We start from the raw sequence: 72,089 nt of genomic DNA, 5'->3' as shown, positions 1-72,089 counted from the left end.
TTTTTTCCTTTTTAATAATACCAGGAAAACTTAGTCACAATGTAAAAACTAAATAGGGATAAATTTAAATAGAAAATAAAAAATCAAATGTGAAACTCTGCCTTCAATAGTACTGTCAGCAGGGGTGCCTGGGTGGCTCAGTGGGTTAAAGCCTCTGCCTTTGGCTTGGGTCATGATCCAAGGGTCCTGGGATGGAGCCCTGCATCGGGCTCTCTGCTCCGTGGAGGGCCTGCTTCCTCCTCTCTCTCTGCCTGCCTCCCTGCCTACTTGTGATCTCTCTCTCTGTCAAATGAATAGGTAAAATCTTTGAAAAAAAAAAATAGTACTGTCAGCATTTGCTGTATCTTTATTCTATTTTTTTCTATGTAAGATGTGCGTTATTTTTCTTACAAAGATAGGGTTATACTGTATATAATTTTTGCAAACTTGCTTTTGATACTATTTATGGTAAACATCTTCCCATGTCAATAAAATGGACCATGAAGTGGCTACTTAGTGTGCCATTGCAAGGATGTCCCATAATACTTTTCTATATTTATAAAGTACATGTTCAGTCTGGTTTCAGCTTTTCTGATTGCTGTTTTTCTTTTTTTTTAATTTTACTCTTATGCCCCATACTGTCCATAAAGATAGGTCAGAAGCTAAATCAAAAATTGATAATACTTCATAATTAATATTAGGGACAAAAAATGATACACTAGTACCAAGATCTCAATATACTGTGTTGTCAAATATTTCTACTGCCTGTTTCCATTTCCTGCACTTACTGCTTATCCTTTTCTACTAAATTGTATTAAAATATATTTATCATAGGCAAAGAGTGAACATTTTAGAAAGATTTAAAGTCCTCTTCCCAGTAAGACTGAAGAAGATATTTCATCTCCAAAATGAGAGTTGACAGTATAAACAAGAAAAAATCAGAGGTCTGGAAAGACTGGGTGAAAATTAGAAATACATTTGCCAAAAAAAAAGAAAAAAAGAAATACATTTGCCACGTTCACTACCAATGAAGGAATGAATATCCTCTGTCATACTGAGAAAAGTCCGATTAGTGAAGCTGAAGATAAACTTGAGAGTTTCCTCAAGACTCACAGGAAATAATAAATAATCGAAAATAATGAGAGAACAAGATAGGAAATAAGCCTGAAAGATGTAGTTTCTGTAAAGTAAGAATTCCATAGCAGGAACTGGAACCACGAGAACACAAGCAAAAATAAAAGCAACAGAAGAAGAAATTTTTGAGCTAAATAAAAATTTGAGTTTGAAGTTTAAAAATGGTTCACTGAAAGTAAATGGAACACATGCCTAGGTATAACCAGGCAAAACTCTTGAATGTAAAAGACAAACTGAACTTTCCATAAGAACAGAGACTCTTATAAGAGTCTAAAATATGCATTTTAGAGAGAAATACAAGCCAATCCAATCCCCCTAATACTAAATGCCAGTTGTCAATACTTATAGGACTTTGAGGATTAATCAAAATTAAAAGCTCAAGAATAGTGAAGGCGTACTTTAAAATTCCCCTTGTAAACTTTTTTGCAGACCTCGAATAAGGAAAACTAGCAAAAGCTTAGCTCTTAATTGTGAAGCAGGGATGGAGGACTGGAACTCGACCTGCTGGTTTGCCCTCCCTCCCATGATGGAACCAGAGGTATCTCCTCAGGTAGTTTGATCAGGTAGTTTGAAAACCACTGTTTCAGTCCATTTAACAACATGAAATAGGAAAATAATTGGTATAGCTCCTGGAAAAGCTATGGTGAATTTATCATTTTTTCCTCCCTGGCAATATGATTGTCTGTGTAGAAAACTGAGAACAACTTAAAAACAGAACTAACAAAAGAATTAGTATGGTGGTCAGTTTATACATATATATTCAAATATATATATTCATCTATATACACACATATATATGAAGATCAACAGAATATATACACATACAATTCATATAAATGTGTGTATATATTCTGATACTGAATATATGAATATCCCATAATAATGAATATCAGAAAGCAGAGCAACAGAATTCTTCTATTAATTCACTCAACAGATGTTTATATACCAGCTGTGTGCTAATAACTGGGGACACAGTGGTGAGAGGGATGGACATGTGGAGCTTCTGTTCTGGTGGGGGAGAAAGATGCTCAGCTAATTACAAATCAAGATCAGTGCTAGAAATAAACTAGCATTTATTTGTTTACCTTTTATTGTTTTCATCTTGCCCCCACTGGGATGCAGGTCCAATCACAGGTGGAAATCAATTTTTTTTTTAGAAGTGGGGGCAGTGTGAGAGGAAGAGAGAAATCTTAAGCAGGCTCCATGCCTAGCAGGGAGCCCAGCACGGGGCTCTATCTCAGGCCCATAGGATCATGTCCTGAGCTGAAATCAAGAGTAAGACACTTAACTGACTGAGCCACCCAGGCGCCCCTGGAAATCAATTTTGTACAGGGGAAAAAAAAAAAAAAAAGCCAGAGGCTGAGATAGCACATAAAAGAGGCTGGAGAAGAAAACTATGGAGAAAAGATTAGGGCTAACACTTCAAAGATGGGAATAAGTGAGGAGTGTGGGGAGGGCGGCTGAGACTGAGAGAAGCTGAGGGAATATGTGGCCTGACCCCAGACACCAGGGAACCGGAAGGCTGGGAGGCAGAGAGGGGAGAACGGGAAAGATGGGAACGGGGCACCCAGAAAGATCTAGTCAGATGGCACAAGATGCTGTAAGCTGGGGTAAGAACTCTGAAAGTTGTTTTTCGCAACGTGAAGCCTGTGGACGGTTGTCAGGAGAGGAGTGCCAGGAGCAGTGGACTCAGAATTGTATTATAGTGCTCTCTGTCTCTCCATTGGGGGGCGGGTGACTTCTTACCAACTGGTTGGAAGGAGCTCTGGGCAGTCAGGGGAACAGCGATGGTGGCTTTGGCGAGAGTAGGCAGTGCTGATAGAAAGAAGTGAACAAACCTAAGCTATGTGGAAACTATAAATAGGAAAAACTATTGACTAATTGTACACGAGGTTTGAAGGAAAGAAAGCAGTATCAGTGTGAGGTTTCCAGACTTCCAAGCAGATCTGATGGGCATGCTACCATAGGGAGATGGAGGCAAGGAGAGGTGACCCGAATGAGTCCTTTGCGGTGCAACTGGCCTCAGCTGGGTTGTCTGACTTCACGAAGAATTTAGTCTATATTCTGGGGGAAGACAGAGAGGCTTCTGACCCAGACTTGAGACCTGCCCCCTGAGAGAGGACTCCAGGTGTGCAAAAAACAAAGGGCAGTGGTGTTTATGCTGATGAGTATCAGCGTGCAGTCTGGGGACCAGAGCCCAAGTGAAACCCTAAACTTTTGTCTGAAATGCCCTAGTGCTGAACTCCGATCCCCCGCAGTGACTAGTCAGGGCAGCGGAAGGGCTTGAGAAATACAATACTTCCAGTTCATCTCTGGAATCCCTTTATTGGAAGGAAGGTGGTTGATGACTTTATTCTGTGATCCCTTGCAGAATTCAAACACCTGGTTTTCTGAACTGACAGTTTTAATAAAGCTCACATACACTATCTGTCCCAAAAGACAAAGCTATAAACTCACCTTTCTTAACACCTGATTTGTATGTCTTATTTTCCTTATATTAGCAGGCTAAACGGACTAGGAACCTTCAGTCTGTGTGGGTCTGTGACCACATGGTTTGATTCACCAGATAACCAAGTGGTTATGCAAGGTATTATCTTTTTATGCCTTTGTTCTCTTATTCTAATTCTTCCTTATAAAATAAAAGGGGAGCCACAGAAGACCCCTGAATAACCAAAATAATCTTGAAAAAGAAAAAGCTGAAGGCATCACAGTTCCAGACTTCAAGCTATATTGCAAAGCTCTAGTCACGGATGCAGTATGGTACTGGTTCCAAAAAGTAAAAGTGATGGACTAGGTAATACATAATACATACATAAAATAATTTCTCAAATTAATTGTTCATGTGTTCATGAGGATGGCAAGCTGAGGATGAGAATTTGCGTCTTCTTTGTACCCTACAATTGCTGTTACGGGCATAAAAGCATAAAAGCTTAGGGGCGCCTGGGTGGCTCAGTCAGTTAAGGATCTGCCTTCAGCTCAGGTCATGATCCCAGGGTCCTGGGATCTACTGAGTCCTGCATCTGACTCCTTGCTCATCAGGGAGCCCACTTCTCCCTCTGCCTGCCCTTCTCCCTGCTTGTGCTCTCTCTCTGATAAATAATAAAATCTTAAAAAAAAACCAACAACTCATACTTAAGGAGGATTCAGATATTGCCTTTAATTTATTCTTTTACCTACTAATGTACTCACTTATTTGATAAATATTTACTAATCAGTATTTATCAAAGAAGTGAGTACATGAATACATAAATGAGAACAAATTGAAGGCAATATCTAAATCCTTTTCTGGTATTAAATGTTATAGTTTTATGGCTAGAATGGTTCATAAAAAGTCTTTTAAGAGTGGAAACCCTTACAGATATAATTGAATTAGCAGCTACTTTCAGTGTTTCATGTCTATAGATCCTGTGTTGGTAGTAGGTGACGCAGGTATGAGAAAGTAGGTTCTCAAATCCAATAGAAACAGCTCCCAGACTAAACTCTGCCTTTGACCTACCCATGTGACCTTGGACAAGTTACTTCATTTCTTTAAACTTTAGTTTATGTAAAACCTAGAGATCATAATGGAACTGATTATAGAGGGGATATTGCAAGGATTAAAAGAAAACACTTAGCATAGTTTCTGGCTCATAATGAGTACTCAGCAAGATTAAGGTATTATTAAGCGACTTACAGGATGTTATTTTATAAGCTTTGGAGCCCAGAACAGCCTCATCATCCTCTTCTGCTTCTCACTGCCCTAGCAAGGCAAAACTCTTGATCATTTTAGTAGGAGCAGACATTCAAGCGTACAAGTTAAATAGAAAAGAAATAAACTGATTTGGACCACCCTCGGGACAGATTAAATTCAACTCAGCTATAGAATGTATCAACAACTACTGAGAGAATACATTTCCTTAAGGTCCTCTTTCACGTTACATAGTGCTTTCATTTGTATTATTTTTGTAATCCTCTCAGCAAATCCCCAAGACAGGTATTATTTTATATCACTGTTGAGAAAATAGGTTTAAAAAATTAAAGTGATCTGCCTGGTTCTTAAAGTGACTGGAACCCCAATCTTTTGATTGCAAAGCTAGCTTTTATGATCATGACTCTGTCTTGGGAATCCACAAACCAAATTTGTTCTATCCTGTGAAAAATATCCCTACAGAAAGTGAGAAGTTCTGATCTTTACCCATTTGTTTTATTCATGAGACCCTATATAGTTCATTCTCTTCTCAGTTGCTTGATGCCCAGCAGATTTTACTAGTAAATTAGTCCCCCAATTAAACACACACACACACACATACACACACACACACACACGCAACAACAACACTGATCAATCACAACAGGTAATCTGTATTTGTTCTCTGTGCAAAGTTAGGCATTTGTGAACCTTCATCACTCACTCATTCATTTTGCATGGTATTCCAGAGTAGTGTTTTTCTTTTTCTTCCGCTATTTTTAATGAGAGTGATAGTATTATATCTTTATTAGAATTATTTCTTTAATTTGTTTATATTACATGAATCTCAAATATATAGAAAAGTGCAGAGCATAATATAACATTCATCAACCTACTACCCAGCACATACATTAATATCACGCCTTACTCACACCATAATTTTTTAAAGAAATAAGAATGGTACAGCTACTTTTGACGTTAACATGAATCCTTCCCATTCACTTGTGAAGTTTTCAGACTAAACGCTATAAATACAAAGTATCTTACTCCATACATCCTTCTGCAACTTGCTTTTGCTTTCTTCATTCAAATGTGTTTTCAAGATTTATCCATGATATACAAATAGGTTCCTTTTTTTAATATCAAAAGTTATAAAATGAATATACCACAGTTTATTCTGTTTGTTGAATATTTTATGTTGTTTCCATTTTTTTTTTTTTTTTTGCCACTAGAACAATGTGTGTCTTCACACAGCATTAGTGGTTCTCTCCAGTATACTTTCTGAAGTGTGCCTTCCTGTGGGGCCAGGAAGTATGTGGATACTCAGTCTTAACAGGTCTTCCCAAGTCATTTTTCAAACTACTATTTACATTTTATTATTTTTTAAAAAGATTTTAGTTATTTATTTGAGAGAGAGAGAGAGAGAGAGAGAGGGCAGAGGGTGAGTGAGAGGGAGAAGCAGACTCCCCACTGAACAGGGAGCCCTACCTGTGGGGCTCGATCCCAGAACCCCGAGTTCATGATCTGAGCCAAAGGAAGATGCTTAATCAACTGATCCACCCAGACATCCCCGCCATTTATATTTTAACTAGAACATTTTATGTCAGAGCTTTCATTTCCTTGTATATTACCAACTTCTACTATTTAAGTTTTGGACAATTTAATAGAAATGAAATCGTGTGATTTGTTTTGCATCTCCCCAGTTACTGTGGAACTTAAACAATTTTACATGTGTTTATACGCTGTTTGATTTTTTTCCCTGTTCATATTTTCAACTGCCTTATTTGGGTTTTGCTTATTGATTTATAGGAATTCCATTTATATAATCAATACTGATCCTTTGTTGTCTATGTAACAAATGTCTTCTACTAATCTGTGTGTTGGGTTTTGATTTATTTATAGTGTATAGTTGAACAGGAGTTTTTGCTTTCTAATATAGATCAGTTAATGTTTTCTTTCACGGTTTGTGCTATTTTATGTTTTTAATAAATATTTATTTTTTTAAGAGAGAGAAACAGAGAGGGTGAGGGGAAGGGGCAGAGAGAGAGAGAATCTTAATCAGGATCCATGCTCAGTGTGGAGCCCAATGTGGGGCTCACTCTTACACCCTGAGATCATGACCTGAGCCAAAATCAAGAGTCAGACACTTAACTGACTGAGCCATCCAGGAGCCCCAAGAAATCTTTCTTAACCCTTACGTCATAAAGGTTTACTTTTATATTGTCTTCTGAAAATTTCAACATTTTGCCTTATGCAATTAATTCTTTATACATCTGTAATTCACATTTATATGTGATATGATAATGGAATTTCATTTTTGTATAAAGATAGTCCATTGTTCCGATATCATTTTTTCTTTACCATTTTTTGTGTTTGAGGTATAGTTGACACACAATGTTATGTAAGTTTCCAGGGTACAATGTAGTGATTTGACAACTCTCTGCCTTATGCTCTGCCCACCACAAGTGTAGCTACCACCCGTCCCCATACAGTGCCCCCAATACTATTTTTTAAATTGTCTGTTTTCTCTCACATGCTAAGTTTCAGTATGCCTATGGATTTTTTCCTAGGTGAAAAGCTGTTTCATTATTTATTTATTTTTCCTAGTCAGTATTATCGTATTTTCTTTATATATCCTTATATCTGATAGGGCAGTTCCCCCCCCCCCCCACACACACACCTTAAAAAGTAGCTTTCCTACTTTTTCAAATTGCTTGATTCCTGTAACTTTACTATGAAGTTTAGGATTGGTGTGTTACATTCCTTGAACACTCTTAATGGATTTTTGTTTAAATTTCATTGGATTTATAGTTTAAATTGATAGAAATGGTCTTTGAAAAAACATTAAATATTCAGGCACCTGGGTGGCTCAGTGGATTAGAGCCTCTGCCTTCAGCTCAGGTCATGATCCCAGGGTCCTGGGTTTGAGCCCCGCATTGGGCTCTCTGTTCAGCAGGGAACCTGCTTCCCACCTCACCCCCCACCTACCTGCCTCTTTGCCTACTTGTGATTTCTGTCTGTCAAATAAATAAATAAAATCTTTTAAAAAAATTAAATATCCCAATCTATGAATAAGATATCACACAGGCCTAAGGACTGAAAACAAGAACCCTTCCTTAGGTGTTTCTTTTCTTTTCTTTTCTTTTTTTTAAAGATTTACTTATTTATTTATTTGACAGACAGAGATCACAAGGAGGCTGAGAGACAGGCAGAGAGAGGGGAGGGGGAAGCAGTCTCCCTGCGGAGCAGAGAGCCCGATGCGGGGCTCAATCCCAGGACCCCAGGATCATGATGCGGGGCTCGATCCCAGGACCCCAGGATCATGACCTGAGCCGAAAGCAGAGGCTTTAACCCACTGAGCCACCCAGGTGCCCCCTTCCTTAGGTGTTTTAAGCAGAAAGGAATTTGATGCAGAGGCTTAATTGCCAGCTAAATTCTTAGAATAAGTATGTATTTGTTTTGTTTGTTTGGCTATCAAATATAGGGGGGCAGGGATTAGCTATTTTTTTTCTTTTTCTTTTTTCTTTCTTTTGCTTTTGCATTGTCATCAGAGAATGATGTATTCTTTAGTGTTTGTTGAAAATATCCTCTGTGGGTTACAAGATCATCAATTTTAATGAACATTTGGTGAGAGTTTGCAAATAATGTTTTCTTTATCTTTGCCAATTTTTTGCCTTCTTAATCAGTTGATTTCCTAGAAAAGAGCCTTAAAATGTTCCATTGTGATTGTAAATTTATATATAATTTTTATATATGTAATATTTATGTGTAATTTATGTATAATATTACATGTACATATGCACACACAATAATATACACACATTTGAATCATTTAACATTTTATTTCTTGGTAAGTCACTGATGGATATTTCACAGTGTGTTTTAACAGTTCATTCACTGAAGGACATCTGGCTTTCCCCACCCCCAGTTTCTGACTATTACAGATTAAACTCTATCAACATTTGTATACTAGACATTTTTGAACAATGCTATTTTTCTGTCCTCTTAGGTATATACCTAGGAATGGAATGGCTAGATTGTATGGTAGGTGTATGTTTAACTTTTATTTATTTATTTTAAAATATCTATTTATTTATTTATTTTAGAGAGAGAGAAAGAGGGTGGAGGGAGAGGGAGAGAGAATCTCAAGCAGGCTCCCTGCTGAATGTGGAGCCTGATGTGGGGCTCGATGCAGGGCTCGATCTCACCACCCTGAGATCAGGGCCTGAGCTGAAATCAAGAGCCAGATGCTTAACTGACTGAGCTGCACAGGCGCCCTATAACTTTTAAAGAAACTGTCAGTTTACCAAAGTGCTTCTATCATTTCTGTTCCACCAGCAGTGTATGAGAGTTCTGTTTCTTCCACATTTTTGCCAATACATGCTTTGATCATAGGTGCATAGTCATATCTCATTGTGATTTTATTTCATTTTATTAAAGTTTTTATTTGAATAATCTCTATATCCAATGTGGGGTTCGAACTCACAAGCAGGAGATGAAGAGTTTCATGCACCCCTGACTGAGCCAGCCAGGTGCCCCACATTTTCCGTGTCTTTCTGTCTCCCTGTTGCTTTCTAGAGAATTGCCTCATTGCCACCTTCTTATCCCTTTCTCTTGAACAACCCCTCTTTTAAAGTTCTAGTTTTAGGGGTGCCTGAGTGGCTCAGTGAGTTAAAGCCTCTGCCTTCAGCTCAGGTCATGATCTCAGGGTCCTGGGATTGAGCCCTGCATCGCATTGGGCTCTCTGCCCAGCAGGGAGCCTGCTTCCCCCTCTCTCTGCCTGCCTCTCTGCGTACTTGTGATCTCTCTCTCTCTCTCTCTTTCAACTAAATAAAATTTTTAAAAAAGGAAAGGAAAGAAAGAAAGTTACTCATATTGGCCTGTTGTTATCTGTAGTTCTTTGGTCTGATAGTCCTGTCTGCACACCTGCTAACTCTCTCATGTGGAGAGTTGTTCCCTCAGATCTTCATAACTCACTTATTATATAGGCATCTTCTGTGGGTGTTGTTTTCTCCTGGGTAATTCCATATGTCCTAGTTGTGAAAGTGTCCCTGGCTCTGATTCCCACAGGATCCCAGGGGTTTCAATGGTCCTGAATAAGATTTGGTGTTAATGGGGCACCTGGGTGGCTCAGTGGGTTAAAGTCTCTGCCTTCGGCTCAGGTCATGGTCCCAGGGTCCTGGGATCGAGCCTCGAATCTGGCTCTCTGCTCTGCTGGGAGCCTACTTTCTCCTCTCTCTCTCTCTCTCTGCCTACCTGTGATCTCTCTCTGTCAAATAAATAAAAATAAAAAAATCTTAAAAAAAAAAAAGATTTGTTGTTAATTTATCTCTTTGTGGTTCCCATACAGTACAGGTTACATGAATTTAGGTCCCATCTCTGGCATACACTTGGGGTTCAGTTTCTCCCACTTGTCTTTTTATTTCTTTCTGTTTAAGACTTCAGAAAAAAGATGCGCTTCCTTGAGGCCTCCACAGTGTTCAGGCTGGGGACTTTCTGGTTTCCTGGGAGTGGAAGGGGCAGATCTTGAAGGATCCTGGCTTTATTTTGTATTTTCTTTTGAGAGAGTGAGGGAGGAGAGGAGGGGCGGAGGGAGAGGGAGAGAGAGAATCTCAGACAGACTCCATACCCTGAGCCTGCAGAGCCCAACTTGGGGTCTGATCTCAGATCCTGAGATCATGACCCAAGCAGAAACCAAGAGTTGGATGCTTAACCTGCTGAACCACCCAGGAGCCCCAAGGGATCCAGGCTTTATGAAGGAGTCCCCCATCCAACCTCCCACCACTTATGGCTCAGTGCCTTGTCTTCGTCTTAAGTCCCTGGGTGAGTATTAGAACCCCAGCCCCAGCCCCTGGAGCCTCTTTTTGGGACTTAGGAAACTCCAAATACATTATTCCTCTCTTCTGAAGAGAATCCACTGAGATAGATGGGGAAGTCTGACAGTGGAAATGAGCATTTCACCTTTACTACAATGAAGCAGTTTATAGAACAGAGGCAACAGAAGAATTACAACACTGTCTATAACCAAACTTGCCCTTGAGGCACAGACAGCATGGGAAAGTCTCAGTTCTAGTAGCACACCTGCACTCTTGAGTTTACTGTATAACCTAGGACAGATGAGAATGCACATTTTCTACAGACGGAGAGGTACCAGAAAGGAGCAGCCAGAAGGGCTTGATCCAGACATGCCTGGCAGTTCCTTTTTTCAAACTCATAAATCACCCCGTTTCTCATGAGAAGGAGGGAGCCAATGAGTGAGTCCAAGAGTATTACTCTAAAGGAAGAAAGTTCCTTCACTGAGAAACAAGCCATGGGCATGTGGGGTGGGGGATAGTCAATCCCTTCTAAAGCTATCCAATGTGCTTGTGTCTCTGGCTTTCATTCTCTCTTTCCTTTCTGAAATCTGGTGTATACTCTTTATTTTCAGTTAAACTGTATATTTAAGACTATTTTTGATATATTTTGCCCAGAATTTCCATGTTTGAGGCCAGGAGCTTCAGCTGTCATGTTGTTGGAAGTTCCTCTAGAGAATGTTTTCACAAAGGAAACAGGATGGCCTATTAAAATAGGGAAGTGCTAAAGGAGAACAGGCTGATTTAGACCTCTCTCCAAGTCTTTTCTAGACTTCGGAGGTTGCATCAAATAAAAGCTATTTGCTAATATGATTCTTTCCTTTATTAACTATAATAAACATGGGTATAGATCTCAGCATATCCAAATATATGTGTATTGACTTGCCGAGCCTAGTAGGTAAACACACTTTTAAACATGTTTGATGCATGCAATTTGAATTTCGGGTCTTATATCTCATATCTTGCACAGTGTCATTTACACTCTCATGTTGTTTTCATTAATCTGTTGTTAAACAGTGATAAAGGTGCAGCTTCATCAAAGCACACCTTTATAGTGGGATTCCTTGAAGATATTTGAAAATAGTTCATAGCCAATGGGTTTTGATGAAATTGCTCTATTCAAGCAATTGCATTTTAGTTTTAATACAGTTTATATAAAAGAGAACTTAAAAGGCATTCTAAAAACACTAGGAAAGTATGTCTCTCATTTCTTGTACATGCAGTCTAGGAAAATACCACATCCCTCCTCCCATCTTCATAAAACAAAACAGAACCAGCACTGAATTGAATAAAAGAGTAACTTATCTGTACTGCCACATCTGATCTTATTTCTCTTCTTGGAAATTGGCATGAACATAGTTTGTCCTCAATTTCAAGTCTTTACGTTTAGAAGGAGAAACATTTCAATATAGTAATGTAAAATAAGTGCAATTTTTTATTGAAATTTACTTACTTTGATAGGCGTTGCCCAAACATGGGCAAACATGTTCTGGGTTTATGTTATAGTGTCACCTCCTCAATTCTCACTGGTTGCACAGTTCTTACCCCATTTTATGGATTAGGAAACAGGAGTTTTCGGAATTTATTGGCACCCGTGTGGTGTTATATTATTTAAACTACCTACTTTATCCAAAGCCAAATGCAGTGCGCTGGTAGGACATATAGTAATACCCCAGAGTCTGAGGGAACAAAAAGATCTTCGAGCATTCAGTTTTAGCATCTGATCCTTGACTGGCACTCGTGCTAGCATCTAGCATGCTTGAGATTTTCAAGCATATCTGCTCTGTCCATCTCACCTCCCGAGTGTACCCATCACCTCAGAGACTTTCCCTACCTTCTTCAGAGAAGATAAAGGAGGGACACCCAAGCAGGGACACCCAAGCAGGTTTGGAGGGTATGGGGGTGGGGAGGAGTATGAGATGGGCTACGGAGAGGTTTCTTTTCTTTTCTTTTTTTTTTTTTTTTTTTAAAGATTTTATTTATTTATTTGACAGACAGATCACAAGTGGGCAGAGAGGCAGGCAGAGAGAGAGGGAGGAAGCAGGCTCCCCGCTGAGCAGAGAGCCCGATGCGGGGCTCGATCCTAGGACCCCGGGATCATGACCCAAGCCGAAGGCAGAGGCTTTAACCCACTGAGCCACCCAGGCGCCCCTATGGAGAGGTTTCTGAAGTGACATTAGTTTCTTTCATTTCCCTTCCGTCGAGAGGCTTCCTTACTTCCCCAGCCCCTCTGTCCTCCCTCACGATTGAGTCCAATATTTTTCCGATTTTACTTCGGTTCTGTCCTTGCAGTCTCCTGCTCAGCCCCGCCCGCCTCTCTGAGCACGCCCCTCCGTGACCACGCCCCTCCGTGACCACGCCTCCCCCTAGGTTCCTCCTTCCCCGTAGTCCTGCTAGCTCCCCGTCATGCCTCTGTTCCCTGCCAATCACGCTGGACCACCCTCTCGGCCCGCCCCGAACGCACACCCCAAAGGTCAGTGGCCTCGCCAGCAGGCGGACAACCGGGACCGGTGGAAAGATGGAGTGTGCGTTTGGAGGCTTCTCCGAGGAGCAGTTCCAGAAGGCCTGTGACGAGCTCCAGCAGTTCGGGCGGGTCGGGAATGACTGGGAGCTGCTGATGGAGCACGAAGGTTTCAAAATCTACAGGCGGCTGGACGAGGTAGCACCTGGCCCGCTGGAGGAGCCTGGGTTGTCACTCGCCAGGGGCACGCTTCCCGGGGAGTGTGGGGTTCAGGCCGCGGAAGTCAGGACCTGAGTTGGTCACGCGGAGCTGGGAAGAGCGAACATAGTGGGCAGTGCCTGCAGCTGACTGCCCCCTGCCGCTGGGAGGGCATCCAATTCAGCCTCAGGTTTGAGAGCCGAGGGGGAGTGGTCCTCTGGAAGTTAAGCGTGGAGTTAAAACGTGGATTTCCTGAGTCTTGGCCCCATGCACTTTCCTGCAAGGGACGTAGATGGTGGGTGGTGGTGGTGGTGGTGGTGGTGGTGTGTGTGTGTGTGTTGGTGGGCGTGGGGAAAACCTTAGGGTTTGCATATAGGTGGCAAGGAGACTGGACTTCTCGGAGACTGTGTGGGTATGCAGGATGATAGTGTGAGTGCCGAGCAGCGTGCCTGGGAAGGAAGCTACTGTCATCTCCCATTTTAGTGGCTTGTTTCTGTTCACGGCTGCCGCATCTTTGCAAGATGCACTTAATATGTTCGTCTGAAGCTTTAGGAAGAAAGATTAATTTAAAGGGCAGGAGGAATGGAGTTGGTTATTAAGCAAGTCGCCAGGTGCTCCCAGAGGCCTTTGAAACCAGCTTTGAAACTAGGTAGCAAGCTATCCAGGTGGAAAGATTGCAGTGCACCTGAGATCTGTTATCAGTTACCCTGTGATAGCAGCTGCATGACGCACAGGTTAAAAAGTCACCTTTAGGCAGGGTAAGTGAAATCAAGGCTGAGAAGTAAGGCGGCATTCTGAGTGGGTGTGTAGCAGAGCCACAGGGTGTACAAGATGAACAAGCTCACAGCCCAGAGCAGGGAGAATTAATTACTGAGTGTAATTTCAGTCGTTGGCTTGGTGCAAAAATGGACATCTTTTCAGACAAAATCCTTTATTCTTCTATTTCATTTTCCTTACCAGCCACATTCAGGCAGGTTTTGTCAATGTGACTGCTCGGACATTCTGATAACTGGCCCACTTCCCTTCCCTCTTCTTTCCTTTGTGGCTGCCACTTTAGATGCTACCTCTCACCTAGAATTGCCGTGACCTCTTTAACTAGTTTCCTGGCCTTCCACCTCTCTGATCCCTTCCCTCCTACATGTTACAGTCTGCTCAAGCACCTGAAAGAAAACCTGCGGTCTTAACCACTCTGCTTTCAGAGGCACTGTTGGTTGCAGAATTAATGCTAAGAATATCTAGTGTAATAGCTCACACATTGCAGGCTTTCTTATGTTCCAGGAAGTGCTTAAGTGCTTTATAGGTATTGACCTACTCTCCACGTCAGTCTTTTTTTTTTTTTTTAATTTTCATTTTATTTAAATTCAAGTTAGTTAACTTGAATATACTGTAGTATTGGTTTCAGGAGTACAATTTAGTAATTTATTCCTCACATTCAACACCCAGTGCTCATCCTAGTAAGTACCCTCCATCATCTATGTAGTCTATCCTACCTACCTCCCCTCCAGCAGCCCAGTCTCTTAACTACAGACTCTCTTATGGTTTGCCACCCTCTCTGTTTTTATTTTTCCTTGCCTTTCCCTTTGTTCATCTCTTTTGTTTCTTAAATTCTACATGAATGAAATCATGGTATTTGTCTTTCTCGAACTTATTTTGCTTAGCATAATACGCTCTAGTTCCATTCATATTGTTGCAAATGGCAAGATTTCATTCATTCTTTTTTTTTTTTTACTGCAAAGAAAATTTATTTTACATATTGCCAGCCATGAATTTTTGTTGTTGGTTCACGTAAATCTGCCTAGTGCCACTATCTAAGAGGCAGGACCATTTTATGTCCACACTTGTATTTACAAAGAGAATTTTGATGACTTACATAAATGCAACTCTGAGTGGGTTTAACAATGGAGATGCAATCTAACACCCATAATGACAGCAATGTAGGAGAGACGTGTTTTTTAAATATAATTTTTAAATTTTTTTATAAACACATAATGTATTATTAGCCCCAGGGGTACAGGTCTGTGAATCGCCTGGTTTACATACTTCACAGCACTCACCATAGCACATACCCTCCCCAATGTCCATAACCCCACCACCCTCTCCCTCCCCTCCTCCCCCCGAGCAACCCTCAGTTTATTTTGTGAGATTAAGAGTCTCTTATGGTTTGTCTCCCTCCCAATCCCCTCTTGTTTCATTTATTCTTCTCCTACCCCCCAAACCCCCCACATTGCATCTCCACTTCCTCATATCAGGGAGATCATATGATGTTGTCTTTCTCTGATTGACTTATTTCGCTCAGCGTGATACCCTCTAGTTCCATCCACGTCGGAGAGACGTGTTTTTAATTACCTTTCATTTGCGTGACCTTACTTAAGATATAAATTGATGATTTAGAAGTTCTTAGTCTCCTAAGGAGATTTTCAAAAGTGCTTATAGAAGGAGTTAGTGAGATTTTTAAAAAAAACATCTTCCATGTCCACATCCTGTTGTAATTTCTGCACCATTTTTTCTTCCAGGTGCTTTTCTTTGCCTGCAGGAGGGTCCTGGATAAGATGAGTGTTTTGCTTGACTTCTTTGATATCCTGAACTTTCTCTAATTCTTTATTTTTCTTTAATCCGTTCATTATAAATTTAGCTTGGCGCTTCTGTTTCATCTTTTCAACTCTCTTCATTGCAACAGTAGTTTTATTCCACAGCTCTCGCTGGTATTTGACAGGTTCATTTCTACGTTTTTCAAATTCAAATAAATTATCCACTGTAAGCTCTTTACCAGCTGCTTTACGGAATGCTTTAGTCCACCTGAACTTGCGAGGATTCTGCTTCTTTTTAAAGTTTTTATGACACTTGGATTTACAGAATCTGAACACCTTGCAGTCTTTGCGAACAAACATCATGCCGTGGCTGGAGTAAATAGAGCCTGAACAGAAATGACACCTCTCCAAGATTTCATTCTTTTTGATGGCAGAATAATAGTTCTTTGTGTATATTTATCACATCTTCTTTGTCCATTCGTCAGTCCATGGACATTTGGGCTCTTTCCATATTTTGGCTGTGTTGATAATGCTGCCGTAGACATTGGGCTGCATGTGCCTCTTCCAGTCAGCACTTTGTATCCTGGGAATAGATACCTAGTAGCCTCACATCAGCCTTAATGTCAGATACTGTAATTATCACCTTTTTTTACCTATATGAAAAGGAGTATGTGGAGAGGTTGATTGCTGAGGGTTTGAATTGGAATCAGAGCTCAGTGGTCCACTTCCAGGCCTGTGCTATAAATAGGTTCCTTCCTGCTCTCCCTCTCTGAAAGAAGGCACATGCTGCCACGTAGGCTATATAGATCTTTCTCACCTTATGATGGGTTTACATCCTGATAATCTCATCATAAGTTGAAAATATCTTAAAATGTATCTGATAAACTTCCCCTACTAAACATCATAGCTTAGCCTAGCTGATCCTCACTGTGCTCAGAATGCTTTCATTAACCTACAGTTGGGCTAAAACATCTAACACAAAACCTGTTTTATACTGAAGTGTTGAGTATCATGTAATTTATTGAATAGTGTACTGAAAGTGAGAAACAATGATCGTATGGGTGCAGAACAGTTTTATCAGTTGTCGACCCTGTGGCTCACAGCCCCTGCCCAGCAACAGGAGAAGATACTGTACCACATATCACTAGCCCTGGAAAGATCAAAATTCCAAACTCAAAGTACAGTTTCTACTGAATTCATATTGCTTTTGTGATTTTGTAAAGTTGGAAAAATGGTAAGCTGTACTGTCAGAAATTGTTGACTGTACTGAACTAGTTTGGGTCCAACTTACATTTCCAGCTTTATGTCCCTGACTCATCTGCACATCGCCTGTCCTCTAGCCAGCCCAGACCACTCTAGTCTTTACCCCTCCAATGGACCTGTGCTCTTTTGCTTTTGTGCCTGTGAGCTGAAGCAGTGCCTGGCTTCGTACTGTGTATTGTTTTCATTGTGTATTTTTCCGTAGCAGGGCCCGCTTCCCTCTGGTGGGGAGGATTTCAGTGGTCTTTAGAATAGCTCCCACCCCTACTAAGCATAGTATATGTCTTATTTCAACCTGCTCTGAGATGGGGGGGGTCATGCTACACTGATGTAAATCACAGGTGCTCCCAGGTAACTGCTCTAAAGTTTAAAGGGCCATGGGATTCTAGTAGGTGTGCCCTTGGGCCTCAGCAGCTAGGATGAAGGGCCATCCATGGCCACTTTGAATTCCATCTGTATTAAAATAGCAAGAGGCTCTGTTGGGTCAGGGTATGAGCCCTTTCCTAGAATCCTTACTGGGTCCTAGCAGCATTATTTGCTGCCTGGCCCACTTTGCTTAAAGCTTCATTTTCTTTCCAGGTTGACTCCCATGTTTTACCTTCCTCCCAGAAAGGAATTCCCTCTAATTTCTAGTTAATAAATCTTTTCATCTGAATACCACACCTTATCAAAAGTGAAATCACCTTGCCCCACACTCTGGGTAGACCTGCACCTATCTGCCCCAAAGCCCTTTATCTGTCTTATGCGCCAGTGGTTTTTAATTCACTCTTCATGTTACTGTTACATGTCTTTTCTTCTACCCACCCAAGCCATTTTACCCACCTGAGTACATATGGCCTTGGGTCCTCAGGCCCAAGGTCCAGCTGGGGGTCAGACCAGAAGACCGGGGGCCCCTCTGTCAATCTTCATCTTGATTAATCTACCTGACCATTTGTGCAGGTGAGTCCCGGTAAGGATTTTTACTGTAGTCTTTGCTTTCCAACAACTGGGTTAAACAGAGTGGACTTATCTGGGACCCTTTAATGTTGAAGGGCCACCAGGGGGTCCCTAACTTTCAAAGATGCTGTATTAAGCCTTTTGCCTCAACCCCATCAATATCTGCTTCATTCATCCTATTTCTAAAGAGCCATCTAAAGATTTTGACTCTATTGAGATATGAGTGCCTTGAGTCCCCCCGTCTTTCCCTATTTTCTTGTTAATTACTCTAATATTTTTTTAAGATTTTATTTATTCATTTGACACAGAGATCAGAAGTAGGCAGAGAGGCAGACAGAGAGGGGGAAACAGGCTCCCTACTGAGCAGAGAGCCCGATGGGGGCCTGATCCCAGGACTCTGAGACCATGACCCAAGCCGAAGGCAGAGGCATAACCCACTGAGCCACCCAGGCGCCCCTAGTTACTCTAATTTTTCTTGGCATCTGTAAGACCCATAAAGGGAAACTGAGACGGGTAATCTGGTAAATCTTCTTGGGTTGCTCGAGTTTTGCAGGAGTAAATTTACATGTAGTGCCCATGCAAAAGGGACCGTCTTTATCAAAGTGTTTGTCATGATTTGTGTAAGGAGCATTTTTTTTTTTTTTTAAGATTTTTATTTATTTATTTATTTATTTGACAGAGAGAGACAGAGAGAGAGTGCGCGCACAAGCAGTGGGGGAGGTGCAGAGGGAGAGGGAGAAGCACGCCTCCCACTGAGCAGGGAGTCAGATGCAGGGCTCGATCCCAGGACCCTGGGATCGTGACCTGAGCCAAAGGCAGACACTTAACAGACTGAGCCACCCAGGCGCCCCAAGGACCATATTCTGTAGATGACTATCCCCATTGTAATAAAGCCAGGCCTACATCTGGATCATGTTTAGCCATTTATGTCGGCCCATTGTGAGCTCTGATGATGATCTATTATTATATGTTTTGAAAAGGTTGAAGTAAGTATAGAGGCATTTGAGTTTTCCACTGTAACAATTAAATTATATTTTAAAATTAAAAAAGATTATAGCTTTTTTTTAAAGTTGATAACTAATTCTGAATCATGTTCTTGGACAGATGGCTACTTTCGATATACCGTATTTTGATACTTTTTAATTTCCTCCTTTCCTATTAAATCACAGAATTTTTGGACTTTGAAAGTTTCTTTGAAACCATTCTGTCCAACACCATCATCTTTTCCGTTCACTTCTTTTCTGTCCTCCCTTTGCCTGCTCTGTTTCCATTCTCTTTTCTCTTTTTCTCCTCCCCAGGTGGTAATATGAATAACTTACCTTTACATGGTGATTTAATTTAATGCTGTCACATGTAAGTTTCCTTTATCCCTATAAACCAGTCTGGAAGGTAGGTAGGGACAAGCTTATTTACCTATTTTATAGTTAGAAATAAGACCCAGAGTTGTGAAGTGAGCAGCATGAGACCTTGTGACTGCTAACTAGACAGGAACCAGCCTGCTTTGGTAAGCTCAGCACCAGATTTACAGCTTGGTTCAAGGCAAGAACTACTTTCTGGAGACTGGGGGAAACCAGCCCAAAGCTGCCATGTGGTATTATGGGAAGAACATGGGTTTTGGAAGCAGCTTGTCCTGGGTTAAAATCCCCATTATGTCTACTATCATTCATCTTTTCATTCAGAGAATGTTCATCAGATGCCTCCCATCCCTGACAGGCACCGGAGATAAGCAGTGAACAGGAAGACGCACCCACTGTTTGAACGAATGACACTCACTGATGAGAATAAACGCATGGTATATAATGAAATGTTGGGTGAAAAATGCTATGAATAAAGTAAACTGGGATGAAGGGATAGAGAGGTGGTGTGGCAGTGGTAGCTGTGGGCGATGTGATGTGTTTAAGATAAGGGAATCTGGAGAGCCCCTCTGCAGAGGTTAACATTTGAGTAGAGATAGGAATGAAGTGGGAGGTGGCATCGTGCAACTTTCTGGAGCAGAAACGTACCAGACAGTGTTTGTCAAAGCTCACGCACATTAGAATCACCCAGGAAGCTCTAAAGACATGACCACCCCATCCTGGATCCCAGGTTTAATTGATCTGGGTTGGGGCTTGGGTAGTCCTTTGGAAAAATTCCCCTTTCATTATTGGGGCTCATCTACTTTTCCCCCCCTACTTTTGTGTGTGTTTGAAATGCTTCATAATAAAATGATTTGTTGTTGTTGTTTTTAACATTAAGGCTTCCCATGAGATTCAAATGGACATGCTGGGTTTTAAATCACCGTGGTGGAGGGAATGCTGAGTTTGAGTCCCTGAGCCAGGCTGAGCTTTTTAGCAGGGTGATAAAGTTACTTTTTCTTACAAAACAAGGACAGTATTTACCTTTCAGGATGATACTGACCTCTCAACAGTCATGAAATGAAATGATATATGGCAATGTGGTACTCAGACTTCAGCATGCAGCAGAATCACCCACAGGGTTGGTTAAAATTCAGAATCCAGACTCCACTCCCAGTTTCTGGTTCAGTGGATTGGTATGGAGCATGAAAGTTTGCATTATATTTCTTTTTTCTTCTTCTTCTTCTTTTTTTTTTTAATTTTTTAAATTTATTTATTTGACAGAGAGATCACAAGCAGGCAGAGAGGCAGGCAGAGAGAGAGGAGGAAGCAGGCTCCCCACTGAGCAGAGAGCCCAATGTGGGGCTCGATCCCAGGACCCTGAGATCACGACCTGAGCCGAAGGCAGCGGCTCAACCCACTGAGCCACCCAGGAGCCCCTCTTTTTTCTTCTTCTGTTGGTGTTTTATTTCTAACCAGTTGCCAAGTGCTGCTGAAGCTACCAGTCCAGGGACTACACTTTGAGTATCGCCGATGTATGGGACATCCAGCACGGTGTTGGGGGACGGAGGGTGGGGGTTCTGATGTCAAGAGGAGGGGAGTACCTTACAGAAGATGTAGAAATCGAAAGGTGAGAGTGGAAAAAAGGAATATTGTAAGACAAAAGCAATGTCCAATTGAAGTCTCACTCTTCTTGATTTTTAAGTTAGTGGCCACTTGGGAGTGAATGTTGACCTCTGAGCTGTGCTGAGCAGCCAGTCCTGCGGGTAGAGAAGGGCCACAGGCCACTTACAAAAGCATTCCCAGTGATCTACAGTCAGGTCTTGTTGGAGCTTTGGGCTGTGTTACCATCCCAGTGGACCTTGTGACATGCCGACAGACAGTCTGAAAGCAGTCTGCAGGGCTTCACATCCTCAATTTAGACCAAGCAAATAGTGGTCTGAGCTGATCTAGTTAATGGCTTGACTTTGTAACATTTATAAGTCTACATGTGTGGCACTGTGCGAAGCGACTGTCTGCATTGTGCCTCTGTCCTTTCATTGGGTCTTCTAATCAAAGAGTGTGGTGAGGAACAGACAGTTCTTTTCCAGGAAGTGTTCTTTTCAATGCTGTGCACCTACTGAATTACAAAACCCCAGCACTCTTAGGAAAATTGTGCTTAGCCAGGCTGAGTAAGAGAAAGTCTGGCCTTTCAGAGGGAAACACGGATTAAACTCCCACAAGAACAGATTTATCTCCGTGGATGAAAAGTTTTCAGTACCACCCCCACAGCAGATATCATAATCTGATTTGCATCATGAGTGTCTCCCAGATGCTAGGACGGTTCTGCCTCTCTGCTAAGGGAAGAGGAGTTACCACCATGAGTGATAGAACCGTTACTGAACCTGAGACACTTACCAAGTCATATTTTACTAGTGGGCCATGTCTGAGTGCAGAGCACCCATGTGTGGCACGCTTCTACCTGGTAGAGATGGAGGCCAGCTCTTACGCTCTCTTGCTTATACTCGCTCTCTCTCGTCCTTTTCCATCTTCCTGAGCACACAACTGGTTGGATGTGTCAGAGCCTCAGGTATTCCCCTCCTCCCTTCTCTCAGGATGAACATGTGGTGTGAGACTGTATGAGAATGTTGGTCCCAAGATTTAAATTGGGGGGATGAGAGTAGAGGGGATAGGATACCCCCTTCTGTCTAGATATAAGCCAAGCTTTGTGCCCTCACCCTGTCTTTCATCAAATTCCCATATGGGATTCACAGGAGGTGACTATTAATAAAACTCTGATTGTCATTGGGCCTTGGGCACCCTTTGAGAGGAGAAGTGACTTGTCGGTAAGGATCTGGACATTCTGGATCCTTGGTCATGATACCATACCAATATCAGGGTGAACTAGGGCTGAATTGGAGCAATGGAGAGTGAAATAAGGTTCTTGGCTTCATCTTCCAACCTTCTTTTGACATCAGAGTCACCATGTGTGAGCAGAAGGAGAATTCTAGTGGACCTCCAGTGGGAATAGTTTGTTTTTTCACAAGCTCACCATCCCCTGACATTATTTTGTGAGGCTAGTTTATCCTTCAGAGAAATTATGCAAATGAATATATTCTTTTTATTTTATTTACTTATTTTTTTGACAGAGACAGTGTAAGAGGGAACACAAGCAGGGGGAATAGGAGAGGGAGAAGCAGGCTTCCTGCTGGACAGGGAGCCCAACGCGGGGCTCCATCCCAGGACCCTGGGATCACAACCTGAGCTGAGGTAGATGCCTAACGACCGAGCCACTCAGGTGCCTCACAAATGAATATATTCTTGTAAGAAAGGGAGCATCCGGAGCACCTGTGGGGCTCAGTTGGTTGAGTGACTGCCTTCAGCTCAGGTCATGATCCTAGTCGCGGGATCAAATCCTGCATAGGGCTCCCAGCTCCGTAGGGAGTCTGCTTCTCCCTCTGACCTTCTCCCCTCTCCTGCTTTCTCTCACTTTCTCTCTCCAATGGATAAATAAAATCTTTTAAAAAAAGTTATATATATATAAAAGGGAGCATCCATGCAAATGTGAATCTTTGAATTTTAGCCTGGGACTTTTAGTGTGTTTTTAAGACCCCAAAAAGCTTAGAGATAGACCTAACAACCTTATCTTGCCATTTAGTTTAGGATAGACCTGTTTCCATAGCTACCTTTGGGTTAATGAAAAGAAAACTCCAAATTATTTGTCCATGTACTCATTCAAGTGGTCTTTGGACCTGTTGTGTACCTGGCATTATGCTAAGCCCTGGTGATACCTGATGAGTAAGACAAAGTTCATACCTTCAAGAAGCTTGAAGACAATAAAACAGGTACTTTTTATGTTATGTAGATCTGAGTTCCTGACTTATCATTTTTTTTCTTTGAACATCTTTTAACATTTCTTCCACAATAGGTCTCTGCTGATGAATTCCTTCAGTTTTTATTTGTCTGAAAAACTTATTTCTCCTTCACTTTTGAAGGACAGTTTCATTGGATATAGAATTCAAATTGATGGCTTTTTACTTTCAGTATAGTATATATTTTACTCTTTTTTTACATGGATGGTTTCTGATGAGGTGTCTGGTGTAATCCACATGTATGTTCCTCTATAGGTCAATTTTCTTTTTCTTTTCTGAGTTTGAATAAGATATACTTAAGACTTTTTGGTATTTATCTGGTATGGTGTACTTTATGGGCAGATTTACTTTGAAGTGTGGTCTAAGTCTACGTGGTAAACACCCATGCGACTCACAATATAAATATGAATCTTATGACACAAATCTTCCTCTCTTATATGTATTATTGCAATACCACAGGAAACTGTACTAACAGTAATTCAATGGGGTTTATTTTTCTCATTTAACCAGTAGGGCAGAACTCTGGAAAACAGTATAGGGTTTCCTCAAAAAGTTGAAAATAGAGCTACCCTATGACCCAGCAATTGCACTACTGGATGTTTGCCTTAAAGATACAAATGTAGTGATCCGAAGGGGCACATGCACCCAAATGTTCATAGCAGCGATGTCCACAATAGCCAAACTATGGAAAGAGTCTAGATGTCCAGATGTCCATCAACAGATGAATGGATAAAGATGTGATATGTGTGTGTGAGTGTACACACACACACACACACACACAGGAATACTATGCAGCCACCAAAAAACCTGAAATCTTGCCACTTGCAACAATGTGGAGGGAACTAGAGGGTATTACGCTGGGCGAAATAAGTCAATCAGAGAAAGACAATTATCATATGATCTCCCTGATATGAGGAATTTGAGAAATAAGACAGAGGATCATAGGGGAAGGGAGGGAAAAATGAAGCAAGACAAAACCAGAGAGAGAAACCGTAAGAGACTCTTAATCTCAGAAAACAAACTGAGGGTTGCTGGAGGGGAGGGGCATGGGAGGGATGGGGTGGCTGGGTGATCGACATTTGGGAGGGTATGTGCTATGGTGAGCGCTGTGATTTGTGTAAGACTGATCAATCACAGACCTGTAGCCCTGAAACGAATAATATATTATATGTTAATTAAAAAAAAAATAGGGCAGAAGTCAGCTGGCACTGGTGTAGCTGATCAGTGATGCCAGTAAAACGCTTGCGTCTTTTTACTCTTTATCCTCATGTTCGTTACCTCTTCATTACAAAACAGCTGCTGCAGCTCCAAATATCCATATTCAAACCTGCATAGACCACCAGCAAAGTTAGCTGTGCATACTGCCACAGAGGTTCTCTTAGCAAGAAGGAAGGTACTGTATGCTATGCGAAATCTTCTGTTTCTTCTGGTTATTGTATTCTACAGAAGGTATTTACTGATTCTCTACCACTGAATAATTTTTACTTTATTTATAAATGGAGCATTACAAAAGTATACACTATGTTTTACAACATGATGAAGAAATGGAGACATGCTTAGAAATGGCTTCTGGAGGAGCTTCAGGAAAGGCAGTAACCTCTCGCCTAAACTTTCTTGAAATCATTTATTGAAGTACTAGTAATTTTAGAGACATAGATGCAGAAAGATTTTATTTCTAATTTTTTTAAATTAAATTTTTTTGCGTGTGTCCCAAAATTCATTGTTATGCATCACACCCAGTGCTCCACGCTCCTTAATACCCACCACCAGGCTCACCCAACCCCCCACCCCTCTCCCCTCCAAAACCCTCAGTTTGTTTCTCAGAGTCCACAGTCTCTCATGGTTGTCTCCTCCTCAGATTTCCCCCCGCTCACTTCTCCTCTCCATCTTCCAATTTTAAAGAGACCTTACACATCAGTAATAAAAACTGCCCCAATCAAGCTAAGTTTCATGCTTTTCCCTATCAAATTGTTTGTGTAAACAATGGTACCCAATCCTTTTGAGATGCTCCTGTGCTGCTGACAAGAGTATAAATTGGTACAAACTTCTTAAAGGTTTATAAGCATAAAGAACCTTAAAATGGTAATACCCTCTACCCCCAAACTTCTAAGGAAGTTTTTGTAATGAAAAAATTAGAATTATGGACAAACTTGGTCCATATGAAATGATAGATTATTCCAGGAATATTTATATTTTAAAAATATTGGGAATGTTGACTCATGAGAAACATTAAATTAGGTTTGATCTCTCCATAGCTTGTTAAAAATAAGAATACAATTTCAAACCGTATCATTCCCATTTTGTAACATACACAAGTATTTATGTGCTTAAATATGTCAAATATTAAAGTAGGTCTTTGTGGATTATGGAGTTACATGCCATTTTTATTTTCCTTACTCTCTTTTTTTGGCATGTTCTACTTCTCCTATAATGAATATTATTTCTACAGTTATAAAAAAATTCATTTTTTAAAGACAATTTGCTGAGATCCTTCTTAGAAAGAAATAATGGGTGAAAAAGTGCCTCGATCCAAGAATTTGGGTGGCCTCTACATTACTTGAAAAGAGCATTTAACTGATAAGTGAGGGAAGTGGTACCAAGTATTTTGTTCCTCTGGAGTCCTGACAATTCTCAGTTCTGCCATGAAGGGAGTGTTTAAAGGAAATTGTAACAATAGTTCATTCTTCTGTATTCACGTAAATCACATTGTTCTATTTTTCTCTTCCTAAGAGGGCTTTCTGTTTTTCTTTTTTGTAAAATGTATAGGACTGAGGTCACTTAGGTCAGTGACTAAATTCAGAAGGGGGAAGGGAACCACTTTAAGGAAACAGTTTGTCTTAATTTATCCAGATAACCAGTTAACTCATGTGAGCTGAGATGACCATCTCAACACATATTTATCCCTTTTGCTCAGGCAGTGTGTACAGAAAGTGGGGCCCCAATATGTTTGAACAGGGAACTAATGGTCTCTCTTCCAAAGATGATTTATAAACAAGTGGGTATGTATAAACCCTCACTATCTTCCTGTATGTGTAGGGGAAAGGACAGAAGAGAGAAGGAGATGTTTTTCCTGATGTTTGCCTTCCTTTGGGGTATCCATGGCACAGCCCGTGAGGGGTTCAGATCTACTAGTTTGTCATTTGCTGGTTGGAAACCCTTGGTATAAAGTCATATACTTCTAGATATGGAAGAATTTTATGAATTCAGTTCCAATGCCATCTTCCATTTCTTACCAGGTATTTTAATGTATCTGTGAGATTCCTAAACTGGGACGTGTTTTTCCCTGGGTTATACTCCCTGAACTAGGAAGCACTTGCAGCCTCAAGATCTCTAGAAAGCTTCACCATGTTTACCTCTTGACTTCATGTAACTCCTTGGCATTGGGTTTAAGAGGATAGTTTTATTCATGTTCACTAGTCAATAACATTTCTTTAGCACGTGGAATAATGTGTCATTCTAAAAGCATCATTTTTATTTGCTTTTGCATGGAAATTAATCTAAAAGCCTTTGGTTTAATCTTAAGGACAGAGCCTTTAGGCAAGGGGAGAGTCAGGAATTGTTAGCTGCTGTTGGACAGATAATGAAATGTGTAGTATGGCCTACTCCAGCCCAAACCCTCACAAAGGAGGATATGGCCTCACCTGAAAAAAAAGGGGGGGGGCGGGAGAAGACTCTCTTATACTTTCAAATCTAGAAAATTTTTTATCCCCCCTGAATAAAGGGGAGTAATGTGATTTGACACTGCTGTTATTTCCTTTATACACAAATTCCTTAAATAAAAAAGAAGCTGTTGAAAAATTTTGTCTTGGAATTGATAAAAACAATGTGTTGGGTTTCATTATGACCTGTGGATGTCCAAAATAGTAACCTGTCCCCCTGAATGCTAGCTGCCTATATGACACTCTCACTGGGATGTTTAATAAGCATCTCAAACTCAAAAGTAGAATTCTTGATTTCCCCACAGCCCACAAATCACCTCTTCCCAACTTTTCTCTGTCTTAGAGCGTGGAGCTCCCATGCTGGGTGTTCAAGCAGAGGTTCTAAGACGTAATTCTTCTTTTTCTCTTTACCCACAGGCAATCTGCCAGCACTTCCTGCTGACATTACTTCTAAATATATCCCTAAATCACTGGACTTCTCTCCATCCCATTGTCACCTCCTCATTCAGATCCCCATCATCTCTTATCTGGACCATTAAACTGGTCTTCAAATCCATCTCCTTGCTCCCTTATGATTACTTTCTACCAAGCAGCAAGAATTATCTATTTATTATTCCCCCCAATTAAAGTCACTCATTGATTTTCCTTAGTAGTTAGAACAAAATCCTTACCCCTTACCCTGCTTTACAAAGCCTTTTTGAAGTCTGCCTCCCATTACCTCTATGAACTCAGCTCCGACCATTCTCCCCCCATCCATGGTTCTCTGGACCTGTGACTTTCTGTTCTTTCAGCATGCCAGTCCCTCTGGGGGTTTTCTCCCTACCAGGACTGAGTTTTTCTTAATTTTCCATGGCTGGCTGGCTCCTAATATTTAGAATAAGATGTTCTGATAAAGGCTATCTCTCATAGAAGCCTTTCCTGACCACCTAATTACATAGGGAAACCCCTCCCCACCAATCCAGGCACCACTAAATATAGAACTTTCCTAATATTCTATTCAAATTTCCTAGATAGCATTTATAGCCACTTTCACCACCAATGTCTACAAGCAAATATAAGACTCATGAGAGCAGGAACCTCATCTGCTTTTTCATCATCATGTCACCAAGACCACAGAGGATGTAGTCACTAATGGTGTTGCGTGTACAGCTGTTTTTCATGTGCTGTGTAACCCAGCTGTCTCTCAATTTGGGAATCAATAGGTTATTTCTGCCTGTTCTGTTTTTATAGCAGACTGGACTTTATGCGTATAAAGTCTTTGGTATTCTGGATGATTGCCCACCGGCTGTGCTGGCAGATATCTATATGGACTTAGACTACAGAAAACAGTGGGACCAATATGTTAAAGGTGAGTAACACTTATTTTTTTTTTAAGATTTTATTTATTTATTTATTTATTGGCAGAGAGAGAGAGAGAGGGACAGAGATCACAAGGAAGCAGAGAAGCAGTCAGAGAGAGAGGGGGAAGCAGGCTCCCTGCTGAGCAGAGAGCCCCATGCAGGGCTCCATCCCAGGACCCCGAGATCATGACCTGAGCCAAAGGCAGAGGCTTAACCCACTGAGCCACCCAGGCGCCCTGACTTACTGTTTTTTAAAGTCATCTAGAAAGTAGAATCTGTTGTTATTCTAGCTGTAGAAAGCAACAGGTTTAATCACTACTGGTTCATTTTTAATTTTGGCATGAAAGTCTTGAATCCTAGTCTTGAAACATGTCTTTATGATTCCTTGCATACTCTCAAATGCCATTCTTCAGTTTGCTCCAAGGCCTACTTTGTTCTCACTGTAATTTTGTCATCAACCCATATATCCAAGTAGTCACAGAAGGCTTCTTGGAGGAGGCAGTGTCCAAGCTTTGTTTTGGAAGTTGAATCAAAGTTTTATAAACAACAGGAATGCAAGCGACAACAACAAAAAACACAAAACAAGAACATGTATAGGAGAGAAAGTGAGACGCTGAGAGGGTAAGGGGGTGAGTGGTTCGAGGCCATTTGAGGCCCAGGGAACAGCATGAGTAAAGCAAGGAAGGCATGAAACAACACGGCATGTTCAAAAACTGAGCAATTTGGTTTTATTGGGTTGTTGGGGTAGCAGAATCTAGAGCTAGGGTGGGAGGAAGGTCAGATCCCCAGGGGCCCAGCTTGGCCACCAGGCTACAATGCTTAGATTTGACCCTGAAAGTGATGGACAACTAGGAAAGGCACGAAAGAGGTGATCCTCCTGTTGCTTAGAGCTGGGAGTGGCATCTGCCATTCAGTCATGGAGGACTAGAATTGCAGAACTAGCCCTGGGGCCCTGAAAAGATTCTTGCCAGAGTCAGGATGCTTGGTTGAAAGCAACAAGAACTTAACAAATGCCAGTGTGAGAAAAGGAAAAAGAATACCAGTTCATGGCATTGAAAAGTCCAGGGGTTTCTGACCTCCAGGACACTGCATCTAATGTTTAAATGCTTTCTCCATCTGGATTCAGTTTTCTTCTGAGTTGACCCAGTTCTCAGGCAGATCATTATATCATGGCAAAGATGACCCCCAGATGATCCAGGCTTATAGTCTCACCATATAAATAACCCCACAGGAACAGAAATGAACATTCCACTTTTCTACTCATGGTAGCCAGATTCCCACAATTTGCTGTCATGGCATCCTGTGGATGTTTGTCATGGTTTTTTGGTCTCTTAGTGTTTTCAAATACCATTCCTGTCTGGGGTGAATTGTGATGCTTCTCTATTTAGGGGAGAAGCCAGATGTTCTCCATCCCAGTCTCCTTAGCAGCCATGGTTCAATGGTGTAATACAGATGTTGCCAATAAGACAACATGCAGCTTCAATTTGAGAGATAACAACATGAGCAAGCAGGGAGCATCACGATCAATTTTCTGGTGATGGTAGGGCTAAGGTATCTGATGTTGGGAGAGATACCACAGAGCCTAGCCATTCACGCTAGGGTGTCTAGTCTAGTCACAACAGTAGCTTGGCTTCTCTGGTACAATCCTCAGGTTCTAAGCCTAACTCTGGTCCTTCTAGATATTTGTGAGTTACCTGAGAGCCTTTACTGAACCACTTTTTGGCCCAAACTTTGTTAGAGTGACAAGGCAAGACCCTGGCCAGAGGCACCATCCCAGAACAAATGACTGGGCCATGTCTTGCTCATTTTCCCAGCCCTGAAATTAATGCTAAGTGAGTCCTGCTTAAACTACATAGTAAGGAGGAGGGGAAGGATGATGCCCTGGGGGAGAATTGGGATTGCTGGTCCGGGAAGGGGGAGGTGAGGCTGAGCATGCAAAGGTAACATGTCCACTTCTCCCTTCCTCTCAAGGACTGTTGTTAGCCTCCTGTGGCACCAGTGCCCTGGCAAGCTCTTTAATCCATGACTTGCTTCTAATAGATTTTCTTTAAAAAGCTGAATTAAATAATGCATTTCCCCTTCAGGAGCTCCTCAAGGGGTTCTTATGGTTATTTCAGCAGCCTTGGCTTAGCTCCTTCTCTAAATGGTTAGTTTTGAAGCTTACTGCACATCTTGTGGTCAGAGGGTGTGCTTGTCATTGAATTCCTTTGCTTTCTCCAACTGAGAGTCGGCTGCTATTTGCACACAATATAATGATGGAATATTAAGGAATTCTGGTCCTTATAGCTGTGGTAAAATGTAAAGAAATAGGAGAGAAGGAAGACACCCAGGGTTTGCCACAGTTATGCCACTTCCTAGCTGTTTAGGAAGGATACTGCCATCCCTGGAACCTTCTTTTCCCAGCTGAACACACTAGACTGGGTGACTCAGTCCCAGGCTAGTTGTAAAAGGTCGAGAAATCTAAAGAGAGAAGGTCTCAAAAGCAAAACTATTGGGATTCTAGTGACATCTGGTGGTTGCCCTGATTTTAAAACCTGAACATTTGTTTTTGGATGCCTGATTTTGTTTTATTGCGTTCTTTTTGGGAATCTTGCTTGTGCTATACAGTGCACATGTTTTGCTGAATTTTATTTTTTTATTGTGTTTTTATGTCTACTAGACTCTGCCGTTGGGCAATAAGCTTTCGGCATTAATGAATGTCTGATTTTTTCTAGAATTCTGTGTCTTACGAGTTAGTGGTTTATCATATCCTCAGAGGTCATCATACCTAGGCTTGTTAATTGGAGCCCAGAAGCTCCAGATACATTAACTTCTTTTGTTCTCCTTAGAACTCTATGAAAACGAATACAATGGAGAAACCGTGGTCTACTGGCAAGTGAAGTACCCTTTTCCCATGTCCAACAGAGACGTATCCTTCCTACTTGGCTTTCTAAGTGTTTCTTGTGCCCCTTGGTCATTGCCTAATGGTAGCATGCCTAGCAGGTGTGGACAGCATTGTCCTTGAATCTTGTAGAAGCATATGCTAAAACTGTTGCTTCTTGTGTGACTTTTGGAGACCTCATTGTGCGATGTCTGGGCTTGACCATGTGGAGCCTCTGTGATTGTGGTCCTGGAGGGCAGCTCAGACTTTCCTGAGAGGTGTTCTAAGGCTTGAAATTTTGGGGCCACAGAATTGGGGACCTAGAAAGAACTTTTTATAGAGTGTTTAATACATTCCCTCAATCCAGAGGTAGAAGGGGGCACCCAGAGAGATAAAATGATGGAAGCGTAAGTATAGATGATTATTGGCCAAGAGGGAACTAGAATTCAGGCCCCCACTTTCCAGCTCTGCCCTTCTCCCCTCCTGTTTTATTGATCCCACATGATCTCTACTTGACTGCTGGCTCTGCAGATTGGGTGTATGTTTCTTCCCCTCATTTACCATTAAAACAGTTGAATAGAATGTGGGAAGTTTTAGCTGGCATTCCAAGGTTCTAAGAAGCCCTCTCAGGACTAGGAAGGGGGATGCAAATCTGAGGACAGGCAGGGAGGGGGCAGGATGACTGATAGGTGAGATTTCCACTCCTTCACTGTCCTCTTCACAGCAGCAGCAGAGTATGTTATACACTGAATTTCCACAGAAGATCCTGTCAACAAAGGGTTGTGTGGATAAAAAAAAAAAAAAAAAAGTTTGGAAACCACCCAACTGGATGATCACTGGGATCTCTTCTAGCTTTAGCTTTGTATAAGTCTGTATTTCCTACATAATTATTCTCTAGAAAGAGAAGGAGCGTGTTGCTGTGTTTTATGTATATTGTTTGTATGTGTTTTTGTGTCTGTGTGTTTTCCTTGGTCCCAACTAGATTATAAACTCTATAAGGGCTTATTTCTTGTTCACATACTGCTATGTAGTTTGTACAACATATGGTATGTATTTCAACAGATTGTGGATTAAGTAATCCCTTAGATTTTATGTGGTTTTCCCTGATCTTGCCAACATCTGTGCAAAGTAAGTACCATCATCCTCATTTCACAGTTAAGGAAACTGAGGCAAAGAGAAGTCCAGAACTTTGCTCTGGTTAACAACTAGTGGGTGGCAGAGGCAGGTTTGGAAGCACATCCAGTTATTTCCAGAGGTGGTGACCTTGATCAGGCGGTGACCATGATCCCATCTCTCTGACCTCAGTGTGACACTGATGGTTAGGTCTTAGGGGTAGATACTTGGGACCACTTCAAGTTCTATATATTTGGTTTAACAATACTACACAATCTGATGATGAGTTTTTTAATCTTACTATGTGCATGTCTCTCCACTAGTGGTTAAATTTTTGAGAACAGAGAATAGTGCAGAGGAAAAGAACATTCATTTGGAGCCAAAGATCCCAGACTGAATGTGAGCTCATTCTCTGATTTGTTGTGTGACTTTGGAAGTCCCTTCGCTTCTCTGCGCCTCATTGAACTGGTGGTTCTCTAGTCATAAGCCCTCTGGTAGGCTGGACCTTCCAACTTTTTGAAGACTCTGCCAAGTTTTAATCAATACATCAGGTTGATTTTTCCTCAATGAAGTGTCAGGTGATACCTGTCACATGAGATGAACAAGTTTTGAGAGAAAGTGGGACAATTTTTGTTGTGAGGAAAAAGTAAAAGGTCTTGATGTCAGAAATCCAGAGCCAAAGCAACATTATATCTCCTGCAAAACATTTAAGAACTTTACTTGTATGTCCCCAGAGTTGGGGGCAGTAGCATATCCTGCAGGGTGCCTGAGTGAGGGCTGGGACCTGTGGGTGCTGCAGAGATTCTGTGGTGGCATGGGGCTATGGTTGCTGCTGTTACAGTGAGTGTATTACGTTATACTTAGAATTTAAAAAAAAATTACTATTGTTTAGGCTTTGAATTCCTTCTAGTGTGAAACCTAAAATTCTGTTGAGGTCTGTCCAGCTATGAAAGACTAGCTAGGTTTCGGAGCCAGATCTGGGTTTGCACTCAGGTTCCAGTTGAGCGATGGGATCTTTGGCAAATTTCTTTACTTCTTGGAGCTTCAATATTGTTATCTGTAAGATGAGGATACTTACACCAAATTCAGAGGGACCTTTTCAGAATCAAAACTGATGCTATATGTAAGGCTTATGGTAAGGGCTTAATAGAAGGTAACTCTCACTGTTTCTTAGGAGTCAGTTACCTTCCCTATTATAGTACCATAGACATAGTGAGTGGTCTGTGTTTATAGAGATGAAATGGCTTGGTTATTCTTGGTGGTTAACCAATGTTAATCCAGAGAGGACTTCTGCCTACTAAATACTCAGGTTCTCATGCTTTTCCTCTGGCCACTAGGTGTAAGTAACATTGCTTGACCATCCTCTGTGCATAGAGGTCACTAACCAGAGCTTTGCAGGAGGGCAGGACAAAGTGGAATGACTCCAGTGTTTATCGAGTACTTATTCTGCCCCAGTCTTTCTCCAATGCCCCCACCAAGCTTGCCTGCTGGGGAATATAGCCCCCTTTCCCTACAGAGGGAAACTCAGCTTCAGAAAGGTTGAGTAACAAATGCAGAATCACACCGCTGGTGAGCAAGCAGTCCCTCGTATCTCATAGTGCCTTCTTAGAGAAAGGAGGAGTAGTTTCCCTGTATAATTGAAAGCCTCAAGGAATCATTCCCAAGTAGGTAATGCATGCTGTCAAATGAGAATATCAGGTTGTATGGGGCACCGTCTTTCAGTGCAGGTAGGGACACAGGGCTGAGAAATGGAGGAACCATTAAAGGGAGCAAGGGCCAGTTGGGAGGAATAGAATCATCTCACTTTGCTTCTGGCTCATAGGGTTTCCTTTCGACCATCTGAAATGCTGGCATTGATATCATGCCTTGACTAACAGTTAGTACATCTACATCCGGCAGCGGCGAGACCTGGACATGAACGGGCAGAAGATCCATGTAGTCCTGGCCCAGAGCACCTCTGTGCCACAGATTCCTGAGAGGTCTGGTGTGGTCCGGGTGAATCAGTATAAGCAGAGCCTGGTGATCAAGAGTGATGGCAAGAAAGGGAGCAAAGGTAAAGCTGGGGAGCGTGTTGGCAAAGCAGCTGGGGCCACCATATGTAGGCCATACTGACTGTTAGGCATGTAAAATGCATGATGCTTATTCTCTGAGGTCAGAGAATGGGCATGAGTATAAAACAAACAAGGAATCAAAACCTGGGGAGAGACTTAGTTCACCCCCAGAAACCTGGCTTGAGTGCACGGTAGATGTTTAAATCTGACTCAACCCATTCTTTATTGACTCCTGCATTGCCCAGAGGAAATCAAACCACGAGGTGTAGAAATTCACTTCAGGCTAGTCGTGGGGATACATACATCGGGCCTCAGGGGTAGGGTGGCAAGGGGGCTGGCATGACTCCTGCTCAGCAGACTCAGGACCTGCCTGCCTCGAGTTCTAACCTGCACAGAGAAAAGCTGTGAGTAGAGCAGGGGCAGCCAGCCACTCGCCTTATGGGAATCAGTGTGGCTTGTGTGTGAGGCAATGTCTGAACCATAATTCTGAAGCTGTTCATATCTGTCATCTTGGACATGCCACCCAACTGCTCTGAGTCTTCATGTTGTCCTTTTTAAGTGGGGGTTTAATCTTACCAACTCCCTTGTACTAGTAAGATAATTAATGAGAGAAATGATTAAATGAGAGACTATATCCAAGTGTCTAGCACTTGACAGGCATTTAATAAGTAGCAGCAAAATGTGCATGTGGCTATGTTTTCAAAAATGTGTGTGTATATATATGTGTGTGTTTGTATATATACACCCACACACATACATATATACATATTCTGGGAGGCAAGGCAGAGGAGAGAAGTTCTCCTGAATCCCATGTTCCCTCCCTCCTTACTTTTGGGACCTGAAGATAGAGGGAGAATCTTTGCAGGGTTTATTGGTGTCTTTCTAACATTTTTCCTCCTCCTGATTTTCCTTTCTAGTTTTCATGTATTACTTCGATAACCCGGGTGGCCAAATTCCTTCCTGGCTCATTAATTGGGTCGCCAAGGTGAGATCCCAGGAGGCAGACGGGGGGGGCGGGGAGTGTGTTTGACAAATGTTGACTTAGCCCACAGGGCTGTCAGACTGAAGAGACACTGTGTCTCAGGCCTAATGAGGCTCTTTTATGAAGCACCTTGGTTGAGTGACTATAGTTGGGACTAAGGTTGCCAACACCCAGGATGTGAAGGCTGGGACAAAAGAGAAGAATCCTTAGCTGGAATGTTAGACACTCCCTACCAGCAAGACCCTGCCAGGATCACTTTCTGCATCCTCCAGATAGTAGCCTTTTCCTTGTAGGAAAAATGAAAAATGTGCCTTTTGAACCTCTGTCTGCTTATGGAGGGAGGAATCTGACAGGCCAGCCTGGCTCGAGAGACAACCAGATGTGTCCAAGCTTGGAAGCCTCCAGTTTTGTTATTGTTGTTTTGTTTCTCTGTAAGGAGAGGGGACTGCAGTAGGGGCCGGATTGCTGGAGACTGCCGGAGAACCTGGCTTTATGGGAACCATTCAGTGCTTTGTAGGAGTGCTACTTACTGCCGGGAGGGCTCAGCACATTCCCCCCTGCAAAGTGCACAGGCTTTGAGTCAAACACGTGTGATTTTGAGTCCTTGTCCTGCTTCTGTCTGTATAATCTAGGGAAGCTGTTGATTTCTTCCCTGTGGAAAATGGGGACGGGTATTACCACCCTGTAGAGTAGTGGCAAGTAAGGAAGTATCTGGGGAATGTCTTGCACAGTGCTCAGCATGAACTAAGAAATAACATAGTCTACCCTTTGCCCCACACCCTCACCATTTCCTAATTCTGTAAAAGAAGTCCTTTCTATGATTACTAGGTTAGAATCCCAAAAGTCCAAACCAATACCATTTCCTGTGTTTTTTCTTTTCAAAAAATAGTCTCTCAAAATCATCTTATCTTTTTACTAGCAAAAACCAAGATACGTAACAGTATCTCACCTGTGCCTTGGGTCTTCTGTCATGTTCTGCAGAAATCGGACAGGGGCCCTATTGTCATATTTATCATTCTCAGAGTCATCTTTGTTTACCTTTGCCATAGCCTAAAGAATCAGGAGTAATGACCATGAAGACATAGAAGTGACAGTCTCCTTTGTTTTGTAGAATGGTGTTCCTAACTTCTTGAAGGATATGGCAAAAGCCTGTCAGAAATACCGCAAGAAAACCTAAGAAAGGAAATCGTGTGTCCATGGAACGATGATCTGGGAGTGCCACAGCCCACCGACGCTCAGCTTTCCTTTCACTTTTCTGTCTTCAGAGGCCTGCACACTGTCCTGCACGTCGTCCCTGAGTGTGTTTGCCTGACGCCTGGCTTCCTTTCCCACTCCCCACCCCGGGACTGGCTGCCTTCTCCCACTATTGAATATGGGTCAGATTAGGGAAACTTCTGCTTGTTTATTTTTAAAAAGGGAAGTCCTCAGTAGAGAACACAGTCATTCCATTGTGCCATTTCAGGGGGATGGGTGGGCGGAGGAACCATGACAATGCAAGAGCAGCTGATCCTGCAGAGCTGGCTCCTTCCCGGAATGTGGCTTCTCGAAACCCAGAAGGGGCTGCTGGGAGCAATGGACTTCCGTGCGCCAACACTGGAAGACACTGGCTGATGTCCGTTTGCCTTATGCTTTGGTGTGCTGATCTGGCTGGGGTTTGAGGTCATAATCCAGGAGGTGTCTCTGCCGTTCCTATTTGTGGAGGATCATGAGCTGTTCTAACTTCAAACCATTCTGAAAAACACTGCAGGCCTGACTAAGCACTAAATGTAATAACCATTTTTTCTCATCATCCATATCTGGATTTCTTTTTCCCACATCCACTGGTACTAACTCTGCATTTTAATGGAAACTGAGGCATCATGATGACTCTGGCAGTTAGCAAAAGTCAAGATGCTCTGCACACAGCACTATGATAAAGTGTCTTTCTAGGCAATAAAATGAATTTCCCTTCTAGAATGTTTAGTGATATTGAACAGATAATAGTTCACAGTCAGGGAAACATTAATTAGTGGATTAATTGACTCTACACTTTTTCTCAGGAATTCTACCTAAGTTGCCTGCCTCTTCTACTACCAAAAGACTTCCTGTTTTCTGTTTTCTCCTGAATTTTGGTAAGGCAAAATGTTGTGTGGCTAAAAGCACAGCCTTCATGATCTCAGGGAATAATTTTAACCACTGTGTGATGGTACTGAGCCTTAATTAGAGGTCACAGAAATTCAGGATGTAAATCCAGAAGCAGAGGATTTATTAAAATGGGACACATCAGACTGTCTTCTCTCTGGGAAAAATAAATTGAATACCAATAAATACAGAATGACTTAAAATTATCCTCCTTGCAGCTTTCTTCCTACCTTGTTCCTTTTGTGAGATGGAATCAATAAGGTCTCAATTGTTTGCAGGGCACATCCAACCTAACTAATGAACTTGAACATAAGAATTTTAGGTACACCTGCATGCAAGGCCAGGTGCAGAGTGGCCTCACGTTCGGGTTGATACAGGTGCTCAAATGGACATTAAAATCTGGCTACCTTCATCTTCAGGTTATCTTTGATGTTAGGCTGTGTATGGTGTCAGGACTGCTGCTGACAGCAAAAGGTAGGCCTACATCTTCCCAGGCTCATGCTGAGCCAAAAAGACAGCATTTCTTTCCAGCAGATCCCACACCATTCTATGACTTTCTCTCAACCATGTGCCTGTCCCTTCCCTAGTCACTGTGCTCACATGGATAGATTTATGCAAATAACTGACTACCTCATATATTTACCAATTTTAAAAATATCAGTAATATTAACAGTAATGTACCTGGCATTTAATTTTAGATAAATGAAATCTAAATGTCTTTTGTAATAGAGAGTCAGGTTGAAATTTTAAGTATAGAGTCATTGGAACACATGCACTACAATTACAGTTTTTGAGCACAGAATCAACATGAATTGATGTCATGCAACCCATGTCTTTAAACAGTGTTTGAGAATTTGTTAAGAACTACAAAAATGCTACGAATATGGGGTGTCTGAGTATTTACAAAAAAAGAGAGTTTGCAATAATCAGTAGAGTTTTGACCTTTTGGCATTTACGTGTGCTAATTTGAAGACCACAGACTACACAGTATTGAAATACGAGGTTATGTGGGAAACAGAACCTGTGAGCCAATAAGCAAATGCCAGAGATGCAGAAAATGTAGAACTGGTGCTTTAGAGGTTTTCCTGATTCCTCAGGGTATGCCTCTCTACAAGGCCTGGGTGTATCATTTGGAATTTGGAAGTTGCAAATGTTGTACACTTGTTTTTCCATGCCTGTCTCTCCAAATAGATAATAAGATCTCTGTGGGTAGAAAGAGTTATTTCACTTTGATTATTGCCCCCTAGGGGACTATACAGTAGGTACTCAAATGAGTGACTAAATAATTTAGAGAAGATGAACTAAATAAATGACACACACCCAGAAGGCCACGTCCATCCAGACATGGAGGTTTAATTTGATTACCTTAAACAATAATTACTATTATTTAATAATTTAATTCAGGCCAAATTATTTCCCCAAGTCATCATTTTTTGGGGGAAGGGGTCCTAGATTCCTCAGGCTCTTTCTCATTGGTTCTTTATTTGTTAAAGGGTGGCTTCACTGGTATAGTTATAGGTTATTTTTTAGTGTTATGTAAAAGGCACAGTGTGGACTGAGTCCAGTTGAGATTAGTCAGGATCACTATTATTATTATGATTATTATTATTATTACTATTATTTTGAGAGAGTGTGGGCACATAATCAGGGAGAGGGGCAGAGGGAAAAGGAGAGAGAGAATCTTAAGCAGGTTCCATGCCCATCATGGAGCCTGAAGCGGGGCTTCATATTATGACCCTGAGATTATGACCGGAGCTGAAATCAGCAGTTAGACACTTAACCAACTGAGCCACCTAGGCGCTCCAGGATTTCAGGATTTTATGAAAAAGTAGTCCAACTACTGTTGGACCTAATTTTTTCCACAGGCGAATTATTCACACTGCATACCAATAAGTTATTGACCACACTGGAATAGAGGGGCTCCAGCAAGGAGGTCACTTCCCTTGAAAATGTTCCTATTTCACAGTGAGAGTCCTCACCCAGAGTCGCTATCTACAATGCTGTCCTTCAAACCTGCTTCCCAGCTGGATTTGGGAGAGACAAAGCAGAAAGAACCCATTCAGTTTTCATGTTTCTGGTAGCACGAGAGAATTATACTGATATACTATCAGTCAGGTCAGAGAATTATACTTCAAAATGTGGAGACATGCATTCACCTAACAGATATATCTTGAGTGTGGCGTCCACCTGGCAAAGGGACAGACATGGGAGTTCCTGTGATGAATGAGACAGACTTGGTGTCTACCCTCAAGGAGCTTAAGAAACTGGGCAGGCTGTTGAAAGACTGGTGAGCTTTGACACAGGGCAAGTAAAGTATGCCAGATGTTGTAAAACTGGGGGCACTACCCAAATTTGAGGGGTCAGGGAAGAACACGTTGTACTTGGCTGCATGAAGGTTGGAGAAAACTGTTCTGCATGTAAGGAACTATTGGCATAAAGCTCCTCCAGCAGGAGAGCCAGTTATATGTGAGCAACCACCAAAGCCAGTATGGCTGTAGCAACGGGTGTGAAAGAAAGGCACCTCACCCATGACTGAAGAACACAGGCCATGGGTGACTGGGAGAGCCATGATTTGAGACTTTATACTCAGAACACCAATAAGCTTTGAAGGATTTTAGCCTGACCTAATATCAGCATTGACCTGATGAATTTATTCATTCTTAATGGCTGCTCATTCCCCTGTCCCCCACCCAGAGTTCTTTCTTCACCACCTCTAACTGTCCCTCCAACGCCATGGGCATATTCCCCGCAGTGCTTTAAGCCTGGTAAGTTGGAATCCTCTTCACCAGCGGGCAGCAGGCAGAGTAGCCCACACCCACATCTAGAGTGTAAAGTGGAGCATCAGCCTCTGAAGTCTGACCAGAAAAAAAGAGAGGCAGGGAACATCCACGCATATCCCCTCTGTCTCTCCCGGCCCATGCTGGCGTATATGACATACCCTCCAATGGCTGTATCATGCAGCCCACATGAGTAGAGCCATTTCAAGATCCAGAAGACGAGAGAAAAAAAGGCATAAAAAATACAAGCATGCCTGCTTTCTTCAAAGCTGCTTTTTCTACACTCCTGCCCAACTACAAAAGAAGAGCTTTTTTTTTTTTTTTCTTGAGAAGACAGTGATACTGTTTAGATTCTCAGAGTTTAGAACAAAACGGAGAGGGCTTCAAGTATTTATATTGCTAATCTATGTGTATTTTTGTATGTCTCTGTGTGGGTACACAATGTACTCCGTTTCATAAGATATAATAATGGAACAACTAAGTGGCATTAACATAAGCCAGGTTCCATGTTAGGCAGCAGAGTTCATAAAAGTAGAACACATTCTTCTACCAGGGAATTAGCAGTCTAGAGAGCATGTGACATATATGCACAGTTCATGATAATGAATGTGATCACCAGCTTATGAAAAGAAAACATGCAGTATTTTAGGGGTTTGTGGCAAACTGCTGTTAAAAGAAGACAACAGGTCCAAAATGGAATCGCTTTTGCTAAGCGCCACTCACCAAAGGAAGATTTAACTTGACTACAGTTACGGCTCGCCCGGAAATGAACTCTTAAACCTGTCCAGTCAGGTTTTTAAGATCAAGAATCATCTGATCAGCGCTAGTTGGGTAATCTGCCTGATAAACCCCTGCCATCCCCTAAAGGAAAGTGACCTTGCAATAACCAACCTGGTTTGCTGTGTAGCATAACTTCTTTGTTCTCCCTCCCTTCTGGCTCTGTCTTTTTATCCTGTACAGCTCCTCAGAGCTCTTTTCTCTGTTCGATTGGATGCTGCCCAATTTGAATCGACTTTTGTTCAAGCAAGCTCTTAAACGTTTTAAAGTGCCTCGGCTTATCTTTTAACAGCTCTGGTCAGAAGAGGAAACAGGAGACCCTCCACAGGCCCCTGGAGCAAGCAGCAACCAGGCTCCCCTACCTGGTGCGGCCCCTGAGCTTGCGGTCCTCCGCTCCCTAGGGAGGTTTAAGGCCCTCTTGGATCCTGGCTCTGCAGCTTTGCTTTCAGACTTCTTTCTGCAGACTGAGTCCGGACACCGGCTGGAGTCAAGAAGGGCTCTGTTTAGAAACTGGACCAGGTGCTGGATCAGCCCGGGTTTGACTTAGAAACTAGAAAAGACCAGAGGAAGGCCGGGTCCAACTTAGATCCTTGAGTGGGTCTGAGAAGCCTGGGCCACACTTGGAAAACTGAGGAGCTCTCTTCCGGCCCGTGTCTGTCCTAGAAACCGGAAGCGCACTGGGTTCCACTCAGAAACCAGACCGGGCTGGGGCGGACTGGGTACCCCTTAGAAGCTGGACCCAATGGGGGCCGACAGGTTCCGTTTAGAAACCAAACGGGGCGAGAACAGACTGGGTCCCCCTTCGAAACCGGACCCGGCGAGGGCAGACTGGTTCCAGATTAGAGCCCTGCGTCAGTCTGAGGAGACTGGGCCCGACTTAGAAAACGGAGCAGGCCCGAGGTGGCCTACGTCCGTCGTAGAAACCGGGAAGGCCCACTTAGAAACCGGACCGGGCTGGGGCGGACCAGGTCGGCTGAGAAGCTGGACCGGATGGGGGTGCGTCAGGTGCCCTTTAGACGCCGGACCGGATGGGGGCGGGCTGGGTCCAGCCTAGAAACCTGACTGATCCGAGCCGGGCGGTGACCCGCGAGAGGCCTCAGGTGAATAAAAGGTTCTGGGGCTGAACAGGCAGGCTCTGCTTACCAAAGGTAATCTTGAGTTCCCGAGGCCACAATGGAGAACTTTTAACCTACATAAGCTTCTCCACTTAGGAGGTGCCCTAGAATCAAACACTCACCGTTAAAGGGCAGAGGGAAAACTATTGTTCCCCCCACTAACGTTTCCGGTGGCCAGGATGAGACCCACCGAGACACCCCTCGCCCACCCAGAGCCTGCGAATGGGATCCGGAAAAAACTGGCAGAAGCCCGTGGAAGGTAAGAATTCCGACCAAAGTTAGCTCTCCCATTTCTGTGTCTGTGGAGCGTGGTTGAGAGAGAAAAAGGCAACATTTCACGTTGTCTCTTCCTAAATTCAGATTGGAGGCAAAAAAAAAAAAAAAAAAGTTTGAAAGAACAAGATCTCTGAATTGCGACTGGTGAATGTGTACTAGGGTACTCACTGGTGGTCAGTCCCTTCCCTCCCAGCTACAGCTGTTGCCTTCTCTCTCTCTCTTTTAAGGTTTTATTTATTCATTTGACAGAGATCACAAGTAGGCAGAGAGGCAGGCAGAGAGAGAGAGGGGGAAGCAGGTTCCCCCGCTGAGCAGAGAGCCGGGTGCTGGGCTTGATCCCAGGACCTTGAGATCATGACCTGAGCGGAAGGCAGAGGCTTAAACCACTGAGCCACCCAGGCGCCCCAGCTGTTTACCTTCTTGTTGGTCTCATTTTGTGTCCTGAGAACTTGGCTTGGCAGCAGTCACCTTGGGGACCCGGATGATGTGGCTGTACAGAAATGTGGGTTGTTTTCTGTTTGTGGCTGAGATGCTACTGACTGTTTCCAGCTCCCAGGGCAGTTGTCTTTCTTTTGAGAGTGGCTGTGAATCTTGGAGGGTAGTATCTTTGCCTCTTGTGCCTATGGGGTTGTTCTTCTGCTGGGGGTATTTACTGCCTGTCCAAGACTGAAACTTGACAAGGTCTTCAAAAGGATTCCTTTTTTACTTTTCTTCCTTTTTAAGTAGTTCTGTGCTCAAACATTGGCCAAACTGGAAGCTGGTATTCAGAGCCGGACAGGAAATGTGTTTAGGCCTTTGAAAACTAAGGTAAATGAAACTATGGACCCAAAAAGAAAGAATAACATTCTGGAGCCTTTGTATAAGGATTTACTAGACCATTCCAAAGACACGTAGCTCTGAATCTAGAACATAGGAATCTTTCGGTTTTCACCTTAATGGAAGGTCTTCTCCCTGAAACAAAGATGCAGACTGAGGGTAGTATCGTTGGATGGGTGGAGCAGTCTCTGTATCATTCAGGTTGCAACTCAGTTCTTCGAGGAATTGAAAGCAGTTGTACTTATCTTACAAATCGAGTCTTTATAAGAACAGAAATGTGGTTTTGAAAACAAATTCAAAGTCCACTTGTCTTTTTCACCAGTCCCTAAACCTCTGATATTCATCTCAAAAGGCATGCAGATATTGTAAAAGATCTGGACTTAAGGAACAAGAATTCTTCTGGAGGGAGCTTGCATTTTTCTTTGTGCCTATTGTGATATAAGTATTTTAGGTAGTTTTTTTCCAGGAACCAAGACAGTTTTTATCAGAAGAGGAAAAAAAGAAAAGGCTGTTTTGAAAACTAGTTATATGAAAAGTCTTAAGTCTGTTTCACAAACATTAATAAAAAGCTATCTGAGCAGGTAAGCTTATTCCATCTGCTGGAAACACAATTTGGATCCAGCTGTCCTATTATAAGCTCCTGTCCTTTTATAAACTTGTGTTTTGTACCTGTCTCATGGCTAAAATTTTAAATAAAATGAAAGCTGTAAGATCTTTTAAAACTATTTGTATATGTATGTATAGTGATGTATGTATGCTACAGATACATTGGGGTTTTTTTTGTTTGTTTGTTTTGTTTTTTTGTATCTCTGACTGGTATCACCAAAATTAGCATTTTTTAAAAGTTTTTATTTAAATTCCAGTTAACTTGCAGTGTAATACTAGTTTCAGGCATACATTATAGTGATTCAGCACTTGCACACATCACCCTCATCACAACAGGCATACTCCTTAATGCCCATCTCCTATCTTCCCCATCTCCTCACCTCCCTCCCCTCTGGTAACCATCGGTGTGTTCTCCATAGCTGAGTCTGTTTCTTGGTTTGCTTCTCTCTACCCCCCTCCCTTTGCTCATTTGTTTTGTTTCTTAAATTCCACTTATGAGTGAAATCATATGGTATTTATCTTTCTCTGACTTATTTTGCTTAGCATAACACTCTGTAGCCCTATTGATGTCATTGCAAATGGGAAAATTTCATTCTTTTTTATGGCTGAGTGATAGTTCATTATATATATACCACATTCTCTTTATGCATTCATCAGTCAGTGGACACTTGGGCTATTTTCATAATTTGGCTATTGTAGATAATGCTGCTATAATCCCTAGGTGAATGTATCCCTTTGGGTAAATACCTAGTAGTGTAATTGCTGGATTGTAGATCTACAATCTACAATTGTAGATTGTAGATAGTAGTTCTATTTTTAACCTGCAAAAATTAATTTGTAAAGAGTTCTACTTAATTGGCTTAAAGACAGATAAGCATTACATAAATACACTCTCAGGAATACAGAAAGTAACCCAAATGATTTGCAAGTTCACATGATCTATGACAGTCCTCAGGAAATAAAAGCTAGTTTAAGTTTATTGGTTTAATTAAAACAGGAATATCTTTAGAGTTATCAGTATTAAATATAATACTTTTATTCTATTTCAGCTTACTAAGAGTCAAATACACTCATGTTAAATTCACATCAAATTCTGTCACAGAGTTTGTTAGCAAGAAAGGTAACTTTAGATCGTTAGCTATTTCATGTCTCCTGAAATTTTCGTGAGTAATCTAAAAATAATTATTATGAACAAGTAAATTAAGTAGATTTGAGTAAGCCAAAAGTTTATAAATGACCTTTATAAATAAATGACTTTACAGTAACTGTATTTTATGATAGGTCTACTTAAAATCAGTTTCCAGAATTTTGTTGGGACCACTCAGCCTACGTAATCATGTGAGCCAGTTTCTTATGATAAATGTTGCATTTGGACAGAAATTTGACAAAACTTAGGATTTTCTTCACAGACAAAAGCCAAAGCTGGAGAGGCAAAGCAGAGGCTGGAGAGTGAGAAACAGATAGACATGTGCAATTGGGGGTAGTAGCTAATAATGGCTAACATTTATTGACCACTTATGAAATGTCAGGCACAGGCTTAGCACTTTGCATACATTAGATCATTTCACCTTTGTTCATGTATAAAGACTCTGAGAGAGAATGGAACCTTGTCTTGTTCCCAACTATATTCTTAATATACAGAACACAAAAAATACTCAGAATGTCTGCTGAAGGAATGAATGAATCCATGGTGCAGCAACCCTAAAGCCCCATGATCTCAGTTTGACCACTATGCCAGAAAGAAGGGCACCCCCAAAAATTTATGCTTAATCCTGTGTTCCACCTAATTCTTACTGGCCTTTGAGAACAAATGAATTTTTAGAATTTTTTTTAAAGCTAGAATCATTTTGTCTTTCGGAGATTTTTTTTTTTTTTTTGCTTTATTACTTAAAATTTAAAAAAAAATCCTTTTTCCTACCCATTTGGATTCAACACCCTTGAAGGACTTACACTGACTATCTAAAAGTCTCCACACTGGAAAGCTTTTATTGAACTGGGGGAGGGGGAGATGCAGGAGGCAAAGCAGAAGGAGAAGAGGAGAAGAGCTCTTCATTTGCAGGCCAGAATGCTGAATGTTCAGAAAACCTGTATTCCCCAAGGGACAGCTATGGAGGCTGGTGGGGGAGGGGGCAGCATACAAGTCCATTTTCTCCTATCTATTTTACCTGATTCTCTAGTGGTTCATAAACTGAGAAAAAACCCAGTAGATACCAAGCAGGACAAAAACAGTGCTTAGAGCTCAGCAAAGGACATACAGCATCTTTTGTTTTCTGTCAGACAGCTTACTAGGGGCTGGATCTGTTTTTAAGTGGTCATGGATTCTGCGTACCAGTGAATGTGGTGTTTCATTTTCCAAGGGAAAGTGAATAGTAGTTCTCATCAGGAACCTGTATTTCAGGCCTGGTACTGAATCATTACTGGACTGCTGAAAGCTTCCAAGTAGAAGTTCACCCTCCACTATACCGCTTGGCTCACATTCCCATTTCAGCTACTTTGAGCTCTTGTAAACAGCATTTGTTTTCCATTACAAGCTAGGAAATGTGACTGTGTGGCAGTGGTGCAGGGTCCCTGGAGAGGGCCTGCCAGGGAGGCCATTTCCTCACATCTCCTTTCAGCTTGTAGCTCGCCATTGAGGTTGGTTAATCACTGAAGCTCCATGTCTTCCCATCCTATTCTGTTCCCCTAACTTATAAAACAGCCAGAGACTGCTTGAGGACTAGCGGATCAACCAGATGTTTCCTGAGCACAGACAGCGTGCATTTCCCCTTGCACATCATCTTGTGATAGGGAAGGGCTGGCAGGGCGCTCACCCTGGCTGACATCATTGGGTGAGGTAGCCTGGGGAAGAATTTCAAAGCAGAGCAGCTTGGCCAGGGAAGAGCTCAGCTGGCAGCTCTGTGCTGGGGTAATTGACCCAGATGACTAGGGAGAAGGTATCAGCAATTTAAGCGTGTTTGTTCTCTGGGAGGAAGTAGACCCTCCATTCCCTGAACATTCATGGGCTATGGGTGGACTTATCCAGCGGCTCCACATACACAGTCAGGATCGCCTTCACTGTATTACTCCTCATCCTTGTGTTCCCTGACGTTTGCTTGAAGTTGCAGTGAGACAGGCTCAGTTGATTGCAATGAATAATCACAAAATAATAATTAATAATGATAATAAATTAATGAGTCCTTGTTCCCCAAATGCAGCAAAGGGGAGCTCACATGACAGAAAGTCTGTGGTTTTGAATCATCTCTTTATAGATCACCAGTTTGTCAGATTCAGGATGGTAGGAACCAATAAAATAATTTTTAAATATAGAGACCAACTATGGACATGGAATTGCCAGCTTCCTCTCAGAAAGGTCATTATAAGTAAATCAAACCAAACAAATAAGTGAATAGAATATGCCATTTACTATCACCACAATTTCATAAACGAAAGGTTAGTTTAATCTCTTCTGTTCAAATCTCTCCAGGGAATTTTCTTCACCATTCATAATCAAATCCAAACTGCCAAGACCTCAACAGTTCCATGTGACCTTGGATCTGGCCCCTGCCTGCCTTTCAAGCTCTATTTCCTTTTCTTACTTCTCTGCAACCTTCTCTCTGTACCTCAACTTCGCCTTGCTTTTTGCATTGCTGTTCCCAACATCTGGAATGCTGTTTCCCCAGATCTGTATACAGTGCTCTGCCCATGGTAGGCAGCTTTCTGACATGGCTTCCAGTGTTCCCTACCTCCTGGTAGTTACACCTTTGTGTAATCCTCCCCCCTGCCCTGTATGTGAGCTGAACTTTAATGACTTGCTTCTAAAGAATGGAATGGAGTAGAATAGGCTTTGTCTGAAGAGTAGCTACTGTGATGTGATGTCATATAGGCCTCACGTTATCAAAGACTGTGCCTTCATTCTTGCTTACGCTCTCCGGCTCTTCTTGGTACTTGTTCCAGTGAAGCAAGTTGCCATTGGTGAGTTGCCCTATGGAGAGGCTGGTATAACAAAGAACCGAAGGTGGGCTCTTGGCCAACAGTCAGTCAGAACTGAGACACTCATTCCAACAGCCTGGGAAGAACTGAATCCTTCCAACAACCTTCTGAGTGAGATTGGAAGCTGATCCTTCCCTGTCAGGTTTTGTATGACTGCAGTCCAAGAGGACATCTTGATGGCAGCCTAGCAGGAGCTGCTGAACCAGGGACACAGATCAGCTAACCCATGCCCTGGTGCAGACACTCTGAAATACTGAGATAGTAAAGGTTTTGTTTTAAACCAGTAAGTTCTGGGGTAATTTGTTACATGCAACAGATAACTAATATACTTCCTCACTAATATACTTGCTCAGATGTCTCCTTCTCTGAAGAAGTCTAAGCTGAAAAACAAAATGAACGACACAAAATTAATCATATATTATTCCCTGTAGCCTTACCCATCTGTATTTTTGTTCATGACAGTTATGGCCACTTACATTTATATTACATATTTATTTATTAGCTGGCTTTTTTACTAGAGTGAAAACTCAGTACCCACTAGGTCTGAATATCAAACACTTATTCATGTCTGAAGAAGATGGACATGTATTTGCCCTGGTAGTGCTTAAGTTTATTCAACAAATACTTATTGTAGGCTATTGTATGTCAGACCCAGTGATTATAGGTTATTTATTCCTGTTCCCTGAGATCTGGGCCAGTTAATTTTAGTCTCTTGGCTAACCATTTTTTTTAAAGCTAAGTTGCTCTGTTTTGATAACTTATCTTCGGTGCCTTTAATTAAGCATTTGATAAAAATGCCATATAGGATGGAATCAAGGCTAGAGCTGTATGTGCTTTATTAAAGTTCATTGTTGAATGAACATTGTTTTCGAGAAGTTCTTATTTCACACTGTGCTGAAGTCTAACTTCCTGCTGCTTTCATTTACTGGCCTTACTTAGCTGTACTCCAGAAATAATAAAGACCATATCTAGTCTTTTTCCAGAAGCACTGTTCTAATTGCCCTATTAATTCTCCTTCTTCAGGTTTAAGTTTTTATTTGTTGAATTTATTGTCTCCTTTCACGCTCGAAACTTTTCTTAGCTCTTTGGTGTTTCTTCATTTTGTACTCATCTTTGTAGCTGAGATTGCAAGTTCATCTTTCTGCTTGCTGGAGAGGCAGTGTGTGAGCTGTAGCTGTAACCCCGTTTCCCACCCAGTTTCCAGTGGGCATGGCAGGACCTCTGGTGCCATCACAGGGTCTCTTGCAGCAGCAGCGCCTAGGAGTTACCATATTCGCCTGTCTCAAGCTCCCACATTCATCATTGGAATCTGGAGACAGATTCCTCTGTTTCTGGGTGTTAGAGTGTAGAGGGTGGGGGATAGATGGTGGTTAACCTGCCTGGCTGCTCTCCTCCTCTTGTGGGAGATACCAGAGGTAGCCTACCTCTGAACTTGGGTTATCTTGTTGTGTCCCTGTCCTTAACAAGTGCTTTCTTCCCCTGAGTCCTGACCTCCAGCTTTCTCGGCAATTTTATCTCATCTATTTTCTCTTTGTTTTTGGACCATGAAGTGTAATAGTCCTTATGTTTCAACCCCTATGTTTGAATCCCAATGTATGTATTTATATGTGTATATTTTATGTATTTAAAAAATATAAAGTGTGACTATGTGTATATTTTATATCCATAAATGTGTGAGTATATGTAGTCAGCTTATGTGCCATCTGAGACCATTATCTCTACTTCCTTTTTTTTTTTTTTTTTAAGATTTTATTTATTTATTTGACAGACAGAGACCACAAGTAGGCAGAGGCAGGCAGAGAGAGAGAGGAGGAAGCAGGCTCCCCACTGAGCAGAGAGCCCAGTGCGGGGCTCTATCCCAGGATCCCGGGATCATGACCTGAGCCGAAGGCAGAGGCTTTAACCCACTGAGCCACCCCAGGCGCCCCTCTACTTCCTTTTTTATTGGCCCCAGATAACTTGAAGATCATTATCATATTCTCCCTTGTTTTCTCCTCCTCAGTCTAAACATCCCAAGTTCCTCCCCCTCCCCAGCTTTTTGGGGAAACGATATACATCAGCATACCCATTTAAGGTGTATAGCATCATGGCTTTGTTTTCATAGATTGCAAAAAGACCACCACAACAGGCTCAGCCAATATCCATCATCCTACGTAGACACAATAAGAACAATAGAACCCCTAGAATCCACTCCTTCAACAACCTGCTATGTAACACACAGCAGTGTTAACTGTGGACACCGTGCTGTACCTTATTATATCCCTAGTTCCTTTAATGATGCTAAGATAATTTTCTGACCCTTTCTCACCAAAACCACCTCCTCTCTTCCTGTAGACATGTTAGTTTACTGAATAGCACTATTATGGCTCCCTGTGTTGAGAGGAATACTCAGAGTACAGTAGGACTGTTCCTTCTTATAATCTATGCTCCCCACCCCCCTTGCTCACTCATACTGTCCAAGTGTGGCAGACTTGTTTATGCTACATATTTATACTACTATCTCATAATAATCAATTCCCTTTCCACCCTCCTTCCAAATTTTAATAGATAAATTCTGTCAAGCAACACTCGCCCCATCCTCCGCTTGTGTAATGATCCTTCACTGAAATGAAAGACTTCACACTAAGGTCTGAGGCTTTCTACCATGTTAGTTTTAACCTCCACATCCTGGTGCAGTGTATGCTGGCAGAAAAACGAGCTTCAGTTTATTTTTGCCTTTACCAAACTGATACTCCTCTGATATGTTGATTTCCAGTGAATTGTGGCTCCTTCCAGCTATAGAACATTTTCTCCTCTATTATTCATTTATCAGAGAACATACTATAGGAGCTTCTTGAGCTGAAACCCATTTTTACTCACTGGAATTATGTTATCCGTCCATTTATAAAGTTTTGTCAAGGGCCAACTCTGTGCCAAGAGCCAAGCTGAGCATTGGTTATACAGAAATAAACAAACATAGTTCTTGACTTCATGGAACTTATGGTATAGTATTTACATTTTTATAATCATTTATAGACTTACTATTATACTTATAATTGCTAGCGATTACATAGTCAGAATTTTACTTTTTTAAAAAAAGAGCAATCTTGATAAAGCAAAAATGGCACAGTGTTTGTTAATTGTACAGTCTAGGTGGTGGGTTGATGGGTGTTCACTATACAGTTGTTTAACTTTTCTGTATGTTTGAAAATCTTCATAAGAAAATGTTGGGAGAAAACTTGCCTATCCTTTACAAGCTATATTTCTTTTAGAGTCTTCAGCCATGGAATTGTACATATCCCTTTTTAAAATTGTTTATATTGCTTTACTTTTTATATAATTCAGGTTACTGCAGCCTCTTTCCCCTGTGTTCTTGGGAGAACTTAGCATGTAACAGAAAGAATACTTGCATTGGTGATGGACTAGGTAGGACTCATACTGACTTCAGCATCTAATGGCTTTGTGTCCTGGCAAGTCACTAAATGTCTTTGAGCCTCGATTCCTCTCATCATGAAATGGGGGTAATCATATTCATACCCCAAGTTGTTGTGAAAACTAAATAAAATTATGTACATAATCAGGCATATTTAAAATGCATCCTGCTCCACTTCTACCCCTCCTTCCACTTATCTGCCTTGCAGATGCCATTTTTTCCTTCCTTACAAATCTGAATTAAGTGGGTAATACACATTCATCCTTTTTTCTTCCTTTACCCTTTGGAAAATAAAATTCCTAGAAACTCAAATCCATAATATATTACTGGATGCTTTGGGTTAGCAAATATGGGATCAGAAGATATGAATTTATCTATCACCTTAAAGTTTCCTTTTTGTTCAGCTATGGGATTGATGTTAAGGAAGTGCCGTTCATATCCTGACCAGGTGCTCTGAAATTGCTGCTGTGTTATAAATGCTTTGTTGTCAATTCTTGTCTTGATTTAGTCTGTTTATGCTACTGCCTGTGTGTCCAGATTGCTCTCTCTGCAGTATCTTCCCCCTTCCAGCCTGAGAAAGCCCCATACTTCTTTGAGAACTAGTCCGGTGTCTTTAACTCTTGATGTTTTCACTGTATCCTGTCATATCTCAAGGTGTCTTAAAGAGCTTACTACTAGCCATCATGTAGCCAGAGAAAAGCAACTCTTCCATCTTTGAGTTCCCTTTATATACGACTGGCAGCACCCAGTAGGCACTTGTTAGAGATGATTCATGGATGCTTGCATGGATGACTAGAACTCATTATCCCTGGGCCTCAGTTTATTTCCACAAAACCAAGAGAGATAGCCAGGTGACTTCAGAAGCCTATTTGAGCCCTGAAATGCTTTGATTTCTTGTTTTTATATTACATTATTCACATACAGTATACCTTTTTTAAATTTCAGGTATTTGTATTAATGCCAGAGCTTTCTATATAGTCAGAAGCTTCTTGATTTTTAAGCACCTGGGATTTGGAGGTTTATATATCCCCTCTCTCTGACTTTTTACCCTTAATTACACTGAGGGTATGCTGAGTTGATGTATCTAACCAGTCCCTGACATATCTCCCATTCCAAATACACAAACATGGATCTCCCCATCTTCACCCTTCCATCCCCTTCAGCTCCCAGATTACCCAGTTTAGAATATTCCTTCAGTCCCGTGACCTAGCTCTGAAGGTTGAATGGATTCATGTCTCCTGGAGGAGCCTGTTGGGTTTCTGGATTAGTACTAAGATGATGCTGGTTCTTTTGAGTTTTTATCTTCCAAGAGCCGTGGAGTTAGTTGCTTGGAAGATGTTTAAATTCAGAATTCTAAGATATTGTAAGTCCTCTCTGATTATTCTGGAGAGAGCAGGACGCAGGGAAGACAAAGGAGGCATGTCAGGGAGATGTCAGATCACATCTCCTTTGTGTCCTCTCTCCTCACCCTTTAAGTGCCAGCATGCCGGACATATTTCATGTTCTCACTTGTCTGCTCTCTCTACTGTACACACTCTTTAAATCCTCTCCACCCGCTCTGACTGCTAAAGTTTATTCATCCTCCAGATCTCAGTTAAGATACTACTTCCTACAGAGTTTCTCAAACCCATCATAACACTTACTGCACTGTTGGTGACTGATTATTTTTGCGATTTCTTTACTTAACTAAATTTAATGAGGGAGGAGATAACAGTCTTTCTTGTTCACTGTTGTATCTCTGGAGCTTAGCACAGTGCTTGATACACAGTAGTTTCTCATTCTTTATGCATTAAGTGAATTAATGAATATAGTGGTCCCTGTTCTTATGGGAATTGACATAAGATGCACAAAATAAGCATACAATGTGTCATTGTATATTAATAAAATATGCAACGTGTGGTATATTAATGCCTCTTATTTTGCAACTCCTAAGGATCCTGTGGATATAATACTTTTTCTCTCATTTTACAGAAAGAAATATTTATGCTTAGGAGTTACACTACCACTAGGAAGTAGCACAATTGGATTGAACTTCTGGTATCAAATTAAGTGCTCTGTCCATTAATGCCGCAACAGTGTGCAGCAAATGTTATAAAATTGGTACAAATGCTGTGTTGCAGAAATGGGAGAATTCACTCCTAGATAAGATGTTATTTGAGTTTGGATTTGAAGGACAAGTAAGATTATTTTTATTTAATTATGTCCAGTTACCAAAACCAAACCAAACAACAACCTGCATGCAGTTTAATGAATTCAGCCAATACAGATGTATTTAATGTAAGAAGTGAAAATTCTGCCTTTCTTATTCTAATTATATTCCCAAGGTATAGCCGTCATAAACTCTATCTGTGTATATATACACTATGGTGGTTTTATTTGCTTAAAAGAAATCACACTGTAAATACTGTTATGCATCCTCCCTTTCTTTTCTTTTTCTTTCTTTTTTTTTTTTTTAACTTTTTTTTAACTTCAGTACAAACTGGACAACCCGGTATTTGGTACATTTCTCTTTACTTGCTGCATTTGTAACTGCTGCATTTCATTCTTTTGTTAGGAATGTTTCGTAGTTTGTTTAACCAATCTCCTACTGTGGACATTTACTTAGATGGTTTTCCATATTCTCCTTAAAGATTTTTTGGCCATCAGTTACTTAGAATAGGATCTCTTGTTTTGTGGGTTATATGCAATTTACATTGTGAATGAAGGTGACGACAATGCATAGAATGTGCAAAAGCTAGAATTGGAGAGCAAAAAACATTCAAGGTAGGGAAAGTCACGTAAATAAAGGTACCAGAAAACATAAGTCACATTCCTTTATGGTACCTGAGATGTTTCAGCATTTTGACTCTCTGTGTGAGCTCTGATGACAAATTCCAGCTCCTGCCAGGAGACTAGAAGCTATTTGTCAGCCTACAGTCTTTTTATCCTCCCTCCTGTCCCTTCAGTGATGAAGTCCCTAGAGGTTAAACACTCTCATTATTAATCTTACCACAAGAATCCCTGAAAACCAATGTTTGCTGCCCTTTGGTTCTTTACTTTAATGACTCCTCACCACACACAGACCCCTTATTGTGCTAGTCACAACTTTCCAGATGAAACCAAGGACTGGATTCAACTGTAGTCAGAGAACATGAATTCTTCACAATTCCACACACGTACGTGCACTAACGCTCCTCTTTACACCAGTGACTAAAACTTAAAATTGAATGAACTTGACATGAGATTTTTCTCAGGAGTTTTCCCCTCACAATCAGTTTTATTAAAGGCACAAATGTGCAATCGCATTTAATGGTGTTTATTTTAAAACACACTATGTTTACCCTTGAAAACCTATTATGCATCTCTCACCTTACAGTGAACAAAAGGGCATTGTAACTTCATGTAGTCTGACTGCTTGCTTAAATTTAGGTCTGCACTCAAATGAGAAAAATACTTGAGTATCAGTCATCTTGGAATCCAAGGACTTATTCATAGAGCATGTGGGGCTCTATTCATAAATGATTTATATCTTTGCATAAAGGGGAGTGGGGGTTGTGTGTGTTGCTCGGAGAACCATCGACTGCCTCTCCTGAGTAATTTATACAAGATCAATATTTATCAAAGTGAGCCAAAAATTGTGCCATAACTCTCTGAGAGCCAAATACTTCGTTTACAGTTCCTTCACCCATGGAAGGGAGCATGACAGATTAAAATGTTTGCATAAAAGCTACTTAAAGTGGTTCTCACTTGGTTGCTGTTCCTTTAGATACAGTGTGATGCTTTGACAGAAATTGCAGATTTCTGTCATAGATGTTGTTCAATGACTAACACATAGTAGATGTTTTTAAAAATCTATTTGTTGAATTAATGACTAAAGGGAAATAGGCAAACATTCCAAAAAGAAAGGAAGGTTGCTCACTGTGTATATTCTTTTAACATCTATTAAGCACCTGCTAAGCCTTATGCATTGAGAGAGGACACAGTTATTACCTAGAATGATCTCATATATATATATATATATATATACACACACACACACACACACACACACACAATTAAAAGCATATTGATAAAAAGTGCTATTTACTCTGTTAAAGATTTTAAAAAAGCATTTTGGAGATCCAGAGGAAGAAACAACTAATTCTGCCCAGAGAAGTGTGGGAAAGGATAAGAATAAGTAGGAGTTAAACAGTGGATAGTAAATGTGGGAGGGAATTTAAGAAGAAGTAATGACATGAACAAAGAAAACAGGAGAGACCTTCAGAATGCAGGATTGGGGTAGATGTGTTGGCATGAAAGATTAGAGTACTCATGTCAATAATGGGAAATAAGTATGAAATTTTCCATTAGAACTTGATTGAAAAGGCCTTATATACTCAACTGTTGAGCTATTACTTTATTTTGTAAGTAAAGGGAGATTTCCACAGATTATTAAACATAGTAGTGACATAATCATATTTCCCTTATCAGTATATCTCTGGTGGCACAATTTATACTATCTGTATACCATCTGGTAGAGAAGGATACAGAGGAGATGACAAATGGGTTTCAATTTGCTTGTCAACTCTATGAAATTTATATGCATCCATAGGAAAACAAAGTATATCAGAACATGTGAAAAATAGCTATGAGGGGGACAGTGATTTTGATGGTGCCCGTCTCTTCTTGGTTTTCAGAATTTTCCTTTCATGCAGGAGTTAGGCCATATTGAAGTCTACAAAAATGAGGTCTGAACAACAGTGTAATCCTAAAGTGATAAAATACATGCTGATGGGTTACAATGATTTTTTCTTTTTATTAGCATCACCACCATGACTGCAACTTAGAAACCACCAAGTTTAACAGCAGCTGTTAATTGTTCATTAATGCTTGAACTCTCAGAAGTGTTTGTAAAACTAATACAACTTGTGGATTTCTCCTGGCAGGAACCTGGTCATCAACATTCTGGGTGTCTTAGCTTCTATTCCTTTCGCACATGGAGCTTGGCAAGACAGATGTATCAGAGCCATATGTACAGTTTTGGTGGAAGATGGATTGTCGTCTTCCCCTTCCATCTCCTCTGGCCATAGAAGAATCCTTGGATCCTTACTGTTTTTCTCCCTAGTCATACATTTAAGAATATCCCGTTTTTATAAGACAGTAAATCTCTGACTAATATCCCCTCCTTTTTGATGGAATCCCCTATAGGAAATTTGACTGAACTTGTTAAAGCTTACACATGAAGCCAACAATTAACTGAGTGATAAATATATGGCTGACCTTCATACATGCAAATATTATAGCGTGGAGAGATCGGTGAAATATTTTTGCTTTTTCTTTCTTTCTTTCTTTCTTTTTGTTGTTATGCTCAATTAAATCTTTCAGTATTGTCAAGAGTTTAAACTCTGGCTAAGACTAGAATCAAGACAGTTGTGAAGTACACAGCAGTTACTTTGCATTTAATTTATTATATTTGAAAATTATATTTTTCAGTTCCCTCAGATTTAAAATAAATTCCAACACTTTTAAATTGCTTTTAGTTTGTTTTTGGGACAAGGCATTTTTATATCTGTTATCTTATATCCTCCTAAGATACTAAGAGTAAATAAAGTATTAGTGACAATGATAATTCTAGTATTTGTAAGAGTAATGGTTTCGATGATGATGATGGTAACTACAATTTGTTAGAATTTCCTATGTTCTAGTATGAGATAGAGAACTAAAACTCTAGATTGCGAAGTGATTTGTCTAGGGTTACACAGAAAGTTAAGTATTAGAACACATTTTGGAATTTAAGTCTTTTGGTCCAAGCTCTTTCACCCATGTACTGCCAAATCTCGTATATAAAATGCCTTTCTTATTCCTTAGTTGATGCCTCTCACCTCTATCATAACTTGGATTAACCTCACATTCTCTGAGAAGCATTCCTGGCCACTTATCAGCCATGTGGTTTTAAGCAAATTATTTAATGTGAGTTAAATCATTAAAAAGAAGGTAACAGGGACGCCTGGATGGCTCAGTTGGTTGGACGACTGCCTTCCGCTCAGGTCATGATCCTGGAGTCCCAGGATCGAGTCCCGCATCGGGCTCCCAGCTCCACAGGGAGTCTGCTTCTCTCTCTGACCTTCTCCTCGCTCATGCTCTCTCTCACTGTCTCTCTCTCAAATAAATAAATAAAATCTTAAAAAAAAAAAAGGTAACAATATGTGGCTCAGACATTGTTGCAGAAATCAAGTGGTTTAACCTAGAGGCCTAGAAAAGTCTGGCAGAAACAGGCACTCACTAGATTGTGGTTCGTTTTTCTGCACTGGCCACTAGACTCCTTATGTCCTATCCTAATTATGGGGAATACAAGGGACAGTTAGAGAGTCATGTTAAGCCAAAGCTCACAGAGTGGATATCAGCACATTATTCCAAATCACTGATGTTAGCCAGCAAATTGAAATCTTTTGTATGTTCAAAGCTCTCATCAGCATTGCACTGGACCTTAATCCTGCTGCCACTAATGGGGAATAAAATGTCCTAAAGGAAGATGTCTGAAGTGGAGGGAAACACAAAGAACCATGGTAGGTCAGTCTTAGAAAGAGCCAAAGCTTACACTTTGTCTGAGAGAACAAAGGAGCATACGCTTTCCCTTGGCACACTTAATGTATAGTTTCTATACATTCTATTCAGCTAAAAATAATGAAGTTCAACCAGTCCAGTATCCGGCAACTGCTCCAACATATTTCCCTTCAGTACCTGATGAGTGACAGTGTCTAAGAAACATCTAGGCAATACAAAATGAGCAGAAACCCAGCCAACACTGAATGCTGCATCACCAATCTCCTCTAACCTGGGTCAAAAAAATGACAAAATAATATTCTACCTTTTTTCCTTCTCTGTCTCTAAATAAGAAAAGAGAATTCTGACATGCAAAACATAACATTAGAATTCTTCTCTTTTAGTCCTCAAAACAGTGGCTGTCTTTTTCATGTTTTCCTCCTCCTCCCGTAAACATCTTTTTTCTTTTACTTTAAACGAACAAAACAAAACTTTTTATAAATTGAGATTGAGTTCAGTCTTATTTTTCCTTTATTTGAAAAGGTTCTGTAGGTATGATTTTATATCTTTTATCTCTTGGCACTGTGATTCTCCTTAGGGTAAAGAAGACTAGTCCCATAATCTCTGTTTTATAGATGTGGAAGGAAGTTTAGAAAATTGTATAATACACCCAGATGTCTTCACTAGCAGGCCTTGGAGCCAGAGCTAGAACCTAAAACTTCTGACTTCATGTTTTTCAAAATCAGAATCTCAGAGTAGTTTTGGTTTTGCTTTTATTGTTGTTCTTCTAGTGTGTGTGTGTGTGTGTGTGTGTGTGTGTGTGTGTGTTTTCCCTACATATATAACAAGTGCAGAATTTAGCTTTCTAATAACATAAAAACAAAAAATAATGAAGCTGTTACTACCTAGAAATTTACCTTCCAGCTGGCAAATAGATGACACTACCCAAAGTAGAAAGCAAAGTCATTATAATTGAGTGTTGGAACAACTGTACAAACCAATGGTAGAACTTACATGAGGGTCATCAGGGAAGATCTCTGGGAATATATGAGAATCTATCCATCTGTGAAATCTGGAGCCCTGGTTTCACATCCTCTGTCAGAAGTGGGTGTGGGGGTTGTAGAGGGTAGGGAGGGGTAGAGGTCTGTGCTGAATGGTCTATGTTTCTAGGAAGTTCCTTCATTGAATATGACTTTAACAAGCTTTTATTACCTTCTGCTGCCTTGATTGCCAGAGTGTTATTCTACTTATTCATTGTCCTTAAAACATGACAGGGCCTATGACAGCTTACCCACAAACTACTCATTAGAGGGGCTCCCTGTAATACAGTATTTGGAAACAGGATTCCAGAGACATGGATTCCCCTGCAGGAGTGATTCCCAAGAGTGTTCTAGAGGAAACCATAGTCAGGAGGGAAATCAGAGTCAAAAACTTAATGACCAAACCATGTTTTGCCCTAATGGTCAACATCAGGTTAAAACAGTAGCTAGGCCATCCATGCCAGTTAGTGGCAGAGAGGTCAGGAGAGTGAAAGCAAGGGTTGATGCATGAAGCAGTGAAATCAAGAAGTTTTAGCAAATTCTGAAAATTGTGGATCTTTCTTTTTTGTGGGTGGAGTTAGAACCAAGCTGCCAGAGTTCTTTGAAGACATCAGGGAAGGCTGGATGGTTTTTATGAAGCAATTTACCCTTCATATAATGCTCTTTCCCTCCTGTCCATGACTTTGGTTCCTAAATTTCCTCCAGGGCTCAGCTCTTAAGAGTTTCTCCAGCATAGAATTATTCCCAGCCACCTAGACCATAGGGATCTTGTTCAGTTTTTCATGTATTCAGACAGCTCTGTTTTATCATTTCATTTGTCGTATATGAAGTTTTTTCTCCAAGAAGAATATAAGAGGTGAGAATTTGATGCCTTTGGAAAGTCTCAAATGCCTTAGTCCAATAATCATTATCATTATAGCAAATACATGTCTGGCACTAAAACTGTGTAGGATACTCTCTTTTAAGCATTTTTCACACATCTTATTTAGACCTGACAACCTATGCAGTATTTCCTATTGTTATCTTATTTTACACATGAGGAGACTGAGTCTTAGAGAGTTTAAGTGATGTTTCTAAAGTTACCTTGGTTGAACCACTAAGATGTTGACCTCTGAAATCTTCCCAGAACAATTCTCATAGGCACTTTTGCCTTGCTCAGCTGCCAAAGAAGTGGATGTTATATGGAATCTGAATACAGCACCTGGCTGGAGAGGGTTGATTTTCTGATGATTCACACTTTTAAATAAAAATAACAAAACCCTTGGCTGGACAGCTTCACTTCCCCAGTCCAGCTGGGATGTGGTCACTGTGGTTCCAAAACACACTTGGGTGATATTCCAGCTTGAATAGCATAATTTGCACTTTCAGTTGTCAGAGTTCTCCACGGTGGTCTTGTGATCACACTCCTTGTCCAGTGCCTGCCAAAAGTTTGCTAATGCTTTGGCTCCCTGTCCTGCTCTTGCTGGAAGTGGCATCTAGGAGAGTGGGATGCCTTCTTTAGTTGCAAATCTAAGCTAAAAAGAAATAAGTGGGGTGAGTGACCTAAACCTAAGTCCTGATTCAATCATTATTTACTGGGCATTTAATATGCATTGGGCATTTTCCTGTATCATTTTACATTGGATCTTCCCAGTAGCCCTGTGGGGGTGAGTGTCACACTCTGAATTTTATAGATGTGGCGGAAGATTCATATGTACAAAGTAACTTGTCAAAGGTCATTACTCAGCTAGTAGAATGGAAGAGATCCATTTTCTGTAGATCTCTAGTTTCTGTGCACTTGCTGCTGCATCAAGGTATTTCTAGATCACTTTGAGGTGGATAAAGTGAAGAATGGAGGGGCAGTATAATAAAGATGATGATAGTAATAACCATCACTACTAACATTTATTGAATTCCTCACTTTAGGGTAGGGATCATGAAAACTCTTTACAAGCACAATTTCATTTCATCCTCATGACAACCATATAAAGTAGACACCAGTATTTCCCCATGTTACAAAGACGGAAGATGATGCTCAAAGATGTTAAATCAGTAGTCCAGACTAAAAAATGATACCACTAAGATTTGAGCCTAGGCATTTGTCTGTCACTATAGCTTGTTATAATAGCTATACATAAACATACAACATAGGAATTGTGGGTTGGATTCTTCCCCTGCTCTGGATCTTCATAAGAAAGTATGAAATGAGCACTTAAAAAAATTAGGTCAGACTGACAACATTGCCAATGGAATCCATTCAACTGAAGTTATAATTCTCAACTCTTACCTCCATGTTTTAGGGGTGACTTAGGAAAATCGCAGACAGACTGTGAGGCAAATGATGGGAATTATTGGGATGCAACCTTACCTGGCCTGGAGTTTCAGATGCCCAAGCCAGTTAACTGTGTCAGTGAATTCTTCCCACTTCATCTTATTAGGAGTAAACTGGGGATGAGATGTGGATGCCTTGCTAAGCCTTTGGGAATCCACACCTCTGTCATTGAGCTATGAGAAGGACCTTTCGTTAAGAGTTCTCAGACATCTCTTCTGAAAGACAGTCAGTCATGTGTCCTCTGCAGCCATAGGGTTTATTACTCCTTGCATGAGGGGAATAGGCAGCCGCAGGAAATCTGGAAGTGGCAGCTGCTCCCAGAGTGATTGAGAAAAGAGTTATGCCTGGCAAGGGAGAAAGGGAAAAAGAAGAGGAATGACAGATTGAGGGTTAGTTTTATATCCAGTTATTAACACACCAAACTAAAGGAGCAGGGTTACTTTGTGTTTGTGTGTGTGTGTGTGTGTGTGTGTGTGTGTGTATTGGTACGCTATTTTCCTTTCCTCCTCATTAAAAATGAAAGACATGGGGAGCCTGGGTGGCACAGTTGATTAAGTATCCAACTCTTGATCTCAGCTCAAGTCTTGATCTCAGTGTTGTGAGTTCAAGCCCTGCTTTGGGATCCATGCTGGGCATGGTGCCTACTTAAAAATAAAATAAATATGTAGACATTATTTAAACACTATTATAACAACAACAGAAGAATATTGATATTCTACTTTTAGGTTTTATAATCCTTGCTCTTCTCCCCCTATATGTCATCAATTTTTATGTGACTAATTGTGGAAGAGAGTGTTTCTCCATGTTGGCCTATATTTCTTAAAAACACTTCTTATCAGAAGCTAACTCAATGTGTGGAGGACACAAACCTATTTTTCCTATTTTTGCTTCATTGATATCCTGAATATTTTTATCTCCATTCTAGAATGTGAGCTTATTCATAGCTATTCCAGAGGGTGGAGGCCTGAAAAATCAAGGGGAATGTAAATTTGTTTACTCTGCCATCTAGTAATGGCTCCCATTGAAAATAAAACAACTACTATATAGGAGAAGGGGGGGGAAGGGAAAAAAAGGGTCAAAATTGTTCATTAAAGTGAGTTTTTATTCTAGTTATTTTCAGGTTAGGAAAACTGAAGGTGAAGAAATGCACTAACAAGCTGACAAACAGCTCTGCACTGTGGAAACTTGGCAGTGGCCCAGTAATTGCTCCCAAGGGAGGATGGCTCTGGCGATGCCAGCAGCCATGCCAAGGCTGGGTGAGGCTAGCGGTGGGAGAGAAATGCCTTGCATACCTTTGGATCTGTTCAGTCATTGACTCAGGAAATAGGCCTGTGTCACTCAGCTGGTAGCATCATTACTTTTGCATGGGAGGCCAAGGGTTCAAGTCCCACACCAGAAACTTGGCAGCTTCCCAAAGCCAATGCCTGCGTTGTCATAGAAGGTAGATGATGGCGAGCACTGGACAAGAGAGCTCTTTCTCCTTGGTTCTTTTAGGAAAATGGAGATCAGAAGAGTGAGGGTGGCAACACATCACTTAGCTGAGTTTGACCCACAAGCTTTGAAGAACTCCTCTATGGAACTGGCAGAACCATCACCTAGTTGCAGGCCCTTTCCAAGAGGAGAGGAAAGATTGAGCTCTGTGCCAATGCTGTACCATCACTTTAACTAAACCCTCAGCTCGGTCTTTGTTCCAGCTATGATAAATGTAGAGGACAAGGACAGCAAAAAATGGTGACAAGTCCTGATTGTCAAAGTGAGGAAGCAGCGGTCCCTGGTTAGTGAGGACATCAAACCTGGAATGCACATCCATACTCCTGTAGAAAAATCTCTGGATGAACTTTTCTTTAAGATAACTCACGTGCAGTGTTCCTTGGCAGTTCATTGAAAGCAATTTGTCATTTAAAGTATTTGAATTAGTTTAAAAGTTTAAAAAGTATCACATTTAAAAATGCTTGGAATTATGTATATTAAATATATCCAATCAAATTGCTTTTTAGTAAATATTGGAAATCGGGGGAATAAACAAACAAAAAATGGTGGCAGAGAGGGGCCTGCCACTTCAGTGAAAGTGAAGGTGGTTGATGGACTTTTTTAAATAAAATAAACTTACTCCAATAAAAGATACATCATGGAGACATGAAATACAATTTCTTCTTCTGTCTGAAGAATTTCTGTGACAGCTTATGGGGCCTGAAAGAGAGGTTTGCGTCATGTGTTCATGGAGTAGTAGTTTAGCTTCCAGGTTGGCACAGGGCTGGTTCTGGTTGATCTCCTTTGTGCACAACCCTGATGCCAGAGCCCTTTGCCCCAGGAACATGGGAGGCTGACTGGGTTTGAGGGTGGTGCTCTCCCAGTTGTCTCCCAGTAAGTTGTCTTTAGAATGGAGAGGCCTCAGTGACAGGAGCTGTCTCTCAGCCTAACAAAATCACCTTTCCCTCTTTTTCCCTTTAAATACAATACCTTGCTTATGATCAGCTGTAAGGGAGGTACCTTTGTAAGGTACCTTTGTAAGGGAGGTGCGAATGGTCTGGATATTATTAGAATGGAAAGACAACTTGTGATTTGTAGCTTCCCCTAGGTCAGATTCCACAGACACAATCTTCTGTATTCCTAGTCTGTTCAACGATACAACACGGACGCCATAAACTCAACAATTCGAAATCGATTCCTTAGAAGACTGGAGTTCTCTCATGAGTTGGCACACCACACTGCGTGTTAACAGGCAATAACACTAAAATGTACTAAAGACCATGTAATTTATTCCCAACATGCTGTTATTCTTTCCAAAACATTAGCTTTGGAGCAGAACGTTTGCTAAATGTTGTCTTTATTTCCAAAGCTTGGGGTAAAGATCGAATGCACCCAATGGCTGAGAGATAATTGGCCACTTTACAGTTTCAACCTCAAATGAACTCCCCTGTCTGAGTAAATTTCCTGGTAAGAGATCCCGTTTTAATAGAATGTGAAAGCTGCAAGAAGGATGAAGCTTACAGATCGCAGTATGGTCTGTTAGATAAATGACCAGGGGTAATATATCTTAAAACCACATTTTGTAGACATTTAACAGAAATCCCAGAAAAAAAAAAAAGCACCCAGTGGTTCAGCATTCATGCCTAAATGAAAATAACATGTGTGCCTTCAGCCCAAGATGTGCCAGGGCTTGGAGGGAAATTGGCAAGGATTAAGACCAGGAGCCTTTTGGGAGCTATTAGACATTGTCATCCTGGGCCTGACCTCACAGCTTTCTCTTAGAGGAGAAAGCAAAAAGTGGCTGCATTAAAGCTTTACTCTTCAGAATTGCCACAAAGAGCCCCCCAAAACACCCTGTAGCTGGCATCTTTTCACTGACTTGGCTTTGAGTCAGAAGTAAAATTGTCATTTTGTTTAGTAGCTGAAGAAATGGATGGCTTGTACTATTTAATCTAAAAGTGGTCTCTGGCACTGACAGTGGATTCCTAGGTGTTCAGAAGTGCGTAAGAGCATGAGGGTGCTCTTGCTCTGTATTTAAAGTGAGACTCTTTGTTTCCTCCTTTGGATTATCCTCTTTCCTGAGGTCTGCCTCATGGTGACCTCGTGACTATGAGTTGTGTTTTGCAGAATGGAAAGGTGGCTTTACTGTTTTAAATGCAAATTTCATAGCCCTGAACCCCTTGATTTTGGATTCAGATTCTCCAGAATGTAAGGGAACAAGAGCTCCAACTCTTAATTTAGTTCAGTAGAGAGGTGGTTTAAATCTGCTACCAGAGATGGCATCTGTTTGTAGGAGCTCTCCTGAAGATTCAGTTATTTAAAAAACAAAGGGCCACGAACTATCCTTGGAGATAGGGAGACTAACCATGGCTCCACCTTGAAGGCACTCATGATTTATCGGTCTTAGGGGAGAGAGAGGAGAACAGAAACGTGAGTGCTATGGCTAGGTACATATGAGATATAATAGGGCACAGCCTAGTGTGAATCAGAAGGACTTCCCAGGGAAGGTGATTCTTGTATTGGGTATGAAAGTAGGAATAGGAATTGTCAGGCATCTAGAAGTTGGCAGTTGAGTAGAAGAGAGTGTTTTTGAGCCAGAGATAAGAGCATATCCAACTGCACAGCAGTAGAGATAGCATGATGTGATTCAGCATGTCTTAAATGGTGTGCTTGTGTTTTTGCAAGATAGGTCTGGACAAGTTGGCAAAAGCCAGAGCAACAGAAGCATTGTATTTGGAATGAGATGTACCACTTTCCTATTCCTTCCTAGCTATTTCAGTATGGCAACTAATGCCGTGAGTTCAGTTTTAGTAGTTAGAGCTATATGCATGTTCCTCTCCTTTGCTCCAAACAAACAGATCTATAATCAGATTCTGGCTCTGCCACTTACTACATTATGTAACCTCAGACAGATTGGCCATGGGGAGCCTCTATTTTCTGTTATGTAAAATGGGACCAAACTAAGAACAACACAGTGGGGTTATTGTGAATATTATCAGGATTAAAGAAGTACAATGCTTGGCATTAGAAAGTTCTCATGAAATATTTGTGGAATCAAACTGGTACAGGAATAAAAAGGAAATTCTACTGCCTGGAAAACAGCCTTTAGCTTTCCAAACACCAGTGGCTGCCAGAGTAGTCTAGGACACCTGGAAAGAGATAGAAAAAGGATCTGAACCCTGAAGAAGGGTGACAGGAAGGCAGGGATCCAGAACCCGTAGACAGTAGGCCAGCAAAGCAGATCGAAGTGGAAGGGATGCGACTTTTGCCAGAACAACAAGGGTACCACTAGGTCAGGAGTGCAGACAGGAAGGAGGAGGTGGCAGATGCTTGGTCATAGAGCACTTCAGGGAGTGAACACACAGCAGCTCCCAGTTTCCTCTTTCCTGATGTCATCCTGGTGTCCTACCAGGCTCTGGAAAGAAATCAAAAAAGGGCAAGAAGAGAGGAAAAAAGAGAACAGCTGCATTTTTGTATAGTAACAGTAACACCCTTTCATGATAAAAACACTCAACAAACAGAATAGAAGGAGATTTCCTCAACCTGATAGAAAGCATCCAGGAACAACCCACAGCAAACATCATTCTTAATGATGAAAGGCTAAAAGCTTTTCTTCTAAGATCAAGAGGAAGACAGGGTTGTCTGCTCTTGCCACTTCTGTTCAGAAATTGTACTGGAGGTTCTGGCCAGGACAATTAGGTAAGAAAAAAAATAAAGGGCATCTAGATTGGAAAGGAAGATGTAGAACTGTCTTTTTTTGCAGGTTATGTGATCTTGTTTATAGAAAAACAGTCTTGAAAAGAAAAAATTGGAAGATTCATGGTTTTTTATTTCAGAACTTAATACAAATTGGCATTAATCGAGCCAGTGTGGTGGTACTGGCTTGAGGATACACATGTAGATCAATGGATTAGAATTGAGAGTTGAAATAAAACTTCTCATTTGTGATCAGGTCATGTTCCACAGGGGGTAGCAAAAAATACAGTGGGGAAGTGTAATCTTTTCAACAAATGGTTTTGGGACAACTGGCTATCTGCATGCAAAAGAATGAAGTTGAACTCAAACCTCACACCATATACAAAAATGATCTCAAAATGGATCCAAGACTTAAATGTAATAGCTAAAGCTATAAAACGCTTAAAGGAAAACACAGAAGGAAATCTTCATGACATTGGGTTTGACACTGAAAACATAAACAGCAAAAGGAAAAAAATAGATAAATTGGACTTCATCAAAATGATAAATTTTCTGCTTCAAAGGATATCATTAAGAAAGTGAAAAGACAACCCACAGGATGGGAGAAAGTGTTGGTAAATCATTTATCTGTTAAGGGACTTGTATCTACAATATGTAAAGAACATCTACAACTCAATAATAAAGAGAGAAAAAAACAATTAAAAAAACAGAAAAGGATCTGAATAGGCATCTACAGATGGCCAGTAAGCATATAAAAGAAGCTCAACATCATTAGCCATCAGGAAAATGCAAATCGAAACCACAGTGAAGTACCACTTTATGCCCACTAGAATGGCTGTAATGAGAAAGACTGTACAAGTGTTGGCAAGGATGGAGAGAAGTTGGAGTTTTCATATACTGCCAAAGGGAGTTTAAAAATGATGCAGCCACTTTGGAAAACATCTACAGCTCCTCAAAAAGATAAACATGGGGCACCTGGGTGGCTCAGTTGGTTAAGCATCTGCCTTTGGCTCAGGTCATGATCTAAGGGTCCTGGCATGGAGCCCCACATCACCTCTCTTTCTCTCTCCCTCTGCCTCTTCCCCCTGCTCGTGCTCATTCTCTCTCTCTCAAGTAAATTTATTTTTTTATAAAAAGAATGAACATAGAGTTAACATCACCGTAAGATCTACCTGAAAGATATGGAACTGTTTTCATATCTTATATGTCTTCATATCTTTTTTTTTTTAAGATTTTATTTATTTATTTGACAGACAGAGATCGCAAGTAGGCAGAGAGGCAAGCAGAGAGAGAGAGAGGAGGAAGCAGGCTCCCCGATGAGCAGAGAGCCCGACGCGGGGCTCGATCCCAGGCCCCTGGGATCATGACCTGAGCTGAAGGCAGAGGCTTTAACCCACTGAGCCACCCAGGCGTCCCTATGTCTTCATATCTTATTTACAAGTACATAAACTTGTACATGAATGTTGATTGCAGCATTACTCATAATAGCCAAATAATGGAAACAATTCAAATTTTTGATCACTGATGAATGAATAAATAAAATGTGGTATACCCACACAATATCATATCAATTAAAAGAAATGAACTGATACTTGCTACAATACTGATGAGCCTTGAAAACATTGTTAAGTGACAGAAGTCAGTCACAAAGAACCATGTATTGCATCATTCCGTGTGTATGAAATGCCCAGAATAGGAAAATCTGTAGAGAAAAATAGGAGATTCGTGGTTGCTTATGACTGGGGGGATTTGGGGAATGACTTCTAATGGGTATGGAGTTTATTTTTGTGGTGATAAAACATTCTAAAATTGATTATGGTGATGGTTGATTAACTCTGTGAATATATTAAAAACCATCGAAGTGTATGCTTTAAATACATACACTTCGATAAATTGAAAAAAATGCATAAATTATATGGTATATGAATTATATCTCCATAAAGCTATTATAAAAATCAACATTAATAAAACAAATAGCTGTCATTGAGTACTTTCCAAATGCCAGGCACTGTGCTAAGCTTTATAATCTTACTGAAGTGTTACAATAAATATGCCAGGAAGGTTTTATTATCTTTATTTAGAACAGAAAAACATAAGTTTAGACATACTAGGGAACTTGCCCAAGGTCACAAAATTAGTGTTTGTATTAGTTAGGAGTTAGGACTTTGACCCACTTTTATCTTTGAGATTCAGGGCCATATTGAAAGGTTTTAGGTGGATCTTATAGGCCTTCTTGTGTTCCAAGTCCAGTATTCACAGTATAACCACCACCAAACAGCAGGAGTTAGTGGAATCTTTGCTTCCAACTTTCTCACCATGAACTGTGGTGAGGTGTTGGCCCCCACTTGCTGCTGGATATGGGTTGGAGAGGATCTTTATCCTTAGTTGTATTCTCTGGCCTTCCAAGGGTACATTTGTTCTAGAGACTCCCTTAATTCCCCCTCAGATGTGTCACAGCTGTGATTCTGGGAGTGAGACTCCTGACATTCCACCCCCAGCACCTGATTTTACAGATTGTGTTTGAAATGGAGTCCTGTTACTCTTGGCCCCCTCTGCTTCCTAGTTCCAAGAAATAAAACGTGAGAAGGAAGGTGTTAGGCCCACGAAGACAAAGACATCTAATAGGCTTAGTAGGGAAAATTTGGATGAGTTTTGGGAAAATGACTCTGAAGTAGATGGATTACATTTTCTGTTTGGGCTCAGCATTTAAGAAGAAAAGGGGGACCAAAGCCAAATGTCCTTGGGAATCTTGTCAAATTCCAAATGTTGGAAAACATTTCAGGATGTTTGACTGAATTTGGCAGAATCAGCACCTTGACTGTGCCCTTTCTTCTTGGACAAAGGTGACTGAAAAACCTACAAGAATCCAAGTCCAAAAGAAGCCATGATTATTCTTGTATGGGAAGTAGCACAATGGCGCCCTTTGTCAATGGAAATATTTCAATGAGGGTATTAACCAGGAGCATGGTTATGATAACAGGATTTTTAGAAAGAAGGTAAAAATCAACTGAAGTAACAACTCAGGTCCTAAAGGGAAGCAGCATATCCTTTCATTCTGCTGTTTGTGATCCAGGGCAGAAGCTGGAAGAATTGTGTCCTATGACTGTCCACAGCCCCTAATTCTGTGCATTCTGAAGTATTCCCAGGAATACTGTGGCCTCACACTCATCTTTTGACTTTTCCACTGGATTCTTTAGAGTCAGAGGAGAACCACACGGAATGCTCACAGAGAGCCCTTCTCTGGTTTTCAGTAAACCCAAACCCTCCATGATAGATTGAGTGGAAGGAAGAAGAAGGTGATGTTATGAAGTCTTGGGAACAGCTGAGCCCTTGTTGAAACACCTAAATGGGTACTAGTGTCTCTCATACTCCCTGAATTAATTCATTGATTTACCATAGTTACTGAATACTTACTATACTTTATGCACAAGGAAGACAACAGTAAATAGACCAAGTTCCCTGCCTTTCTGGATTTCACATTCTAATGGAGAAAATACTATTATATTTGGGAAATACAACATTCAATTACTAAAGTTCATAAAGGTCAGTTGCAGAGTTGGGCAAAGAAGGATAGAATTTAATTTTCCTTCCTACAAGTAGCTACAATACCCTATTGTAATTTTTACCCTAGTACTACAAATACTTATTGTTTTCCTGATAAATTTTAATACTGACTTTCACTCTTACACAGATAGAATATGTTGTCTTTACCATTAATGTGATAATTATGTCCAAAGTTAAATTTTCTAAGAAGGAGAAGCAACAAAAACCCATCCTTTAAAAGCCACCCCTCCCCGTCCCCCTAGTAACTAAAACTTTGATTTTGGGAAATATTCACAGCAATATGGAGCTAAAGCTTTCTCCATAAATACATTTTTTTCTCTTTCCTGTCTCATCATCAGATATTTTTTATTCACTGAGGAAGCAGCATTTGAAAGTAAAAATATAAATTGGAAGCTTATGAATGAAGTAACCAGTAGCCTTGGATTTTTGCTTCAAGGCAAAAGGATGGTTTTCAGTTTCCCTTTCCTTACATTTCTGCACACTGGTGTCATATATTAATTTGTTGTGGTTGGAACTATTATTTTTTAGTGGATACCAATTCTGGCAGTTAACAAGGGAGCTCCTATATGGTATATGGTGGACATGAGAAAAGATACAGCTTTTTCAGTGCTGCATTAGCCCTAGACTCGCTTTCACTGCTTCTGGGTCCCCAGCTGGTTCCAGCTGGTTCTGTTTATGCTCCCCAGCTGCAGGCTCAGCTCTCTGAGCTATTCCTGATGGAAATGGATAATGCAGCATGACTTCCATTCCAGGCTGGTATTGTATTATGCTCAGATCCAAGATTCAGTGACTCCAGGTGACTGAGGGGATCCCACACTGCTTGCTACTAATTACATCTGAGAGCTACTGTCAGTATTAAATATGACCACAAGGGATCAGGTAAATTTGGAGCATAGCCCCGTTCACTAACTTCTTACCCTGTATTCACTCAAGCCACAGACTAGAACTATAGCTCTAATGCCCTTTCCTTAGTCCAGCCAGTTTATTTGTCTAGTTCACTAGTCTGGATTCTGGAGATCCTGGCTCTAGTGACTCAGTTATTGACCTGGTTTTCTAGCTTTGAATAAGACTCTAGAGAGTGTGAGTACCTGAGCTGTTAGAGTGGTCAGTATCCACCAGGCTATTTCCGGCCTTCACTGATTGGATGCAACTTTCTGGTACAGCCATTTCCAAAATGAAGATGGAGGCAAGTATAGCCCCACGGACACTGGGCATTATAGGACCTGCAGCAACTCTGGAACTATCCCTTGTTTCATCTCAGTGGGCATGTCTCAAGCTAACTCCTGCTCCATTCCCAGCTTACCTGACAGTACTGGAAGTCGTCAGTACAACGTTTCTAAGGTCCAAGTCTCAAGCAGCAATAATCTGTAACTGGAGTTACTTCATGGTAGAGAGGGAAGATTTTGGTGTCAACATTTTTTAGTTGTTAGACATTTTTTTTTAAGATTTTATTTATTTATTTGACAGAGAGCACAAGTAAGCAAAGCAGCAGGCAGAGGGAGAGAGAGAAGCAGGCTCTCCACTAAGCAGGGAGCCTGATGCGGGGCTTGATCCCAGGACCCTGGAATCATGACCTGAGCTGAAGGCAGCTGCTTAACCAGCTGAGCCACCCAGGCGCTCCAGTTGTTAGACATTCTTAATGTCACTTGGTCCCTTATTGTAGAGATAGGGAGATTTTGGTCTTGTATTTATCCTAGATCCCTGAAGATCGTCAAAGGTTTGGAGCCAGGAATGGCCTGAAGTTTTCTGGGACTAACTCAAGGCTCCATTAAATTTCCTCTGGGAACATCATGAGATCCACAGCTGAAGATTCCTTGTTGTACCCACAGCATGACATAGATTTCCTCTTATTGCCAGCCCCTTTCAGTATATCTGCATATTTCTTTCATTCCTTCTCTAATGGTTCCTTGGAAAAAAATCCCACATTGGGTATACAATTGAATATGGAGGTGAGAGGGAGGCATCTGGGAGAGAAAGTGAAAGCAGAATGAAGAAGAAGCTTGTTTAGAGAAACAGATGGCGCTTACCTCAGGAGAGTGGGGTACGTCCTCATAAGTGCATACATTTGTTTAGTGTACTTTTTTCTCCTTGTTTAAGAAGAAGACAAATTGGTCCAAGTACATGACTCTTAGTCACTTACAAAGGGTATTAGATGCTTATCTTTTCATCCATGCCCAGGGCGGGTTTGAACTTGAGGTCTCAGAGCCCCATGAGAAGCCTGTTGCTTGTAGCTTGAGGAATGGCCATTCCTTTCTTTTACAAATTCTGTAATTCTCCAAGTCAGCGTAAAATAAGGATGAGACACACTTAAGGCTGCTTCTGTTTCATGCTGAGGAAATACTTGCTTAATAATAGAGAAGCAGGAGGAAAAAGCAAAGGTGAAATGGTTTGATGAGGTCATAGTGAATTAAGTGTTAGATGTTACTGCCATCT

At 41.1% G+C, this 72,089-nt stretch overlaps 2 protein-coding genes across 5 annotated transcripts; one reads left to right on the top strand and one right to left on the bottom strand.

The window, feature by feature from the left end:
• Positions 1-13,085: 13,085 nt before the first annotated feature.
• Positions 13,086-36,770, top strand: PCTP (phosphatidylcholine transfer protein). 4 transcript variants are annotated; one of them, XM_032872014.1, is made up of 6 exons: positions 13,086-13,105; positions 28,090-28,207; positions 31,028-31,107; positions 34,054-34,225; positions 35,141-35,208; positions 36,317-36,770. In XM_032872014.1, exons 2-6 carry the CDS (start codon positions 28,165-28,167, stop codon positions 36,380-36,382), a joined length of 429 nt encoding a protein of 142 aa, XP_032727905.1. In that variant the 5' UTR covers positions 13,086-13,105; positions 28,090-28,164; the 3' UTR covers positions 36,383-36,770. The 4 variants fall into 4 exon arrangements, with proteins under 4 accessions (XP_032727905.1, XP_032727903.1, XP_032727902.1 ...); XM_032872012.1 differs by lacking the exon at positions 13,086-13,105 and adding an exon at positions 13,112-13,291 and having other exon boundaries at positions 28,093-28,207; XM_032872011.1 differs by lacking the exon at positions 13,086-13,105 and adding an exon at positions 13,112-13,291.
• On the bottom strand, positions 15,709-28,019 carry LOC116875959 (probable ribosome biogenesis protein RLP24). The gene is made up of 3 exons (XM_032871799.1): positions 27,937-28,019; positions 24,479-24,527; positions 15,709-16,239 (listed from the first exon to the last, which is right to left on the bottom strand). Exons 1-3 carry the CDS (start codon positions 28,017-28,019, stop codon positions 15,709-15,711), a joined length of 663 nt encoding a protein of 220 aa, XP_032727690.1.
• Positions 36,771-72,089: the final 35,319 nt, after the last annotated feature.

This window comes from Lontra canadensis, unplaced genomic scaffold (genome assembly GCF_010015895.1).
Source record: "Lontra canadensis isolate GAN:19392208 unplaced genomic scaffold, GSC_riverotter_1.0 scaffold43, whole genome shotgun sequence".
NCBI lineage: Eukaryota > Metazoa > Chordata > Mammalia > Carnivora > Mustelidae > Lontra > Lontra canadensis.
This window is presented reverse-complemented; position numbering and strand designations above follow the sequence as displayed.

Coding starts and splice junctions, on each gene's coding strand:
- PCTP (XM_032872011.1), top strand. CDS start 13,151: ATGGAGTGTGCGTTTGGAGGCTTCTCCGAGGAGCAGTTCCAGAAGGCC. Junction 31,108..34,053: donor TTCCCATGTCCAACAGAGAC/GTATCCTTCCTA, acceptor ACTAACAGTTAG/TACATCTACATCCGGCAGCG. Junction 34,226..35,140: donor TGGCAAGAAAGGGAGCAAAG/GTAAAGCTGGGG, acceptor TTTCCTTTCTAG/TTTTCATGTATTACTTCGAT.
- LOC116875959 (XM_032871799.1), bottom strand. CDS start 28,019: ATGAAAAACAGCTGTACACGCAACACCATTAGTGACTACATCCTCTGT. Junction 24,528..27,936: donor ATGATGAAAAAGCAGATGAG/GTTCCTGCTCTC, acceptor TGGTCTATGCAG/GTTTGAATATGGATATTTGG. Junction 16,240..24,478: donor AGCTGTTTTGTAATGAAGAG/GTAACGAACATG, acceptor GCCATCAAAAAG/AATGAAATCTTGGAGAGGTG.